This window comes from Alosa sapidissima, chromosome 20 (genome assembly GCF_018492685.1).
Source record: "Alosa sapidissima isolate fAloSap1 chromosome 20, fAloSap1.pri, whole genome shotgun sequence".
In the NCBI taxonomy this organism is placed as follows: Eukaryota; Metazoa; Chordata; class Actinopteri; order Clupeiformes; family Clupeidae; genus Alosa; species Alosa sapidissima.
In genome coordinates, this window is record NC_055976.1 from 856,734 (window position 1) to 916,986 (window position 60,253).

The following is a 60,253-nucleotide window of genomic DNA, read 5'->3' on the forward strand; positions in this document are numbered from 1 at the left end:
TACATTTGAAGCATGTAACACAATAATAGTCAGTCAGTCATTATCAATCACTTTTCTTTGCTGTTTATGATCTACTCAGCAACATATCAAAAATATAGAAAATGACGTCATAAGACTGGCAGCCTTAACCCTTTTACCCCCCACAAGCACGCCATATGGCAACTGTGGCAAGGAAAAACTCCCATATTCCAGGAAGAAACCTTGAGCAGAACCTGACTTAATAGGGGGAGCCCATCTGCTTCTGGCTGGCTGCGCCCTCCAATAGTAGCAGATGTAGAATAATCTGAAAATGTAGTCTACAGGATAAGATGAGTTAACTAAAAGCTTTCCTGTACAGGTATGTTTTCAGATCTTTTTTAAAAATATTTACTGAACTCGCCTGCTTGATGTACAGAGGCAGGGTGTTCCATAGTTTGGGGGTATAATGGATAAACGCAGCTTCTCCACTTTGTTTGTGGAGCACTTTGGGTACGATTAAAGACGATTGATGACTTAAGCTTTAATTTTAGATCTGGAGGCATTCTCAGTTAGAATATTCTATATTGATCTACTTTTGCACACAGCTTCACAAGACCAGGGGCCTCATTTATAAAGCGTTCTTACGCACAGATTTGATCTTAGACCGTGCGTACGCTCAAATCCATGCCAACGCTCAGATTTATAAAAAAACGTCTTTGACGTGGAAAAGTGCTTATCTCCACGTCAGGTTCCAACTTGAGGTACGACCATTTCCTTGTGGTAATGCCGGGGTACTGCAAGTAATCTAAGGTCTAAGTGCGATCAAAATTCCAAGACCAACGATCTCATGTCTTTCTTTGCCATATGCATGATCAATATCAGAAGATTTTTAAAGACGTTTTTGGACGCAGCTTGAACAATGTTTTATGGTTTAGCATAAAACTGCTAATGAGAACTATAACTTAACACTTAAGAAAGTGAAAAAACGTATAGCTTACTTATTTCATAATATCTAAAAAAACACCAAGACCTACGATAGAATGATTGAAATTGCTTACAGGTGATCTAGTATATTTAGTGTTTCACCAATCTAATATTGACCATAAAATGGGTAGGCCTAGCTTATGAAGGAAAGACCTCTAGGCCTACAGCATAATCATGTACGTTATGGTACAGTAGGCTACTGTACGTTTCCAATATGACCCAGGGTAATATGCTGATTTAACCTACAAAACAGAGGACTAAATTATAAGCGTGAAATGTCATGCAGGCTTAACGTTTCTTTTAGGATAGGCTATGTTTTGCTGAAAAAGTAGCCTAATTCGCCAGTCATTATTCATTCATTCTGCATATCTTTGCTATCGTTTTCTTTCAATAATGTCCAATGGCTTAAACATTGTCCTTTATTGTTGCTTTAGGCTTACCTTTATATTTTAGCCTACATTATTCAACTCACGTATTGTAATCTGATCTTGGGCACTGCCAGTCAAAAAAAGCAAACAGGTGCGCGCTCTGCACCTCTTTACGCAACTCCGACGCAACACTAAATATGAAGATGCCCTGCTTTCAGAGGATAACTTCTGTTTCTTTGTTGTGTAGGCTATATATGATATAATAAAATACAAATAATAAAATATCTATAGCCTACATTGTATAGCTTACATTCAAATATTACCTTTCTGTTACTGCTAGGGAATAGGCCTATGAGCGCAAATTAGGATGTAGTGGAGGCTAAACGCGAGTAAACGCAGTTTATCTACCTCTGACATTTCAGAAATAGAGTTTAGGCCTACCCACCTCTTATTAGAGTTTATCCACCTCTCAAAAGAGTTTATTCACTTTTAACATTCAAAACTGTATTATCCAATACTATCCTATAGGCCTATTCCCAATACTGCAACCATCCACCATTATCAAACATGTTCGAATGCCTTTTTTAAAAATCCGATACCGCATAGCGCAGTCCACCTCACCGAGATTGCAGAATTCATAGTTCACCCACTTCTTATTTTACCACTACATCCCTGGCACAAATGTACTTTTCCTCTCCTAAACGAGGGCAATTGGACATTTTATGGTCAATATTAGATTGGTGAGAAGACTAAATACACTAGATCACCTGTAAGAATGTTTTAATCATTCTATCATAGGTCTTGGTGTTTTTTTTTTATAGATATTATGAAATAAGTAAGCTATACGTTTTTTCACTTTCTTAAGTGCTATAGTTCTCATTAGCAGTTTTATGCCAAACCATGAAACATTAAGCTGCGTCCAAAAACGTCTTTAAAAATCTTCTGATATTAATCATGAATAGGGCAAAGAAAGACATGAGATCGTTGGTCTTGGAATTTTGAAAATGCATCGCACTTAGACCTCAGATTACTTGCAGTACCCCGGCATTACCACAAGGAAATGGTCGTACGTCAAGTTTGAACCTGACGTGGAGATAAGCACTTTTCCACGTCAAAGATGTTTTTTATAAATCTGAGCGTTGGCATGGATTTGAGCGTACGCACGGTCTAAGATCAAATCTGTGCGTAAGAACGCTTTATAAATGAGGCCCCAGGTGCTAGGGCTCAGTTGTGTTTCTAAGTAATATCAAGTGACCTAGAGGGCTGAAATGTGGTCAGTTCAGAGATGCTTGTAATCTGGCAGAAAGAAAAAATTATATTCTAGGTCAAACATTTGATGGTAGGCCCCAAAAGAGGTGGGAACAATGTCCTTGTAAATAGGCACAGTGCAATTTCAGGCAAAAACTTGACATTTGTATTGGAATTCATGTGGTTAACAGAGATAGTTGTTGTTTTTATTCATACTGTAGCCTACACTCTTGTGTCACCTACCTGCAGTCACCCTGTTGGTTTTACTGCACACAAAATTAAAGTTCTTTAGTCTACGCATTGACTCCAACTGAATGCACTCCCAGCACTGGATAGCAACTAAGTAATTGTGTGTCATCTAACACAAATGCCATGATCATTAGACTTTAACGAAGGTGTTCAGTTAATGATCTTCTATATGGTGGTAAGCAAATATTGATTATATGTCAGTTACTGCCTTTTGCCTTTCCACGACTCCTTATTTTTAGTACATAATACAAAGGCAGAGTACAGTATCTGACAAATAATGGTCAAAGGTCAACTTTGAGCACAAGAATTTGTACAGTATATGCACACATTTCTTCATCAGGGAAACAAGTCACCAGATTTTCATTGCTCTACCTATAATACATTTGTCTCAGTTTGACATTCTGGTCTTTTGCCTTTGTAGGACAGTATTGTTGTCTGTATTATAGCATAATGGCAGCTGGTCTTCACAATTTAATGAGAAAATTGGTAACTTAGAGATAGGCCTAGAGTTTAGGTCATTAGGGTCAAGGCTGGGCTTCTTAAGCTGAGGTTGAACAATAACATGATTTAAACTGGAGGAGACCACTCCATTAGTTAGGAGCTATTAATTATAACCAAAGAACAAATGATGACAAAAACGTCTTTGAAAAGGTATGAAGGTCTACGTGGCACAAGGTGGAATTCATGTATTCAGTATTCAGAGAGATTATTATTATGTCAGAGATAACCTCGGATATTTGGGAGGACAATACAGCTTTAAACTGCTGAAGGCAGCTGATGCGCAGCTACAGTGAAGCATTCTCCTGCTCAAGTATGTCCTCATCTACTGTAGCAGGCGCCATAGTTCAGACGAGATGTAATCCCACAGAGCTAGAGGAGAAAGGCGGAGTGGTTGCAGTACTGGTCTGATGTTAAAGTCTACCAGTGGCTGGTGGGCAAAAGCAAGCCCACCCCATCAAACAATGCAGGCCACTGTTGTTACCAGAACTGTTTTGGGCTTACATAACCTACGTATAAAGATACTGGTTGCAGTCATCTACTCCACCCATGTTGCCATGCCTTCTTTGTCTGTGTCACCTGCATGCAAGGTGGAACAATATTAAAGGCACACTATGCAGGTTTTTTTGCTTAATATACAAGTTTTTTAGATTTACCTTCATTTAACAGCTTCAGAGTCCTTGGAATGGTTATATGACTTTTTTCGGGTTGAATGGTGGCCGTCTCGCTTCCCCCCAGCGCCTGTGAGCGGAAAAACCACCCTTGCAACTGTGGGCCAACGGGCCGACGGCCTCAGTGTCAGGAAGTATAACAAGTGTAACAAATTGCTTTACTGCATTCAAATACACATACACGCCAGGCACCGGCTAGAAAAAGGTAGCGATGGAGTTTCTCAGACGTTTGTCATGACAGAGCCAGCGAAAAAAAAAGCAAAAACCGAGAAAACAGTAAGTAAATTGCCAATACTGCATAGTTTACCTTTAACAGCAAAGCAGAGGACTTTTGACAACCTTCCTTACAGTTTTCTGTTACTGATTGGCAACTGAGTTATTTATTAATCTGTAGTATACAGGATTTATTCTCACTAATAATATTGCTCTTGATGAGATGAAGAACAGGGCCTTGCCTAGTGGTCATAGAGTAAACAGATTTTCCATTGTATTGCTACCAATCCCTATCACACGCAGGTTACCATAGCAGCTGCACAATCTCTCCATTGTACCCTTGTTTTTAATTGTCAATCAACCTTTGTTTTCCACACTTGTTTCTGAACCTCCTATTCCCCATAGTATGATACAGACTATAAAATTAGGCTCTGCGTATGTCAGTGTTGAGTCTGCAGGAGTCACAGGCAGTCACTAAAACTATATTAGACTTTTGATTAAGCCCTGTGCATATTTAGAGATTGCCGTAAAATAAAAGCATTTATTGCTCTCAATTTTCTTTTAAATTTGTCTTTTTTATCGTTGTTGTTTAGGTCATTTGGGTCTGTTACCCATGGACCTGTGCTTGTCCATCAAGGGAGTGTCCTTCCTCTTGCAGACAGGTTTAGGCATTCTGGGAAATGTTCTGGTGCTGCTGGCTTACACTCACATTGTGTGCCTAGAACCACATCTGTTACCTGTGGACATCATCCTGTGCCATCTGGCCTTTACCAACCTGATGTTACTGCTGACTCGCTGTGTACCCCAGACCATGACTGTCTTTGGCTTACGTAACTTACTGAATGATTCTGGCTGCAAGGTGGTCATCTACTCCTACCGTATTGCCCGTGCCCTCTCTGTCTGTATCACCTGCATGCTCAGTGTCTTCCAGGCTGTCATGTTGGCCCCAGCTGGGTCTTGTTGGGTAAGACTGAAGACAAGGCTCCCTGGCCTTGTCATTCCCACATTTGCTGTACTCTGGTTTATCAACATGGCTGTGTGCATTGCTGCACCTTTTTTTTCCATTGCACCCCGGAATGGCACAGTGCCAGCTTTCACACTCAACCTTGGCTTTTGTTATGTGGATTTCCGTGATAACCTATCATATGTGATCAATGGGGTAGCTGTGTCAGTCCGGGACTTTGTCTTTGTAGGACTCATGCTTGGCTCCAGTGGTTATATACTGGTGGTACTCCATCATCATGCCCAAAAGGCACGTAGTATACGACGAAGTCAGGCCAGTGCAGCCATGGAGACACGTGCAGCAAAGACAGTGGTCACACTAGTGACACTATATACGGTATTCTTTGGCATAGACAATATTATCTGGATCTACATGCTGACAGTGGATCAGGTGCCCCCTGTGGTGGCAGACATGCGAGTATGGTTCTCATCCTGTTATGCCTCTCTTAGCCCTTTTCTCATTATGACATCCAACAAGAAAGTCAGGAATCGAATGATGTGTACAACAGGAATTGATCGGGAGCAGCCTTCTGTTAATACTCAGGATTCTAGGGAGACCATCAGCTAACAAGCTGTCCTGTTTTTGCCCATATTTGTAAACATATATATGTGAGATGTGAAAATAATTCTGTAAAACAAAGAAATGTGTTGTCATGATGTACTTTAGTGACACTTTTTACCCAACTGAACTAGGCCACTCTGCAGTATACAAACCTTATTAAGCACTATTAGGCCTAAACCAAATTCATATTTCTGTCATACTTCTTGGCCTGTGTAAACAAGACTAAACCAGTTCCCTTTGGTGTGTGCAGATTTTTCTTTTTTTTTTGTATTTTTTTTTTTTTAACAATTTCACCCAATCCAGACAAATAACATGTAGCCTATGTGAAACTATAACCATGTATTCACAATTTAATGAATGAAATGTACTTTTTGGAGACAATTCATGGTGTGATTGACTTTAGCCCACTAATTGTGTTAGTTGTGCATTATTCGCCGCTCCAGTAGGCAGACCTAAGGTCCGAACGTAAACCCCCTGCCCCCTCCTCTTTCCCCTTCTCGAGGTCTGTGGTTGCAGATAATTTCTCTATTTGTGATGCGATCTAGGAAAACCATTCACATGGTGCACTCAAAAATCCTTATTATATTAAGATTTTAATACTATCCTGCCAACATTCTGGACACTGTCCCCTATCAAAATCCTGTATACCATCCTCCCAAAGTCTTGGATGTTGCTAGGATGGTATCAGAATCATAAGTTAAAATTGCACCATGTCAAGGTATTTCCCAGATCGCATCACATTTGTCCATCCTCCCTCCCTTCATTCCTTCCTTCCTTGTGTCCTAACCCCTCTTTCTAATGCATTTTGTAAAGAAAACGAGGAAGGAATATAAGGAGGATGTAGGAATCAAGGAGAGGCAGATATGAGAAATGAGATGTCATGCACACTCACGCATCACTTTTAAGAGACGTCCATTACTGATGATACGGCACATCACCTCTTCGGCTGGAATAAACAGGCCATTTTACACGCAAATTACAGAGAATATGAACTTGGGGGCCCCAACCTCACGCAAAATGATATGATGTGTCAAGCATGAGCCACTGTGCCCCCTCAGAACATTTTGAAAAATAACCCCATAACCACCGGTTTTGTGGAAAGAAATGGACAGATTGAGATTTACAATACATAACATAACCATCAACATATTCAAGGTATCTTGCTGTGAAAAAAGATGCCAATTACAACACATGTTTATCACACATTATTATCACATCACAGCATGACCTGTGTTATTTGACTAAAGGGCCTCATTCAGATAGATTGATTGAATTGAATTCTATTTGTGGTGGTATGCAGAATTAACTCGAATGCAACAGTTTTTAACAAATTAGTGCAGCACGGTTATGATTCTAACCAGATTTAAGCACAATTTAGTACAACCAGGAAAATCATTGTGTGGTGGTCAATGTTGATATTGTGGTGGGCCGCCACAAATAAGTCAATGTATGGAAAACACTGTAGATAGATAGATACTTTATTGATCCCCAAGGGGAAATTCAAGATATCAGGGACGAATAACATAGCGATTGAGGGGTCCAATTAAGACATATCACATAAATGGTGTGAAATACCTTGTATCTCAGTTCTCCTACATGATTATTTAGACAGATCAAGATCCATATTTTTATTTTGGAATTTGGTCCCACTTTCTTTTTCTTTTCCATTGTGAGATAGGGTCTGAGGGTCTCCTGTCACTTGACTGCTCATGTTATTATTTTAACGCCGAATGCCCTGGCCTAAAGTGCCCATTGAAAATGAAAATATGGACAGTGCAGATGAGAACATCAAAATATCAGCTAGATATTTCTACTGAACTGATCTACTCTTTGCAGAAAATACAGAAAAAAGTATTTGGCGGTACCCTAGACACACATAATGGCACTGACATTGGGAAAACCTTCCCTAGAGGGCATAAGGAAGACTCATTTTACTGGGATTTGTTCCTTCCATTGAAAGGGCACTTCATAGTGCCACAGTGCTATCTAAGAGGGCACTTCATGTTTTTTTTTTTCTTGCATCAGAAAGGCACCTGTAAGGAACTTCAAGTTTATCCCATTGTAAGGACACCTATACCACATATTTTTCACTGCAGGGGCATCCATTAGGAAACTTCCCTGCATTGATGCAAGTAGGGACACCCTTTACTTCACTGCATCCCATTTTTTTTCTCTAGAGGAGCACTTATGTTGGCACTTCTTTCTCAGATTAATTAAACATTTAACACATGTAACATTGAATTCCACTGCATTCTGTATTGGAAATGACACCCTTTAGTAAACTGTCAAGTAGAGGCAGCATAGAGGGCACGTTATCAAGTAGGCTATAGCACCGGGAACGGCAAGTAGGCCTATAGACCAGTGTTTCTCAAACTTTTTCAGACCAAGGACAACTTAATCAATAAAAAAAAAAACCTCACGGACCACCTAGCTAAAGAGTAGACCTACTTCAACAGTTTATTACACAATAAGCTTACTCACTGAACCACCTTGCTTATTGTCTTTGCACCTTGCTTATTGTGTCAGAGGATTCATATGATTTAAACTGGTATAGCTTACATATAGGCAGCGTTGCAGAACTGTTTGGATTTACATACAAGTTGGTTCAATATGGCAAACAACTCATCTATTATATTTTACCACGTCTGCTCGCGGGCCACTTGGGATAGCTTGCGGACCACACTTTGAGAAACACTGCTATAGACCATTTTAAGAGGTGTTGCATAATATTACGTTTACAACACAAGGGCAAAGGGAATTCTGGCGATTTCACATAGATCTCCGTTCTCGAGGTCACCGATTAGCCTACCCTACTGTCGGTATGGGAAAAAACTACAACAATCGGTTTTACCTAGCTCGAGTTGCTGCAGCCAACAGCTAAGGAGCAGACATGCAGGCAGCTACAGCGATAGAGCGCTACACTCTGGGGGCATGTTCATGATATTTAAAACAAAAGTTTTGTGCTTCATGGAAATATGCAGCAGAGGGCAGTACTTGTCTAACATAGTAAACTCCAATGACAAAAGAAGAAGAAGTCAGCATACGATTTTAGGAATAAATTGGAAATGAGTATTGACGTCAAACAACGTAGAATACAACAACGATGCTTTTGAAGATGACTCTGCCACGTCTCTTTGTAATATGCATAGGCCTGTTGGAAGTTGTGGGAAGAGGTAGGCCTAGATTAAAGTAGCCTACGCTCGTTCACGTTGCAGCCTAATCGAAGCTTTTGTTTGTTTCATTTCCATCAACTATATATTCCATTTTCAGACAAATTCAATGTGCTTTATATTATGGCCGATGACCTGCGACCATCATTGGGCTGCTACTCAGATCCACTAGTAAAATCGCCAAATATTGATCAACTTGCATCGAAAAGCAAAGTGTTCTTCAATGCATACGCTCAGGTGAGTGTGCGAACCCACTATGTAGGTAGGAGGGTGTCATGGCTAAGGCTGGACCCGAGTCTCATTTCTTTCTTTGTTTCTTTCTTTGTTTAGCAAGCATTATGTGGACCCAGTCGAACATCAATCTTAACAAGTCGAAGGCCAGACACTACGAAATTGTATGATAACTCAAATTTCTATTGGAGAGTCCATTCGGGCAATTACACCACGCTCCCTCAGTACTTCAAAAGCCATGGGTATACTACCTTGTCTGTTGGAAAGATATTTCATCCAGGTAAACATTTTTATGCTCACATTGTAGGCCTAAATCCATATCAACCTGTGTTCAGAATGAAAATAATTCCGGCCTTTGGCATGGAGTGCTCGGAATAACCTGCATTTGAGCTTTCATGGAAACTTCATTCCATTAAGAGAACATATGAATATAATATAGCGATACTTGGTTACGGCAACTACATTCAGTCAGACAAGGATCACACACACTACATTATAGGCCTACATCCAACACTACATACACTCTTTAGGCTACATTGATACAAGCACACATATCGGAAATAAGTTACTTGTTTCCTGTAGGCTACAGGAAATGGAAATTAATAAATAGAAGGTTAAAAATGTATCCGATAGCCTTTTGTGAGAGTGTTTACTCATCTCAGTAAGGAAAATAAATCAAGAGCCTATGTTGAGTACAAATATGTCTTCTGAAGGCCTAAACAGAGCCCAGCCAAAAACTCCAATAAAATTTTGATTGGACTTTGGACAACTTTGAGGGACAGCTATGACCATGCAGGATCATCCAAAACAAACGTGACGATTTTGCTACATACTATTCCTATTGCAAAATTTGAGCCTCCTACATGGTTTAGTTCTTGTGCTTTGGGCTTGTGAACTTTGACAAAAATAGAAGCCGAACAAAATCGACCCCCCCCCCCCCCCCCCCGTAAAACTGGCTGTATCTTGGAAAGTATTGATCTTACATAAAATTCATTTTACAGTGTGTCTCCTGGGTAACATGGGTACACCTGGTAATTTTTTAAGACTTAAGTGCGTGGGCCCTGGTTGAATTGACATGGAATGACCCCTAGATAAAATACTTGTAGCCTACATGCATGCATAGGATTCAATGTTATTGTAGGCTACAGTTAAAGCTGCAGTTGGCAAGATTTTTTTTATCATATTCACTGAAATCGACACTATGCTCCGACAGAACAACATAAATCAGCCGATTTTAGGGAAAGAAACACAGTTCTACCTCCACCTAGAGCCTGCTATTTGTTTTGCAAAAATCCACAGCTCCCGGTTATTCTGGTCCAATCAGAGCAGGGCTGTGTGAGATCTGACTGTCAATCACAGTCTGGTGAGCACTGACGAGCACAAACTTGATATGAGGGTGCTCGGTGGTAGGGGGGGAGGGGCATGAGAGTTGTAAACATTCAACATTTTGGCTAAGTCCCCTCAATCTGTCAGACTTGCCAACTGCAGCTTTAACAGTCTAATGGCAGCTGGCAGAAAAGACTTCCTGCATTGTTCAGTCCTGCACGTTGGGAGGGTCAGCATGTGACTGAAGGTGCCCTATCGGCATGTGGGTGGGAGGGATTGTTTCTTACTGAAATCGGTTTTAGAGCATTATCACGATACCGAGTACCGATATTTCTACCACAAAATAACTAGCATAAAATTGCAATGAATTTTCTTCTCTGCTCTGATTGTTACAATATGCCTAAAATAAATATAAATAATAATGAGTATGAAATAAAATATAATGGCAGGCTATTTCAAACAAAAAAAATAAACAAAACAATTCTGTCTAAAACAAGCCTTCCATATCTTAATTAAACAAATTATTAACTAGACTATTTTGCACTGTCTCTCTCAGTAAAATTTCACTTAATGTTTTGGCTCCCTAGTGTTACATACTGCTGTGTACTGTCCTATGCATGCTGCCCTTCTGTGTTCTACCCCACCTGATATCCTTTAGAACGCTGATGCTACATTTTGTATTGTTTCTAACATTTCTCAAGTGGATTATGACTTGTGTTTTGGCTGCTTGAAAACCGCCGCTTTGTGTGCTTATCCTAAAGGCATTGTTTCCAACCACACGGATGACTACCCGTACAGCTGGTCTGTACCACCGTATCATCCTCCCTCTTTCCATTATGAAAGGAGGAAGGTCAGTGTCAGGCTTGCCCAAATGTTTAGGCCTAACTACCCCTGTTTAGTCTGGTGCCTTGTGTATTCCTGCTGAATTTTGATATTAAAATATATGTTTTTGTTGCTTTAATTGATATTTATAATTGAGGTAGATATAGACATGAGTATGAAATAAAATATAATAGCATAGATAGATATAGAGGTAGATATATTCCACTTTGTCTTAAAAGTTTCCCCTTCCATTTTCACAATTTTGTGAGGTCATGACTTAAAGGGAAACTTGGCAGGATTTCCCCCTCTGCTGGAGAAATTGTGCATTATGCTATTTCAAACTGTGGGAAAAGGTAACAATAAAGCACATGGATTTGTTTACAAGCTAGCGAACGGTTAGCATAAGTTTGGCAGAACTATGTGGATGTTACAAGGTAAGAAACACAATTTAAAACTAGTTTCTTGTTTCTCACTTCTCTTTCCGGGACGGTAGTCTCAATGTTGCAAGGTTGGTTTTCCGCCTGGGGACGCTAGGCGCAGCGGGGAAAGTCACCATTTTCACCGGAACAGGTCATTTAACCATCCAAATGATTTCTAAACGGGTTATTACGTTGAAATTGTTGCCAAGTTCCCATTTAAACGCTGCATAATTTGCATACCATGAACACTCTAAGGGCCTATTTTATGTTTATAGGATGCACTGATGCTATTTTTTTCAAACCAAGTACAAGTATTTTACATTTGTGTACTTGCTGATAGCATTTTCTGTTTTGGTTGTTACAAAAGCCTAAAATAAATAATAAAAAATATCAAATAAAATGTATAATGGGCTATTTCAAACCAAAGATATATAAACAATTCTGTCTAAAATAAGTCTCCACACTGGCACCGTTTCCACATCTTAATTAAGCTAATTATCAGCTGGACTATTTTATCTCACTAAAATCTGATAGGGCAACAAAACATGATGCGTCACCCTAGACTGTAGAGACATTTGTAAAAGTGGTGTGGCTCCTTTAAGTGCGTAGAGTGTGGCTTATAGATTGAGCAAGAGCAAGTATGTGCTACTCAGCCAGAGAGGAAAAGAGAGAAGATGTTGCTGCTGAGCCCGTCTACTGATTACTGCAAAAGTAGATTTAGTGAAGGAAACTTGTACATTGTTTATACTATTGGCCATTTAATAAAGTGGTGATTTCATGCACAATATCTCTTGAATCTGCCTCTTGCTCACGACCTACAGTTGAAGTGAATTGGGCGCTGACTTTGGTCTTGTAGCATATAATGATCCGACCAATCCGTTACGGTCTGGAGCTGAGGCAGGAAAGGGTGACATATTTCTCAGTAAAATTTACAAAATGTAAGCTAACAAAATGCTATCTACTGAAACGTTTCTTCAAGGATTTTGTTGTAGGGTACTTTTCCCCAACTAGCACGAAGTACAGAGCTACAACAACATACCAGCCACGCACAACAACACCTACACTGAACAAAATGTATAAACTCAACAAAGTATGCCAGTTTAAACGGAGAACCATTTGTATGAGGGTAGTAGGCTACATAGTAATAGGCTACATGAAAGCATAGCAACAGTTTCTTAAGAGCAGCGGCTTATGATGCCAATTTTAAAATCATATGATGCTTACACGTGATGGCGAGCCCAGAAAGACAGTCTTCAGTCATCATCAAAATCGTTCATAAAAGTAGGGCTGTGTATTGGCAAGGATCTCACGACACAATACATATTGCGACATCAAGATACATGGGTTGCAATATAATACATATTGCGATGTATTGCAGTACATTTTACCGTACAAATAGAGCTGGAAACACAATTTGCTGTGTACTACCTGGGCAGTATATGTAGATCACATTATACTGATAATTCAGTAGCCTGACGTAGTCATACTCAATTCTAGTCAGAATTTGAGTCTGCTACTGCTCCATTGGGATGTTATTATGGGGGCGTGTTTCAACCGATAAAGGTGGGAGAAATGCCTCGGCAGTCAATTGGCTAGACCTAACCAATCAGATAGACAGCACCAATCTGGTCGTTTTTTAGTGTGCTGTCAATATCTTGTACAACAGACGAGATAGCGAAATATAAATGTCTAGCTTCTAGCGACAGTGCTTTTGTTGCAAACAAAAAAAATCAACCTAAGCGTGCTCAGGTGACGTGATGGACGAGGCACTGTTGCTCATCTGTCCATGATTGCACAAAGCCCGCCCCAAAAAAATTATTGGTTTGAACCGCTCTGACGATGTGGTGCTCTAGATATATATCGCCACTTCCTGGCTAATCACACCCACCGACTTCAAAATTAGCCTTAATGATGCAGAGCAATAGACTGTCATTGCTTTGGAAGAAGAATTTGATGGTAAATAGGCTTTGTTGTTGATTGGCCGCTGTGTGAAATCCCCTACCCTACAGCACTAGGAATTTAACATCTCTCCTGTGTATATTTGACATATAGTAAAATAAAAAACAAACGACTTTTAGTTACTTTTGTTGAACTGTGATGACAACGGTCACCTTAAGCACTCTTTTAAGCATAGATTAAAATATTGCTAACTGTATCCTCTGAGTCTGGAAAAGGAGTGAACTTTGAGTTCTTGTCAGTGTTCTTCAAATACTTGTCACAAATAAAGCAGCTCTCACTTTCCTTGGCCTTATCTTCTTTCAAACAAACACAATTAACACTAAGCTAGAAAGCTAGCATACCTCCTCTTCCTATTAAACTATGGACATTCCTAATGAAAATAAATTATTTTTTGACAATCACTTTCAAATATTTTCCTTGATATATTGTATGCAATCAATAGTAGCACTACTTAACTTAGGGATGACATGTCAATGTCAAGGAATGCATTAATAAGAAATAATGTTTGAATTAGCCTACTAGAAAGGGGGTTTGTTTAGCTTTTCAGACACTCAAGAGTTTGAAACCTCTGGATATTAACTTGGACCTACTTCTTTCTCTGATTTGATATTGTCTGCTCAAAAATTGTCATCCAATTAGCAGAAAAGCTAAAAAGCACTGTTCTGTATACAAATGATTGCTTATCTCAAACAGTTCAAAAATAATAATAATAATAATAATAATAATAATAATATTTAACCTCTGTTCTATCAACATCTGCAAAATGGTTTTTTTTTTTTTTTTTTTTTCAAATTTTAACATCAAATTTCAGTCAGAGCTTATTTTGAGACACAATGCACCAGGCTGTGTATTGCAAGTATTTTATTGTGTTCAATGTAGTTAATCATAATTGATCCATATTATTTGAATGAACTGCTGAAGGTAATTTTTACTGATGGACATAGAGAATAGAGAATTTCCAGATTCAGTAAAATGAAGAAATTAATTTATTCTACTTCATACATAGCAGGTTGATAATTTCTTTGTTGTCTAGGTCTGCAAAGGCCCAGATGGCAAACTGCATGAAAACCTTCTTTGTGCTGTCAATGTGACGGAAATGCCACTCAGTACCTTGCCAGACATTGAGAATACTGAGGAGGCAATAAGGTTGTTGAAGTCAATGAAAAAATCAAAAAGTAATTTTTTCTTGGCGGTTGGATACTATAAACCACACATACCATTCAGAATTCCTCAGGTATGTATTCCCTTAGAACTGAGTTGTTCTGAGCTTTTCTTATGGAATCAAACTTTTAAAATAACTTCCCTTATTGTCAACAGTCTGCAACTTTGTGGATATAGATCAAATATGTTGGCTTTTAGATCTGTTTTTAGACTTTGCCTACATTGCTTTAGCATGTACTTGTAGACTCTGTTATACTTTTAGCAGCTGGGTTTTGGACGCACGAACGGACGGCTGCCAAAACCATGGGTGTGCCATTGTTCCAATTATACTTTCTTTTAATACTCCTACAACTACAGGACGAACTCCAGTTCACAGTAGACCTCATACATTGTTGATGTCATGATTGTTTTTGAAATAGGTAATTGGAGTTGTGGGAATTCTACTATAATCTGTTTCCTTTGTTCCCACTGCTGGCTTAGTTTGTGACGGACAGGTTAGCCATCAAACATCAAATGTATTTATTTGTTTATTTATATTTTTATGATTTTTATGATGTTGGAGCATTGCTATTATGAAACATAGAGAAACATGTCTGAATATCCCACCACACCTGTTTAAGAAACTTCACTTCAAGTCCATTTATTTTATATATATAGTATATATAGTATATACAGTATATATTCCAGAATTCTGGTCCTGTAGAGCAAGACAAAACATCATTCCGTGTCAAATCAGGGTCGAACCCCGACCAGTAGGCACGGCTTAAGTGCCCTTGAGCAAGGCACCTAACCCCGAGCGCCGCTGTTGTTGCAGGCAGCTCACTGTGCCGGGATTAGTGTGTGCTTCACGTCACTGTGTGCTTCACTAATTCACGGATTGGGATAAATGCAGAGACCAAATTTCCCTCACGGGATCAAAAAAGTATATATACTTATACTTAAGTCCGCTGTAGCATTACCGGTAGACAGGGAAGCAGACTGCATTCAGAGGCATTGCAAGCGACAGTATGATTGATACTATAAGCTACAGAACGATTCTAAAGGTCACCTCGTTGAAGTCATACAGTACACTAGGCTAAATCGGAGCCTACTTTTTTTATCAAGCTGGGGCCAGAGATGATGGCCTTTGGCGAACAGTTTAGGCCTACTCAAAATGAGTAAAACCAAATTTGGCAAAATCTCACAATTTTTCCCCTTTCCACTTTGTGCAGTAATTTCATTAATTCCAATCGGAGGAAAGAAAGACACACGCCACAACACATACCTTTTAATTTGGTAGCCTTGTCTACAAGGCTGTAAGCCTAATGCAATACAAATTTCTGATATTTTGTATAGATTGGCTATATGAAGATATAGATAGGCATAAACAGGGCGCCCAATGAGTGAGACACACCAATTTTAATTCATTCACACGCCGCACCTTGTATTGCTCTGAAGCTCACACGCATGCCACACCTTGTATGGCTGTTGTACCTGGGTGGAGGAAGTGATTGAGCACTGCTCTCCCATGCCCACATCCATGGCTGAAGTGCCCTTGAGCTAGGCACCTAACCCCTCACTACTCCCCGAGCGCCGCTGTAGCAGGCAGCTCACTGCTCCGGGTTAGTGTGTGCTTCACCTCACTGTGTGTTCACTGTGTGCTGTGTGTGTTTCACCAATTCATGGATTGTGATAAATGCAGAGAACAAATTTCCCTCACGGGATCAAAAGAGTATATACTCATGCCTAAATTAAAAGCTGTTTGTAGCCTGGAGCCTACCATTCCCCCTCGAGGCTGACTTGTGCGCTGAAGAAGACGTGCTAAAAACGCAGCCACTAGCTCCCCTCCCCCACAGAAGACGGACACTGCTTTCTCTGTTGGTATTTCTGTCCCTCCGAAAACTGTGTTAAAATGGTGTTTTTAGCAGTCAAAATTTAATTTCATGAGCTTAACCATTAATGAAAGTAAAAAAAAAACATAAACAAAACAGCCAGATGCCTCTTCATAAAATAAGACACCTTCATAAACAATAACAGGTTCCATCATGAGACTGCGTGTCGTTTGGAGCAGCGTATCGGTAGGCTATATTACAAACAGAAGATTTTCTGTTTATGATATTGTGGAAACAACTGAAAAAAACGTTGGGTAGGCTAAATACATGGTCCATAGCATACTGGCACGCATAACTCAAAGCGGCAAAAGCCGACGTTCCTAACCCTGCTCACAAGTGGCACCAGGTGGTTGTTTGGGTCATTGCAGCTTCACTGGGGAAATATGATTCACGCGTGAGGTCATGTGAGAATCACACATGAAGCCGGACAATTCCAAGTGTTACCCACTGTACGTAAAAGTATTGCTGAGATATGAACCTGCTTCCTGTGATTATAGCGCCCCCCTAGTGGTCAAAAGACACCAAATGTATTGTGCTCCCTCAGGATGGGGTCTCAAGTCAATGTACTAAATTTGGTTTTGATACGTGAAGGCATTGCTGAGATATGATCCTACTTCCTGTGATTATAGCAGTACATAGTGGTCAAAATGTACCAAATTGAGTCTCCTCTTGAGCCTCCTCCTAATTGGGTCCTGTGCCCATGTGCCCATGTGTTTGGTCTTGATGCGTGAAAGCCTTACTGAGAAGTTCACTTCCTGTCCCGTCCAATTTTTATTGGCTGTGACGGGCAAATGCTTTAAAATATCAATACGCAAAGGAATAACTTTTATGCGGCTTGGTCTGAAGATCACCTGTGCCAAGAGTCGTGAAAATCTGTGAAATTTTGTGACCTGTGAAAATTTAGTTTAGCTTTTGATAAAAATCCAATATGGCGGAAGGTCCAAGATGGCGGATATTGGCGTCATGGGGTGCGTTGAGTTCGGCCTTATCCAAGGATTCCAAATATACCTCAATGTTTAAACTATAGTGTACGGTTCAAACGTTAAGCGCATAGATGTAATGCCAAATTTGAAACATTGGTGGCGTTAGACTGCAAATAACATGTCCACAGACACGCCACACCACTAATATGCCTGCTAACTTCCCGATGAACACTCCGACCCCGTGAAACATTGTTCCCACCACTGACATTGGGCAAAGGACCATCTACACTGGGCAAAGGATTCAACGTTTGTGCTTGGTGTAGGGCTAAACTCTCACTTTGACTCCAGCTGCACCATTGCAAGGCAGGGACGCATCTGAAGCCTGGTCACTAAACAAATCACCGTCATTTTCTGAAGGGAGATATTCCCCTTCAGAATCAAGGTCCGCGAATAGAAGACCCAACACTTTATTTCGGGTAAACTTTTTTGATGCCATTAGATGATAATCTAATGTAAATACTCGCTAACGTTGACAATATCGCTCTGATAAAATGGCTCACTCGTACATTAGCTCCGCTATTGCTCGCACTGAATCAATGCGCTCTAGCTGGAAGATTTTGTTTAGAAGCATGACGTTATTCTGAGTCGGGGATGAAAATAACATATAACGAATGCATTAATAGCAATATAAAAAAAAAATCGAAAATCGAATTGAATCGTGACTTTAAAATCAAAAATTAAATCGAATCGAGGATTTGGAGAATCGTGACATCCCTAATACCCATGTGAACCATATTTATAACTTTTTGTAGTAAAATACTTTGAGACTAGACTAATTTGCATCTTACAACTCCCATAATTGTTTTCCCATAGCTCTTGTGTAGATTACACCACCAAAATCTTTTTGATTGTCAGCCACCAAGAACAGGCTACCAGTTGTGGAGATGATATCGACTAATATTTTGATTGTCTGTCAAAATATGAAAAATATGTGATGTGTATCAGGAAAAAGTCCGGATGAAGGGTTGCTTATTTTGTTGCTTGGATTGGCCTATGACGATAAAGAACAGTTTTGGGAGTAATGCCAGTTTAATGCATGATTTAGACTCCATTTACTACATTGGATTGGCCCATAAAAAAGACTCTTATTTCTATTTCTTAAATGAGCATCTGTGCCTGTAAAATAGTACAAGGAAACATGGCTACATGATGCCTGCAGTAATGCATTTTATGGTAGGCCTATGCACAGCTAACCTGACTCTCGCCAGATTAATTTCGTTCCGCCTAGCTCCACTCACATCCATCTGGGATCGCTTCCATTGAGGGTGATTTTGGCACCAGATTTTATGATAGAGCCAATCAGGACGCAGGGCGGGAGTTTCATAGATGTGACGTATCCAAATCATATGCATGGATTTTTGATAAAGCCCAGCCTTCTGAAACACCTCTCCAATGGATCGATCCCAGATGGATAAGTGGAGCTAGGCGGAACGAGAGTCAGGTTAATGCACAGCCACCTTACGGTACTATTTTTAGTTTATTGTTCACACATTTAGTTAGGCTGTGCATTTACTCTTTACTTTACTTTATAGTATAAGTATAAATATTCTTTTGATCCCGTGAGGGAAATTTGGTCTCTACATTTATCCCAATCCATGAATTAGTGAAACACACTCAGCACACAGTGAACACACAGTGAGGTGAAGCACACACTAATCCCGGCGCAGTGAGCTGCCTGCAACAACAGCGGCGCTCAGGGAGCAGTGAGGGGTTAGGTGCCTTGCTCAAGGGCACTTCAGCCGTGCCTACTGGTCGGGGTTCGAACTGGCAACCCTCCGGTTACAAGTCCAAAGCGCTAACAGGTAGGCCTAGGCTACGATTTGTGCTACACTCTGGGTGCATGAACATAGGGGTTAATGACAATGCCCCCAGAGTGTAGCACCGTAGTTGCCTGGGAGATTTAGCTGTTGGCTGTAGCAACTCGAATACCAACAGTACTTTGTGACCTCGAGAAACAGAGATCTATGTGAAAAATCGCCGGAATTCTCCTTTAATTACACAAATTTGCTGTGGTTAATTGTGGTCTATTGTGATTAATTGAGAGAGAGAGAAATGGTAATGGCAGTTTTTACCTTGCCAAAATGTTTGCTGGATTTAGAGCATTATCGCATACTTATGTCTTCCTAGGAATTTGTGAAGCTTTATCCCTTTGAGAAGATGTCTCTACCTCCTGACCCTGATGTTCCAAAAGGCCTCCCTAGAGTTGCCTACAATCCTTGGACTGATATCCGTGAAAGAGAAGATGTAAAGGCTCAAAACATCAGTTTTCCATATGGACCTATTCCAAAGGACTTTCAGGTAAATTTTGCCATGGAGGGCTCATGGCAGTACAGTCAACATGTATTAAAGTGTATCAGATTCATAAAAAATCATGATGGCATTCTGGTGAAAGTTTTTAAACAGGATTTTGCAATGCCATGCTTTTTTCCCCCACAGCTTCAGATCCGCCAATATTACTTTGCCTCTGTGTCCTACGTGGATGCCCAGGTGGGCAAGCTCTTAAATGCTTTGGATGAACATGGATTGGCAGAAAACACCATTGTGGTTTTTACATCTGATCACGGTTAGTAACAGGTATTACAAAATAAATGCCAAGAAGTCATGTCTCTTGAAGTGGATAAAGACTGCTTCTTCCTTCTTCTTCTTCTTTGTAGTTATGTTGGATGTGAAGGTATCCACACACAGACACACACACACACACACACACACACACACACACACACACACACACACACACACATTACCCCCCACACAGACACATTCATAAACTAGCACACAAACACAACACATTACCTCACCCCAACATATATTTCACAGAAGTGGAATTAAGAAATCACAGATAACAAAGTGAAGCTTTACTGATACATGCACATTTACAGCTTTCCTCAAAAGAACTGGAATAAAATAAGGCAGAAAATAGCTTAATAGTCTATGCCACTGTTGTCACCTTTTTTGCTTGAGTCGTGAGCATGGGATGTGTTAAAGACCTTTGCAGTTAAATCTAAGGGTACATTTATACTATTGTGTACGATTCAGCCTCCCTATTTATATACATTACCCCATAATTTTGGAGCTTCTGAAACAAAAAGATTTGAAAACGTTGGCAACCCCGTTTTCATTTGAAAATGCAGGGTTTGTGTATTCGTGTAGACCAGGGGTGTCCAAACTACGGCCCGCGGGCCAACTGCGGCCCGCCACGCACTTTAATCTGGCCCACCGAGCATTTATTAGTTTATCATAGATCCGGCCCGCCACGCACTTTAGTCCGGCCTGCCGAGCATTTAATTACATGTAGGTTATCATAGGCCGCTCGCTATTTTTTTTTTCCAGCGATAGACGACGTTGTGAGTAACTTTAGGCTACTGCAAACTGCTTTACACTCTTCTTAGAGAGAGATTACAATGTCAATGTCAAAACAGGTTGTTACATCGAGATGCATAGTAGGCTAGCTCCTTTGCAGAAGATCTAACTACGTTATGCTACTCCATTTAATTGGGAACGCATTTGAGCATGCATGCACGAGAGGGAAAGAGCGCAGCAGGTTCCAGCTGGCTTGTCATTGTTGATAATTGATATCTACTTTTTAAATAAACTTTTAAAAGGAAATCGTGATGGCAACACTAGTTCCCACTACTGACCACTCACCAACTGTGAGAGGGCACGAGCCATAGGCACAGCACTAGCCATAGGCTATATTTGGTTGGAGCTTGCAAAAAGTTTTAAAGTGACAGTGCACCATTTATAAATGAATTAAACAACATCAAATGAACAGTATTTCTTAAGAAATAAATTTTCTACAACAAAATTACTTTGTCATTTAAATGATGTAAAACATTATATATTTAAAAAATATATATATTGGCCGGTGGGCCACACAACAAAATATATATATATTGGCCGGCAGGCCACACAACAAAAAATAATGTGTGTGTGTGTGTGTGTGTGTGACACACACACACACACACACACACACACACACACACAATTTTTTGTTGTGTGGCCTGCCGGCCAATTTTCAAAACCCAATGTGGCCCTTGAGTCAAAAAGTTTGGACACTCCTGGTGTAGACGATGGAATGTGGAAACATCTGAAAATGTTGACGTACATGCCTATGTACGTCATGAAAAGTATTCACCCCCCTGGATATTTTCATAGTCAATATAATTTGCCTTTTTTGACAAAATATTGCAAAACAATCCCTCTAAAGTGAAGACAGATTTCTACAAAGTATTGTCAATCAAAAATATATAATGAAGAATAAGTGACACACAAATATTTCCCCCTTAAAGTGACTGACCCAATTCAACAGTGGTCCAGCCAATTGGTGCTAGTAATCTCACAATCAATGAAATGACCTGAGATTACCTGAATGCATTGAATGTGTGTCAGGTGATTGTAATATTAAGACACCTGCCTGGCAGGTCCAGTAACTGGTTAATCCATATTCCTGGCTACAATTCCACCATGAAGACAAAAGTACACTCCTAGCAACTCTGAGAAAAGATTATTAAAATGTGTAAGTCAGGGGATGAATGCAAAAAAATGTTCAAGTCACTGAACATCCCCTGGAGTTAAGTGAAATCCATTTATAAGAAATGGAAGGAATGTGGCACATGTGTAAATCTGCCTAGAGCAAGCCTTCCCCACAAAGTTAGTTACTTAACCGTGCAAGAAGAAGACTGGTTAAGTAAACCACCAAGTAGGGATCGACCGATATGGTTTTTTTCAAGGCCGATACCGATATCAATTATTACCAAAACAGGAGGCCGATAACCGATATGTAAAACCGATATGTCAGTTGCCAAAAAGGGGGGTAGATAGTAAAGGCGATATACTGCAAAAATGTCATTAAAAAAAGCATTTAATTATGCAAACTTTTCTTTCTTCTTTTGATACACATTTGTCTATCAACTTGCATCACTTGCAAGTGTATATCCTGTGTATCATGTTAATCCAAGAGCTGAGCAATTATTTTCATAGAGTAGGCCTACACAATGGGCTATGTGCTTGTTAAGGGACCTGTCACAAAGGGTGCTTTGCCATCGTGTGTGTGAGTGCACGAGAGAGGGAGAGGAAGAGGTGCATGCGTGATGGCAAGTGTTAGGATTGAATAGTTTAACAAAACAGTTTTAAAATAGTTCGTAGGCTATTTAATCATGCAATTTGTGTCCATATGCTATAAGCTACACTTTTGTGAGCCTAAAAGGCACGTTAACAGCCAGCTCAGGGCGCGATTTAGTTCAGGTCGGATTAAATTACGGCTGGCCCTGGGTGCATGTAGTCTTTTCTGACAGTCCGTTTCAAAAAGGAGCAATTAGACTTTTTGACGTTCGCTATCGCATAATTTAGGACTTGTCTGTAGGCCTACTATGTCCGCCGAGGTGTCCCGTTATTCACAATTAACAGGCAAGGCGGAGGCAGAGAACTCCCGACGCGCAGCACCCGGGTTTGCTAACTAGTAGCCTAAACAGCTGTACTAACGTGCATCAATCGTGCATCAATCGGGAATTCGCTAAATGAAGGAAGTGGGTGCTTAACTTATTGATCCGGATCAAAGAGACAATAGCTTACAAAGTGGTGTTTTTGTAACTTCAGTGTAGATGATTGTGATTCATTGCAACTTCAGCAATGTAGGCTACCTTCCTTACTTTCGAAAAATAGCTCCGTACAGCTGAAGCCCAGTCTACAGTCTGCCTCAGTGAGAATCTTAAACTTTCTCTGTGTTCAGTCTTCGATCCTGATTGGCTGCATTCGTGCTAACTAACAAATCAGACGGTGTAGTAGGCGGGACAATGCTCTTGACCACAGAGTAGCAAATGCAGGGAGTGAGAGACGCTTTACAGACAAAATAGCGCGTTTCATTATTTATCCATTTCAATATCGGCTTATCGGTGGAAAAAATGACCGATACAGATTATTATAAAAATGCTAAATATCGGCCCTAATAATCGGCCAGGCCGATAATTGGTCGACCCCTACCACCAAGACACCTATGACGACTCTGAAGGAGTTGGAAGCTTCAGCTGCTGAGATGACAGAGATTCTGCATACAACAACTGTTGCCCAGGTTCTTCACCATTCAAAGGTTTTTGGGAGAGTGGCAAATCTCATAATAAATCTCGACTAGAGTTTGTCTGAAGACATTTGAGAGACTCCAAAGTCAAATTGAAGTTCTTTGGTCTGATTGGTTCTTTTGGCTATCAGACTAGACACTATGTTTGGCAGACACCGAACACCAAATCACATCATCCTGACTGTAAAGCATGGTGGTGGTAGCATTAAGATCTGGGGATGCTTCTCGACAACAGGCCCTGGAAGGCTTGTAAAGGGTCAAATGAATTCAGCAAAATATATGGAAATCCTGGATGACAATCTGATCCAGTCTGCAAGAGAACTACGACTTTGGAGAAGATGTACTTTCGTGCAAAATCAAGACTCAAACCATACAGTGAAAGCTACACAGAAATGGTTTAAAGTCAAGGCAAATGTTCTTGTGTGCCAAAGACCTAGCCTGGAAAATCCAGACCCTGGTAATCTAGAAAGATTAAGGGTATGGCCACGAACAATGAAATGGCCCAACTCGAGGGGCGGCACCAAGCATGCATTTGAAAATCTCACTGCACGCAATTGGATAACACTAGACCAATGTTTACTGACCTCCAACGTTGCAACGCTGTCATCATCAGTTTAGCTCGCCTCTGGCCCACCTATATCAGATACGCCGATTTGATTGGTTCCCCGGGAAGCAAGGGGTAAAAGTAACGTGCATCATTGCTCATTGCCAGAGTGTCTCGCAGAGACAATTCCATTGTGCTCTCGTGAGAACTCTGGATTTCCAGGGTACCCAAGATCTCTATCCAATAAGGAATAGGGATCGACCAATATGGATTTTTTAGTGCCGATGCCGATTTATTTTTTCATCAGCCTTAGCCGATGACCGATACAGGCTGCCGATTTTCTTGAGCCGACATTTGGAGCCTATACTGCTTTTGCTCATCATAAAAAGACACATAATTACACAAATGATGATAACAAATGTTACAAGTCTCAATTTAAAAAAGGAACATTTATTGAACTTATAGATGGGTGCACTGCATATGGTTAACTGTGCAAGGGTAAAAGGCTTTCATCAACATCTTACAACACAGCCTTGATGATGCATTGCTTGCTGACATATAACACATAATTCAGGTCATCTCAAAATGTCCTTTGTCAACATATTTAAATAATTTAAGAAAACCATAAGCCTGAAAAGTAGCTATTGAAATAAAGTGCTAGATTTGTAATTTAAGACTGCATGGTTTCAATTTTTCTATGTCTATATTTTTCTAAAATAAGCTGCCAGATTTGTCAACCACAGAACATAAATCAGCAGAGGAAAATAACGTGGTGTCAGATGTTTCTGCTCTAAATGACAAACGTTGAAAGGTATAAATATTCAATCACATATAAAACATATCAAAGTTTTAAAAGCTCTCCTTCAGGTAGCGCAGCACTCTCATATCGCTGTGATGCGTGTGTCCCCACTGAGTGAGACAGACCAGACGCACACACAAACTTGTTTGGTAGCTGACGGTGACTGAAAAAATCGACCACCATTGAACTGGATTGATAATGATAACATCAGCAAACGGCTCTAAACACAAGTAAGGCATACACGGTGCACTTATGTCTGGTACATGATGAACGTTAACACAAATTAATATTCAACTAGGGCTACGTATTAAAACATCTCATTAAAGCTCTGATATCACTGCAATGGCAACTCCGCCCAGCTCGAAGTAAGGAGAGGGGGAGACCCACACCACACGCGTCCAAACCTCAGCCAGGTGGTCACTGAATGAAACTCACGCAAATACCACGAAACAACGTTGGCATTACTTAATCATATGACCAGTGTTCGTAACAGCTACCGCATGCATACGGATAGCCTACGACTTAGCTATTTGCAGCTACTATACAATGGAAAGCAGTTTTCTAGATAAGGCATTCAGCAATACTTAAATAAAGTATCTATCATTCGCGTTTTCCATTTGGACCCACAAACTTGAGTAGCTATAGTTGCAAGCACATATAGCGCAACGTGTTTCCACTTTTAAAGTGTATGGCAATATTTCAGCTAAGTCAAACAGTTAAAAGATGCTTTTAAAGTTTACTGTTGTCTTGAAGAGCAGCATAGCATAGAGAGCAGCTGCTAAAATGCCATTGCAAAGCAGCATTTGAAGGTATTTGAAGCCACTGGTGCCTCTGGAGTCCCGCAAACCTCATAGTGTAGGATTCTGTTAAGATGTTTTTGATTGAAATAACTTTTGATTTAATTTATATCACCTCCTTATGTTGCAAATTCAACAAATGGCCATTTTTAGTTTTGTACAACCTATAAAATGTCCTGAATCTCTGTTGTGCATAATAATTTGGAACAGTGCATTTTGAGTTTTTTATTTTTGAAAAAAAAAATACTGTTGTCATTGGGAGGTTTGTTCAATAAAATTTGAATTATACTCTAACGGTTGATGACTTGAAAATTATACTGACTGTCATTTGCATCAACTATTTAGGAAAATCTGAGAAAAATGTAATTTGCATAATAATTTGGAATGCAGTGTAAAAATGCAGTATTCAGATGTAGGGCTGGGAGATATACCAAATATACTCGATATTTCGCAGTTTGCTGTACGTGCGATTCATAAAAGTGTTATCGCAAATAACGAGTATCTCAATCATCATTTTTTTAAGCGTCAACATTTACTTTGCCGCTTCGTGTCCCTATCTCTCTTAAAGGAGAATTCCGGTGTTATATTGACCTAAAGTGTGTTGAAACATGATACCGAGTGTGAACGTATGTTTCATAGCCCATCTCGGCTTGTCCCCTGCACTCCAAAATCTGGCGCTAGTTAGCCGATGCTACCAACAGCAACGCCAACGGTACCAACACCAACGGTATCTTCACGAAGTTTAGCGTTTGTAGCCATCTTGAATTTAGTCACGATAAGTCGAGCGACGAGTAAGAATGAACAGGTATGATAAGGGATCAGATTCCAAAAATAATTCCGTGGAAATACATGGATTCCAGTTTCTTCCAGTAGCAGCAACTGGAATCCATGCATTTCCACAGTATTATTTTATGGCTAGCTCGATGCCGAAGCACCACCATTGAAAAAGCTGTTGGTAGCATCGGCTAACTAGCGCCAGATTTTGGAGTGCAGGGGACAAGCCGAGATGGGCTATGAGACATACGTTCACACTCGGTATCATGTTTCAACACACTTTAGGTCAATATCACACCGGAATTCTCCTTTAACCTCTCCCCCTCCCTCTCAGTAACCACGTGAACAACGCACATCACACACTCACCAACCAATCCTGAACAATCTATTCAGATGCGGGTGTGACGTCTAGGTGTAGACGAGAAGTAGTGAACTCAATGCGGTAGCATTTCTATCTATGGGTAGCATAGGCTATGCTGTTCAACAATGAGCTAGGTTAATAGGTGGAAGCAGTACTGATTTGGTTACACGAAACAAAAAACGAAATGAAATGGCAAGGCATTTTCAAATTAAACGTACAATGATATCTGTGCATTAGGCAGAAGGAGTAGGTTATGTGCACATCTGACTGTTTCAAAACGACAGCACAAATCTCACTCTCCACACATGCTTTTTTCGTGCTAAATTTTTGTTTAAGCCTCCTCCAGATTGATTTTTAAATTCATTTTATGAGATCTGTGCATTGAGGCAGATTAGGCTACTGTCTATGAGTGTATCTGACTGTCTCAAAACGAAAACGCAACCGCGTCTTATTCATCAACCAACAACCGAACGACTCCTACTGTATAGACTGAAAGACTAATTAAGGAAGCACGCACCGCACCGTACCTTACCTTCTATCCGATGTAAGCCATCATCATTCATATGGTGACATATCCGTGACAGATTGAAACAAACTAAATTTAGTTGGAAAGTTAACTAAAGCCACGAAGCCATGCAAAAAGAGAAGCGAGTTAACAGTTTATCCTGGAGAGTGAATAGGCAGAGGGGGCTTTTAAAGAAGGCAGGGAAAGGAGGAAAGAGACTGATAAAGCTATAACAGGTCATGATGAATAAAGATAAAGCGAAGACCCCGTTCAGACTGCAGCCAAAAATGGCCCAAAAGGGGTCAAGTGATCAGACTTCTTCAGAGGTAGTGTGAACACTTAAATCAGATTTAGACCACTTCCATATGTGGTCCTGAATAAGACCCAGGTCTGATTTTTTTCAATGCAGTGTGAACAACCAAGGCGGATTTGATGTGACTTTTACGTCAATCTACATCGACATTTGTTAGCTGATGTCATTGTTCTTTTGCGCATGCAGGTCAGTTCGAAACTGCAAACAGTTCACACTGGAATTTGATATAGGCCACATTATAAAAGGTAATGTGAACAGCCAAACAAAATAAAAATCGGATATGAGCAAAATATCTGAATTGAGCATTAAGACTTGCAGTGTGAACAGGGTCTTAGATTAATGTACCCTATTTAGGTGTGTTGAAATTTTTGCATGCACACTTTTCCCTATGGTAAACTTTAGTAGTCTACTGGCAATAATTGAAAACTACTTTCACCCCTGCTTTTACATGCAAATTTGAAATAGCAACCACCTGTGAATAACCAAGAATGTTTTAATGTGGATATAATTTGCAGGGATTGGACTGGTATGATTTATCCTAGCCTACTGCATCATACTGGCTTGATTTAAAACATCACAGGGTGAAAGTGAGAATTCATAAACTGAGAGTGAGAAGTCATAAAGACCATAGGCTGCCCCCTCCCCACGCTGGAAGAGATCTACGCCTCCAGATGCCGTAAGAAGGCAATAGACATTTCAAAGGACCCTTTACACCCAGGTCACTGTCACTTTCAGCTCTTGCCTTCAGGCAGGAGATGCAGAACAATGAAAACCAGGACAAACCGTTTAAAAAAAATAGCTTCTATCCGAAGGCAATCATGGCCCTTAACTCTTCAAATTTGAAATAGTCTGTTCTTGGCCCCTAACCCACTGTACAAATTCTATGGTGGAGTAATATTCTTTTTACCAGTGAAATCTGTACAGAACCATTCCTGTTCATAACCAGTGCAATATATGTTTATATTCTTTTTATATATGTGCATTTTTTAAACTATTTATTATTGTTCTTATGTATACCTCGTGAGTTGACGGCACTTTCAAATCACGTTGTACCTTTGCAAAAAGTGTCAATGACGATAAAATCCATCCATCCATCCATCCATCCATCCATCCGATAGGCCTACACAAGCTGAAATAGTTTCAAAAAGTGTCCCGTTCAATTTTTTCTTCATGTTTAATTGGCTATGTGCGTATAGCTTAACTTACCCTACCATAACATGGAGTTTACTGTTTCTGTTATTTGGATGCAATGAGTGAGACCAAAGTAAGCGTTCAAAATAAAACTTTAGGCTTCTGTATTCTCCTGATAACGTGAGTGGAATGGATTTAATGTGGACGTGAACATAAAAAGAAGCAGAATGGCTACATGATACAGTGCCCATTTTGCGGTGAAAAAGTTCCGCCTTTTAATCTTAATTTAAAGTTCCGCCTTTAAAATCAGGTGTAGCCTAATCCGAATCATAGTTAAAACCATCAATTAGACAACAGAATCAGTAGGGTACCAGTTTTGTTCCATTGTACCAGGCCTACTGTATGTCAAAAGCAGGCTCGGATGAAGCTGGGAAGGATTAAACACATGGTTTCCACACCGTGGTAATCAACAGTGATAATCATGATGTTTGAAATGAAAACGGTAATTATTATCGTCAACATTTTTATCGCGGTTTACCATTATACCGGTAATCGTTACATCCCTACTGGCAACCCTTCGGTTCCAAGCCCGAAGCCCTAACCAATAGGGTAAGCAACAGTTTGATACTGCAGCTAGCTTGATTGGATTTGCATGATTCTGCCACAGCTCAACCAGCCCAGACTCCATTGGTTCTATCCAAACCTCATGTTGTGTCGCCGTGTTTTAAGTTGTCTTCTATGAACACAATGTTTTGCACAGACACATGGGTTGAAAAACGGAATTTCTGCGTATTGGTTTGTGGCTCTGTTTCAACTGTGTGAAGTCAATACATGTCAGAAATTTATCCGACCATCCATTTGCCAGTTGGGAGAGGTTAAGCGCCACTGGTTGCCCCCTGCACACTGCACAATAAAGCTTAAATTTGTCAGCAGTCTTGCTGCTGCATTCTGGGCCATCTGTAGGCATACAAGTTGGGACTGGGTGAGACCTTTACAATCACAAAACCCAGCTGTGATGTCATAACCACATGACTATATTGGCCTTATCAGACTTGATTTGAAAATTATTTTTCAAATTTACCCTCCATACACTCAGACACAAATGGACAGATAGACATACTTGCAGACAGACAGACACTTTATTGTTGTCTTTAAATTATCTTGCGTCTATAAAAGCTCCAGTTGTGAAAAATATAAATACATTGAATAAGACCGTTTATATAACAGTTAGGTCCGGTCAAGCTATTTATTCATTTTTGATTGGACGAGAAGAATTCTGTGAGTCATCATGAGTGGCGATATCCCAGCATAACGCCACTCAAGACTTTTTACTGCTAGTTATTACTCTGCATTACCAACACAAACATTCCATTCATTCATAGCGAGAGAGCAATGATTTCCTAACGTTTTTAAATTTAATTGTGATAGTTTCTTGCTACCTATTACAAAATATAAAGGCACAAACTCTGAACTTATTTGTTAATACAGAACTACTGCTGTTTTAGAGTTCGCTCCACCATGATGCCTTTGGCCTCGTACCTATGGCCGAATTACAGCCATGGCGATATCCTATACCATCCCCCCTCCCACCATATGGCTTAAACATACATTAACTACACATTAAAATTGACTGCACAATAGAATTATACAACAAACCTGTATCAACCACAGTAACATAATTGCATAGACCAGGGATGGGCAACTTTGATGATAGATACACAAATATTTCCACAAATATTTTCTTGCTGCTGTCAGAGGGCCAGATGTGACCGCGTACATTCACCACTGGGATAAGTAGGACATCAGGAATCAGAAGAATTAAAAATATACCGTCTGTAATGTTTATTAAACCAACATGCATTAATTTAATATTTTCTATACTTTTTTTATGTATTTATATATTTTTTATGTATTGGCTTTACAAAAGTGGTGGTTTTGTGATGTGGAAAATCCCCTATTACGTTGGCCAAATTTATGTGGCCACCATATTGGATTTAGTCAAAAACTTAAAAAAAAATGTTTTCAGTGTCCAATTGGTCAATCTTGACCAAATTTGCCACAGGTTGTCTTTAGAGTACCAGACACAATTTTTATTTTCAGAATTTTATCCATTACAGCCTGTTAAATTCTGCACTATAGCCACCAAATGGGAAATGAGCATACATCTTAGGCAGTCTTTGGTCGGCTTACTGCTGTGCCCCTAGCAAAATGACAAAGTTTCCAACACAAATCTTGCCCGCTAGGCTTTTTTTTGCCTCTTCATTGCCGCTTGCAGCTTTATTTCTTTGTATCTATTGTAGTTTTCAAGAAATCTGGTGAGTGCCTAGAGGGTGAGGTTCTTTGACTCCAAGCCAAGCGGTCATGTTGATTTGACTAACAATTTTTATTTTCTTCATTTGATAAGGGTTCTTATTTAAGGCATAAAACATTAGTTATTTCTATGTACCATATATTCTTTCTCCTTGTGATTTTCATTTGTTTAACATTTGTTGTTGTGCTATAGGATGGTCCCTAGGTGAGCATGGTGAGTGGGCCAAATACAGCAACTTCGATGTGGTTACACGTGTGCCATTAATGGTATTTGTGCCAGGGCTGACATCGGCCAGCCAAGGTGTTGGTGAAAAGGCTTTCCCATATGTGGATGTATTTCAAGAACAAACAAACAAACGCTTCATTTCAGGTAAACAAATATGTTGCTATAGTAACTGTAAAAAGATTTGGCTTTTCAAAATCTGATTGTCTATATATTTACATTAATGTCTGTTGGCTATGACTCCTGTCCCAATCGTATCAAGAATGCTGCAGCTTCGCAGCTAGACCCCCACCCATTGTGTTTCTATCTATTCTTATTACTATTCTTTCTTCTGTCATGGCAGCCCATAGAACTGTCTGGTAAAAAGTTGTGAAATTTAAAACAAGTTTCATGCCTGCACCTAAAGCACTCTAGTGCCACCAGTGGGTCAAAGTTGGAGTTGCATCCATGTAACTTTTCACTTGTATGTCCAAATTTAAAAAATGCGGTATCGTTGAAATCCTTTAACCAAAACAATGCAGAGTGAACGAAAGAGGGGAGAGACAACCTCTGTTACACAGAGTTGAACTTCCATCAATTTATTGAAAACAAAACAACATTTTCACAAATGTTACAAATGTATCAAGGTATACATTTTACAGGTTACATAGGTATTTCCATTTTCAAAAGCATTCACCCATTAGAGCCAATCAAAAGCCAGTGAAACCGGCAAACAGTAAGTGAGCTCATATCTCAGCAACACTTCAATGTATCAAATCCAAACTTGATACAGGGATTTCACATTTTGCATCACTTGGCAATGCAAGAAGCAGGAATACATTTTTGCAAATACCTGTTGATTTGTTTGCATTGAAAAGAATATTCTATATCCAGGTCATACCTTGAAAGACCCCAGAGATGACAGAAGGAAAGAAGAAAATTTATGAGGGCAGTGTCATAGCAATTGTGGCCATATTCAAAAACAAATTTTTGGCACAGCTTATCTTCAGACCAATGCACACAAGTTACTTATTAGCATTTTGATTTACGAATGCACTCACCCAATACAGCCAATCAAAATGGACAGCGATGCCGCCAAACATGAAGTGAGGTCACATCTCAGCCAATCTTGCCAATTGCCATGAAACGTGCTATGAGTGACCTAAACATAACCCTACAATGTTTCCATGGTAACGTCATCTTGATCAACGTTGAATGCTAGGTTCCCACAGTTGCAGTTATATATATTTTTTTTTTTTTTTCATTAAGAGAGAAAAGCTTGTGACTCATGTGGAGTTAGTGAAGGAGACCAATTATGCATAGTTTAAACTATTGGTCAATAAATAATGAATAAATCTGCAACTTCTCAAACTGAAGCTATGTCTTGCATCTGCCATTGCTACCTGCAGTTCATAGATATATATACTGACTAGATGTCGCCTTGACTACTGCTGTTCATTGGAACGAATGCGTCAATCGAGACGCCATCTTGCCACGGTGATCCACTCCTCTATAATGCATTAACGTCAATCTGAGCAAAGATCTGACGAAAATAAAATCACCATAAATCGTCAAAATCTCCAGCAATTATCTAGTTGGGTTGCTCCAACTGACAGGCATGTATTTATGGTCGAGTCTAGAGAAAACTAAGCTTTTGACGACAATAAAGATGCATTTTACCCGTCTAGCCCCATAGACTCCCATTCATTCTGCACTAGCTAGCGGCGGCCCCTAGAGGAACAATGAGTGAAGGTTCGATACAATGAAAGTAAACAGGCTCTCTGTAGACAGGCTCTGGTTGAGGCCACATACCTCTCGTCTCGTTTAGTCGTATAAGTTGTAATCTTACCAGAAGTTGCTGTAGATCTGTAGAACATTTACTTCCGTGCTTTAACATGGTCTGCTACTTCATACGCCAGTCGTTACTTTTTTAATCATGGGCCAATGCAATGGGCAAACGAGATGTAGCTTAATTAACAAATGACAAAGCCATGAGCAAAGTGATTTTCTTACGTTTCAACAACAACGAAACCGAGTTTGCCATCATTGTGAGAAGTTCCCAAATTTGTCGCTAATCGCTAAAAAGGTTTTCTGTCGCTGGGGATGGCCAAACGTCGCTAAATAGGTAACACTGACAATACGGGAGAAATAGTTTAGAGCTTCAGATCCCCGCTACAAGGTGGCGGCAGTGTTGACGCATGCTGAGAAGCCGAAGGCGACATCTAGTCAGTATATATATCTATGCCTGCAGTTGATGTGAACTGGGTGCTGACTGTGGTCAGGTGCTTTAAGTGTAATTTGGAGTAAAAACAACCTAGGGTCTATTTACGGTAGTTAACTTCAAACTTATGATGTTAATTGCTGCCGTTTTAAGGAAGACCATTTGTGGCGTTTTGAGCAAGACCATTTATTTGCATTATCACTAAATGGGCTTACAGTAAAGCGGGCAATGAGCATTTCGTTATTTTATACCACTGACAATGCTCAAAATATAATTACAGTTCTGTGGTAGTATGGTGAGGGTTTCTACAGACAAACCGAAGTATTGTAAACTTGTAGCCTGTATCTGTAGGAAGAAAATTCCCTGGCTTCCTGGTCCAGTATCGTCAAATTAGCAGGCACGTATGATCTTGCAGCACTGCATAGATCTGTCTAAATCTTTTAATACTAACATGCCTTACATTAAGCCAAATCTGCGCAGTGCTGCAAGATTGAACGCGCCCACTGATTTGGCGATACCTTTGGCTGATTTGAAAATATAAATAAACAAAATACTATGAATCACCAAAATTTGATTTATCTACAGCACATATACATCCCTCCATGGACTTTGTTTTCTTTTCCTCAACTACCAAGGTTTACGTTTAAGTATGAGTTATTATGCTGGAAAGATGAGCATTTAGGATAAAGAAATAACTAGTAATTTCAGCTGCTTGATTGTTAATAAAGCAAACATCTTATTGAGCACCCAATTTTGTGTCACTCATTGGACTAACAAGCAGGGTCAATTTTCCTAAATTTCTGATTTGGTATTGGCAGAAGTCAGCTCCACTAATTGGTTATCTGATGTAGGCCCTAAACTCAGAGCATTGGCTAGATGGATGGACTTCATGCCATTCACCACCTTGTTACTCACAAGCCACTGAGGGATCTGAGCATTTACAATGGACATTAAAGCAGCACTAATGAAGAGTTGCTCTCAGGGCTCCCCCAACAGTTGAGAGGCGCAATAATAAACAAACTAAATATGCATCTTTTGCTAAAAAGTATGAACATAACTCCAATACAATATAGAGGTAATGCACCGACAGCAGTATGTAGAAAGAGATCTCTGAATTCCTGTAGCATAGCAGCTTTTCCATTTTGATTTTGGAGGAAGTCAGTGTTCCTACCTGAACACAGAAAGTTGCTAGGTCAGTAATCGCCTATAGAGGGCTGCTCAGACAGTGGCAGAAGTGGTGTTTGTACATAACCTCATAACATGACCATCAAAATGATTTTGGAATTATTACGTCAAGGTACAAAAAACTCTTAAGGGTGCCTTTTAATAAGGAGTTTGGGGAGGTATAACCCCAAACTATGTTTAGTCATGGTAAAGGTTGCTTTCAATATTTTGACTGATTTCAGTAATATCACGTTAAAAAAGCAATTTGTTGGGGAGCGCTGTGGTGCAACTGGCTTGAGCGTCTATACCATTCTCTGGTCCAAGTGCCCACGGGAACCTAGGTTCGAATCCGACCTGTGGTTATTTCCCGATCCCACCCCATCTCTCTCTTCCAGTTCCTGTCACACTTCACTGTCCTATCAAAATAAAGGCAAAAAGCTATAATTTCCTAGCCTGACAAGCCAGACCCACATTAAAATGTAGGGTCTGGGCACTCACCATTGGCAGTGCTCAGTCCGAGGGGCGGCATAATTGGTTGTCTTTCAAATTCCCTCTGCACACAATAGGACAGCGCTATGAGTCCCATGCGTTTTCCCACCAGCGGAGTTAGTTGGCTAACTTTTGCCAACTTAAAAAAAGCTTAACTCGTGTCCCGCTGTTCGCCAACAGCAACATCCATCTTCTTTGTTTTCAAGTAGCAGGGAATTCAAGCCAAACCGTTGCAACTCTGCCATCAATCATTATGTTAAGGCCACCGAACGTCTCTATACACAATGTGATTGGCCCTATCGAAGTTAAATTTTTCCTGCTCGCAAGCCAACGGAGAGTTGCTAGACTAGCCTGGGCAGCAAATTACATTTGCTGCCGGTAGGGTGCGTTTAGATTTCTAGGCTAATAATTTCCACCTTTGATCGCTAAAATGGACTTGTTTGTACTGTAGAATTACTTCTTTCTGCCAGACTGCCACATAGCACTCATTTTTCAACTTACAGGTCAAACTACCATTACTAGTTCTAAATGGATGGTTGCTATGGCTCTTGTTGTCAAGCGGGGATATCCCACGATTCTGTTGAGCCTTAGCTTTGTAAAATCACTGTTTTACTTAACCTACTGCCATTTAACTGAGCTAAAAGCCACCTCAGTCATATGTTACAATGTTGGTATGCTCTGAACATATGTCAGATCGCTAATTTAACATGACCGTTCATTTAAACTTCACAACGAGTTTGTCGAATAAATATAAATATACATATGCATAATGTGGTTTGCAAGTATCTGAAAAATAATTGTCGTTCTAAATCGTAACATAAGTCTCTTATCCTTCACTTCATACTAAAGGGACTTATTTTCTGATAATTTATTGTCCGCCAGTCATTATCCTGCTTATTATACAGTTACTTGCCAAAATGAGAAAAGAAACTTCACACAATGTATCTTTTTAAATTATTTTTATGGCTTCCGCCGGGAAACAAATACTTCCCCACAGAACTTAAAAGTTCCAGATGTTGCATAGCAATTCAAGTGCCTTGATGGCCCCTTGCTTATAGCTGCCCATGTTAGCCAGTCAAGGAGCTAGCTATTTAGGTACATGTAACTTATCATAGATACCACATGTATATGCTTTGGAATACTTGCCTTTTGGAGGTGAAAAAAGTGTGTCAGTGTGAACGCCACCTAAGTGGGTTTACAGTAACAAAATCAACATGCATTAATTTAATACAAAAATGAACAATGTTCTTCTAACATTATTCTGTTTTCTGTCTACAGGTCAGGTTGTGAAGTCTGTTGTGGAACTGGTGGATTTGTTTCCCACCATCTCTCATCTAGCAGGTCTACATGCACCTCACAAATGTCCCCAACCTGCCAACCATGCTCATCTATGTACTGAGGGTGAAAACAGAGCTTATACTTTTTACCGACCTGAGACCTTTATCAGTGAAGAGGAAATGGCATTTAGCCAATGTCCACGCCCAGCAGACACTCCCCAGCTGAATTCAGATCAGCCACACTTTAACGAAGTGCGAGTACTGGGGTACTCTGTACGGTCTAGTCAGTACCGTTATACATTGTGGGTGGGCTTCCAGCCAGATAGCTTCTATGCCAACTTGTCAGATGTCCATGCCAGTGAGTTGTACCTTCTTGCTGATGACCCAGATCAGGACCACAATTTATATGGATTTAAGGAGTATGAGCTGCTGTCACACAGTCTGGGTAAACTAAGTGGCACTGGTACTATGCCACGATGGACAGAGGTTCTTCGAAAACATATAATCGGACTAAATCTCTGTCTCCAAAGGAACATTTTAAACAGGAATCCAGCTCAAACTTGCCTTGATTCCCAGATGATGTGAATATACTTTAGTAAGTGTACACTCCTAAATCACCAATAAACAGTGTTTATTAAACAATGTGAATGTGGTGCCGCTGTTTTAAGTTATGGGAGGTATGAGAAACTATGGTCAGAATAATCCAAGACAATTTAGGTGCGAGACTGCAGCTTTTATTCATGGAACCGGGGATGTGTTACCCTCTCGAAATATCAAGTAACAATCCCAAATGTTCCTCCCTGTAGAACTATGAAGCTACATTATTAACACATAAATGACCAATGTACAACTGCTTGCCACCCCTAAAAATGACTCATCCAACCATTACACCAAAAAACCTTATTCCAGAAGAGAAATAAACTGTACATAACAGAGAACGGGAACTAACATGGTTAGCTTGTAGGGGTCTGTACCTTCCATAAAACATTCAACACATATCCTAGTTTCAAAGTTTTTCCAAGTTTTTGTTTCTTAAGTGATTTTCCTTTAAAATGTGGGTTTAAATAGTTTTGAACACTTTTAGCATATTAACATGTGATGTGACTGACACATGTCGATTTAAACATACATGTTTTTTGTTTCCTCATTTATGTATGAAAGGTTACTAACAACCTGCAAAGTTTATGATGTGTAAAAAGATATATATATTTAGATAGCCTTGTTTGGATTTATGTGTGAGCTGAGAGCTGCTCCTAGTTGTTTCAATTGCTGCTTAACATCTCCAGCAAAAATCTTGAAAACCCAAGGTACTCATCTAAAAATCAGATTAGAGATACCACCCTTAAAAATGATTCATCAATGATTATGAGTCTGCAGAAAAGGTAAGCCTAAATGTAGCATACTGTAGTGCTTAAATCTATCCTGAAATAGTACATTTTTAAAATATTCTGCAGATGAGGGCAGCTCTGTTTTTCTATGTTTTCTATTCTATGTAACATGGGCGACTGGGCGTTGTAATTGATTGCCTACTTACCTTCTCTGGGCATGTAGCCTCAATTGCAAAATCATGTTGGTTTATCATTTACAACATTAGGAAGATCAGACACTGAATCTGAAGATCTGGCACAAGATTCCACACCACTTCTTGTACAGGCCATGGTTATCTCCAAGCTGGACTATTGTAATTCACTGTTAGCTGGCCTACCTGCTTGTGTAATAAGATTGTTACAAATGAGGCTAATACACAGGAAATTACTGTATCTTAATTCAATGATCAAGATACAGCGGGGAAAATAAGTATTGAACATTTTTTTCAGTAAGTATACTTCCAGTGAGGCTATTTGCATGAAATTGTGACCGTACAAAAAAATCTTGCTCTTGTGCCTTTAAAACTGTTACTGGATGAATTATCAATACATTTCTCCCAAAAATGGAAACCTGAAAGGGTCTCAGTTAAATATGTGCAGTGCCAAATGTGTAGTGTAATTTGTCACATGGTCAGAGCTGCTTATGTTTTGAAAATGTCCACCCAAAAGCTCCCAAACCAAAGCTTAGAAAAATATGTTTATGTAAACATAGGACAAAGATTTTTGGTACACATCATCTTTAAGGTGTCTAGTATGGAGGGATGCAATTGAAATATAAGAACTTTGTTCAGCGTTCTCATAGCATGAGTGAACATGATGACGGTCACAATTGTGACTGTTGGGAAACAACATATTGTAGTCCGATTTTAGGGATTTTTACACATTTCATTGTACAATCATCTAATTTCCACTAAATTCCATTCAGAGATGATATGGGGACATTGTCCCAGGTCTGTTCTTTACTTTTAAATGTATATCACATGGCATTTCTCAACATATCCTCTGAAATTCTCTATTATATTCTGTGTGCCAATGTTTAGATAGAAAATCCATTGTTAAGCAGAAGAGCCTGATCAGCTGGAGACTTCGCTCACTGCCTTGCACAACTGACAGACTGAGAAAGTCATTTGTCCCCAGGGCCATTGAACTGTTCAATGCCTCACTTAAGGGAAGAGGAGAGATAGACTTCTCTGCATAGTCTGTCTGCCTCTTCACCCCCTCCATGTTTGGTACTGTCTGTCCACTAGCCACTTGTACCACTGTCTTTATGCCTCACTGTTTGCGTACTATATTAGCACATATGCATAACCCCCCCCCCATCCCCCCCCCCCCCCCCCCCTCCATGCCACAGACGAACTGGCCACACTTATACATGTTCTTAAATAGTTAAATATATAGATTGTACTTTACTTTATTTCTGCATTGTTGCACTGTTGACTTATTCATCACCATGACCACTATCACCATTGCACTACCACCATGACACTCATTCACACAGAGCACCTTAGAGCACCTTACCATACCTTCCTATGCACAGAGAATCACAGGCTCAGTCCCTGCCTCAGTCATTGCAAGCGCCTCTGATTTATTAAGCACCACTATGTGGATACTGTTTTTAGAATTGATTTAGATTAAGTGTTTAATACATCTATGGTTCCAGGACACTGGAAACATAGGGCCTTATGAATATAAGGCCTTTGGAGCATAGGGACCAGGTAACATAGGTTCACTTATTATTTATAATAATTTATGTTATTTTTGATAGTTTTCGTGTTATTCTTAGTCCTTTTTACTGCTTCTAAGTCCGCTACGCCGCTCCGTCCAGCATTTTTTGTATTTGTTATTTTTTAAATGTATTTGTCATGTCTTGATGTCATGGGCACCCTGGCGACTACGCCGCTCCATCCGGCATCGTTTGTCTTGTTATGTGTCTTGTTTGTTGGAGCGCTTTGGGTTGCACTATGGTGCATGTTAAATGCGCTTTAAAAATAAAACTGACTTGACTTGACTTCATTTAGTGAACTTAACAATGCCACTGAGCAAAGGAGACCAATTGCTGGTCCAATGGAAAGGCAATTAATCACGGATCATCATTGCCCTTGGACATTTTCAGCTGGTTTGGAAATTGGACTAATTTTAACATCACCTTTCCCCTTTTTAAATATATTTTCTTTTTTTTTTCACTTTTTATTTGTTTATTTGTTTTGTTGTCTGTCTTATATGTCTTGGTGTCACGGGTACGCTGGCGACTACGCTGCTCCGTCCAGCATTTTTTGTCTTGTTATGTGTCTTGTTTGTTGGAGCACTTTGGGTTGCACTATGTGCATGTTAAATGCGCTTTAAAAATAAAACTGACTTGACTTGACTTCATTTAGTGAACTTAACAATGCCACTAAGCAAAAGAGACCAATTGCTGGTCCAATGGAAAGGCAATTAATGGCATTGGAAGTATGGCAGTAGACTTGCAGGACAATCTGTTGTGTAATTAATTTAGAGTTTCCTTTGCTGAATGCATTGGATCACTGTCCTGCTGGGAGGTCTAGCCATGTCTCATCCTCATTGTCCTGGTGGATGGCAAGATTCTCCCAGAAAAAATGGCTCTATTCATCATTCCTTCAACTGTATAAAGTCTGCCAGTACCATGAGATGAAAAACAGCCCCACACCGTGACATCCAAAGAGTTACATTTTTCTCTCACCTGACCAGAGTACATTCTCTCAGTATTTGATAGGCTTGTCCAAATGTTGTGTAGCAAACTTTCAACGAGCTTCGACATGTTTTTCTTCAGTAATAGTCATGCGGGGTGAGCGTGCATAGATGCCATGACGGTGGAATGCATTACCTATGATTTTCTCTGTAACAATTGAACCTGCTGCCTCCAAGTCTTTCTGGAGCTTTCTCTGAGTGGTATTTGGCTCTTAGGCTACACTTCTGACTATCCTTCTGACTTCCTGGTCAGAAATCTTGTGAGGAGATCCTGTGCATGGCCGATTGATGATGCAGTGATGTTCCTTCCACTTGCAGATAATGGCTCCAATACTGCTTACTGGATGATTCTGAAGTTTCATCAGAAATGCATCTGTAACCAGTTCCATTGATATGTTTTGCAACAATAATGTTGCAAAGGTCTTGAAAGAGCTCTTTGCTTTTACCCATCATGAAATGTTTCTTGTGTGACAACTTGGTAACGAAAAACCTTTTTATAGCTCATCAATATGTACTAACCCAGCTTATATTCATTTGCACAGATAGGAGGGATAATTACTCGCTATGAAGTAATCAACTCAGAAAGTTTCATGGTGATATCTATTATTTAAATTTTTACCCTATTCACCTGTACTGCCTCGCCTTAATTGCCTATTTATGCTAATTATGCAAATTGCCCAAAGTGCAACTTTAGGCAACCAAGTTGAATTCCACCCACTAGGCCTATAGATGACATTTCTGCAATAAAACTTTAGGGTACTTGACATTTCTGGGTTCATGAAATCACAACTAGACTATAATGGATGGTTGGTGAATGGCCACCATATCCCAACAAGGTTGAGACGTCAGCAAGAAAGTGGCGGAGTCATGTTTTGGGCTGGAATCATGGGGCGAGAACTGGTAGGCCCCTTTAGGGTCCCTGACGGTGTGAAAATGACCTTGGCAAAGTATGTAGAGTTTCTGACTGACCACTTTCTTCTGTGGTACAAAAAGAAGAACCGTGCCTTCCGTAGCAAAATCATCTTTATGCATCACAATGCACAATCTCATGCTGCAAAGAATACCGCTGGGTCATTGGCTGCTATGGGCATAAAAGGAGAGAAACTCATGGTGTGGCCCCCATCTTTCCCTGACCTCAACCCTATTGAGAACCTTTGGAGCATCATCAAGCAAAAGATCTATGAGGGTGGGAGGCAGTTCACATCCAAGCAGCAGCTCTGGGAGGCTATTCTGACATCCTGCAAAGATGTTAAAGCAAAAACTCTCCAAGAACTCACAAGTTCAATGGATGCAAGAATTGTGATATCAATGAAGGGGTCCTATGTTAACATCTAATTTGGCTTCTTTTAAGATATTTTTGATTGAAATAACTTTTGATTTAATCTATACTGCATGACCTCCTAATGCTGTAAATTCAACAAATGACCATTTTTAGTTCTTGACAACCTACTGTATAAAATGTATACACTTGTATGCAGTGGCTATTCAAAATTACCTAAAAATGATGCAATAAACTGACACTTCGAATAGCCCAGGCTACTTTGGACTTTGGACACTATGAATAAACCAATGACAATTCCGACTGTAAGGTCCCAAATTAAAACAAGCGATAGGCTAATGGTTCCGAATTTAAGCATGTTTCAGAATGCCACACGGCAACAAGTGGCAATCAGAGCGACTTGTCACTTATGCTACCAACAATGAGTCACATTGTTTCAAATCTCATTATGCATCTTTCTTTGTCTTCAATATCATTAAGTTATTCAAGAGGCTAAACATATAATCCTTAAAAGACATTTCGAACAGTTATAGACAACGAGTTGCAGACAGAGCGTGATGTCACTTATAGGGTATGAGAGATTGTTACGAGAGTCACATCGTTGCAAATTTCATACGATGATGCATCATTCCACAAAATGGTTTGTCCTCTCTTAACAAATAACAAAGAACAAAGCTGCAGGCCCAGATGGCATAAGCCCCAGGGTCCTGAAGGCCTGTGCAGAACAGCTATGCGGGATTCTACAGTGCCTATTCAACACCAGCCTGTATCAGAGGAAGGTTCCAGTGCTGTGGAAAACATCATGCCTTGTTCCAGTACCCAAGAAGTCTTGTCCATCAGAAGTCCTCAATGATTACAGACCAGTGGCATTAACATCACACTGCATGAAAGTGCTGGAGAGATCGGTGTTGGCACACCTCAGACCTCAGGTGACCACCTAAATGGACCCACTGCATACCTACCTGCTTCAGTGAGCCCACAACCACCTGGATGAAGCTGGTAGTGCAGTGAGAATAATGTTCTTCTCCAGTGCCTTCAACACCATACAACCTGTTTTGCTAAGAGAGAAGCTACAAAGCATGCAGGTGGAGACATCCATACCATCATGGATTGTTGATTACCTGACGGAAAGACCACAGTTTGTACGGATGGGAGGATGTGTGTCCGAGAAGGTGGTTAGCAGCACAGGAGCACCGCAGGGGACTGTACTCTCTCCTTTCCTCTTCACATTATACACCTCAGACTTTCTAATGAGGAGACACAGCACTCAAAAAATCCTCCATAGAAATGCATGGGGTTAGTTTGTAACGCCAATATGGCCGTTGTCTACACATATCCCACCCCTTCCTCGGCAAAACGTCGACATGTGAATACATTGAGCCAATCATGTGGTGTGATGTGAATACATTGAGCCAATCATATGGTGTGTTGTGAAGACATCTTCCCAATCATGTGTTGTGAACTTGCCGCTGGAGCAAGATTGGTGTCGTGAAGCCTTGCGCACGTGCATTTCTGCTGAATAGGATGCCCGATGAGTGCCCAAAAAGCGTTGCTATATGGCCGCCGAGTGGAGGGACTTGCCTAAAAGGACTTTGCTTTCAGTACAACTCTGCAACCTGTCATCTGACTTTAGGAGGGCTAGGACAAAGTTGAACACTGTCTCCATCATGGGGGAAGAGGTGGAGGTAGTGGAAAATTACAAATATCTGGGTGTACATCTGGATAACAAACTGGACTGGAAGTGCAACACTGAGGCTGTTTATAGGAAGGGACAGAGCAGACTATACTTCTTGAGGAAGCTTAGGTCTTTTAATGTGTGATGTTGAACATGTTTTACCAGTCTGCTGTTTCTAGTACCATTTTCTTTGCAGCCATCTGCTGGGGTACCAGTATCAGGGCAAATGACACCAAAAAACTCAACAAGTTGATTAAAAGAGCTGGCTCTGTAATTGGAAGTACACCTGAACCCCTAGAGTTAGTTGTTGAGAGAATGATGTTGCAAAAGCTCCTTAACATTATGGACAACACCTCACATCCACTGAACGAACTACTGGTCAAAAAACAGAGTGTTTTCAGCTGGAGGTTGCTCCAACTTCGCTGTAACAAGGACTGATATAGAAAATCATTCCTGCCCACTGCCATAACTTTTTACAACAACTCCCCTTTGTGCCGTGAGAGAAAATCTTATGCTGAGAGACAATGCAGTTTACAACCTTTTTAACAGAGACTATATCCAGTTGTATTTATTTTTTAACTTGTATGTATGTTTATGTGTGATATAATGTTTATATTATTAATTGCTGCTGTAACACCATAATTTCCCTCTGGGGAAGAATAAAGTCATCTATCTATCTATCTATAAATAGCCTTATGTCAAAACATGTAGCCATGCCTAAATTTTGCTTACTGCACATTAATTCTATGCTAATATATTATAATGTTCAGCTGAAATTATGTCCCCCCCCCCATAATTCTGTTTTTAAGAGCAGGCATACCTGTGGGATATGGGACCTGCGGGTTTTCTACAGGAATGGCACGTTTTAACGGGCACTGCACTACAGTAGTCTTAGTAAATTACACACACAGCATTTGATTTCTGCGCATAGAAAAACTCGGTATAGGCGCTTTCTTTATACATCCAGCCCTGAGTGTTGGCCTTTGCTAGCTTCTTCAGACTTTGCAAACTCAGCTGGGGGATGTTGTTTGAAGTGCAGCGTGTGAGTGCATTTGACCACCATAAAATCAGCATCTCGGACCTACCGGCCGGTCGCCAGCCAATTCCAGTCACCAGACGATCAATCTGTGCATCTGTATGAATTACTCCTCAAATCCTTGATCCAAAGGCGTCGGTCAACATTAATGTTACGCTTATGTGGCCACTTTATTAAGGCATGCAACCAAAAAGTGCCCTGCAGGGAGAATGCTACTGGAGCACTGCATCTCCACTACTTATTCTATTCAACCAACAATTCACAAAATTCTGACGGGGCGAATTAAATAAATGTGATTGGCAGATTCAAATTCTGCAGAATAAAGTTGACCAATTAGATGGGCCAACCTACTGTAGCCCCATTCCATATCCAGCCAGGCTGCGACTACTGATTTGCCTCCCTCCACTTTGGGTGGAAGAAAGTAGCGATGTCCCCCTTTTTCTTCACTTTTTATAGCCTACCTCTCAATAGTTTCTGAAATGTAGATGTAACATTATTGTTACCACTTTAAAATGCATCAGCCTACACAGTTAAGGAGAAGAAAATGTAAGCTTTATGTTTTAAATCATTACCGCATTGTTTTGTTTCCGATTATCTATGCATTGTCCCTAACATATATTGGGCAAAACAAGGTTAAATTATGCCATTGATAGGATTCTTACATTTTCTGTCAGATAATTATGACTGCCACCAGTTGTCAAAGTTTTTTTCTCTCTTTTTTCCCCCCCGTCATCAACTTCCTGAATTACTATTCCAGAGGCCCATGAAACTTGGCGAGCATATAGCCCCATTAGACTTTTACGGAAAAGATTTGTTTGGTCCACGGGCAACCTAGCCCATAACCACTCATTTGTGATTTGCACCATCCCCTCCGGTAAAAAATGAAAATGCAATATTACTGCTTTGTCCCAATTTTATACTAATTGTCCCTATCTTCAGTTGAGATGTTCTGAACTGCACCAAATTTCATGTGCATGATTTAGGCAGGCCTGAGCACCTGCGGTCCGCAACCCGTGACATTTCAGAATCTATCAAAGCACTGACCTGGTGCGTTACATATCTGATGTGTGTGCTATTTGTTTTTGCATGTTATTTTCTGGCACATTTACTTGCTTGGCCAGGTAGGGGCGCAATGCAAGGCAGGCCCATTGGGTGTCATCATAATCATAATATTAACCTGAGAAATTTCAGGCCATTAATTTTAAGCAAAGAACATTTTTAATACACTTCCTGGTTGGCCAGATGGTGGCGCTATGTTAGGCATAGAAATTACACAAGTGAATATCATCAAGTCAGACTCGAGTCATGACTTTAATGACTTCAGACTTGACTTGATACAATTCGGCATGACTTGCGACTCGACTTGGACTTGAATACTATTCACTCGAGACTTGACTCGGACTTTGCGCGGATTCTGTGTGTAGGGGACCAAGAGACAGAGGAAGGACCAACATTTAGCCAATAAATAGTAGCTTTACTGCAAACTGATTTGCACTCTTGTTAGAGATCGTTTACAATGTCAAAATGCACCAACAGCATGTTACATAAAGATGATACTTTTCGGGTCCTCTCCATTAAGATCCAACTTGAACTTATGCTACTGCATTTAATTGAGAATGCGTCTAAGCATGCAGGAGAGGGAGAGATAACGAGTGGCAGGTTCCAGCTGGCTTGTCATTGTTGATGATGATTGATATCTTCTTTTAAAGGTCTCATCTCATGGTTTTTTCATTAATTTTGCAGTGGTCTGTAGTGTTGATGAATGCCCTGTGAGCCGGTTTTGGTGAAAAAAATGCTCCTGCGTCTGTTTCATGCTGTTCTAGTTTGGTGGGGAAGGTGGGCGGGGAGGAACGACTGGATTTCGCCTCTAGTCATGAATATTAATGACATGCTAATGAATTCACCTCTGATTGGCTAACAGTACTGTGACGCTTCCTCCAGTTCCATCCGATTCTGCCTGTGCTATGCTCCATATTCAACTTTACAGTGCTAAAACCTGGCTAAAACTCGAGTCAAAACTGTTGCACAAAATGTCTTCGGAGATACAACTTCATGTGTTTGATCCTAGTATCCGAGTAGGAAGAAGAACCGCTTCCTGATCGTTTGTCGGTGAACGTTGGTTTAAAAGAATGGTAACAATTGCCTGTCAGCTTAAAATTTCTCCTAAAAGAGGTAAACGTTTGTGACAATCGTCATCTTGCATTCAAGTAATAAACAGTTGGAAACGTTTTAAAATAAAGACCTATTTCTTTACACAGTCAAAAGTCTTTGCAATCTTCCTAGTAGATATTTTACAGGTAAGCACCCTAAATGCAGTTCAGCCACTGACCTAGCCTGCTAATGCTATCGGAATAGATAGTTATATTTATAAGTATATAGTTATAAATATATAAATATGTACTTATATATAAGTATATATAAGTATATATTTATAAGTATATAGTTATATTTATAAGTATATAGTTATATTTATAAGAAACGTATAAAAGGAAATCATGAAGGCAACAAATACGAGATTAGAGGAGATTGCGAATTTATCCGGTTCTCACTAGCCTGTTATAAACTATGAGATCCAGGTCACTTTGACATAGGCTGCACTCACTCACTGTGATTTGGAAAATGGACAAGAATATGAAGAGTTGTCTTTGCCTTTGTGTAATGGAACTGGTGAGTCTTGAAGTATTCAATAATTTGTTTACATGAAGCACATGATATGCCGATTGAAACGCATTCCACTCAGCTAGCTAGGTGGCTACTGGCTACCAGGCTCATAATTCACTTTTAATTGCAAACAGAAAATGTCAAGGAAGCATCATGTCATACATGCTTCTATTTCCAAAGGAATGAAAGCTGTTTGTGCCAACTTAATATTATGCTTATTATTGTTAATATTGTGCTATACATGTAGCACAAACAATGTTTGAGTTTGTGGACTAGCCATAGGCTATATTTGAATGGAGCTGGTAAAAATGCCATATTCAAAACCCATCGCCCGTCGTGACCAATCAAGTTTGGCGGTGAAGCCTTATCCTGAGGACACAAAATAAATTTGGTGACCTTCAACCATGAGGGCGGCGCTAGAGTAACAGAAGTTTAGGTCATATCTCAGCAATGCTTTCACGTATCAAAACCAAACTTGGTTCATGGACTCAGGACCACATCCTGAGGACACACAATAATTTTAGCAACCTTTGACCACTAGGGGTGCTATAATTTGCAACACTTTCTCGTATCGACACCAAACTTGGTACATGGACTCGGGACCACATCCTGAAAACGCTCAATATATTTAGTGACATTTGAACACTAGGGGCGCTATAATTATCAACACTTTCTCGTATCAACACCAAACTTGGTATGTGGACTTGTGACTACAACCTGACAATAAATTTGGTGATGTTTGAGGTGTGCTTATGTGTGGGGGCTATTGTGGTGTGTGGGGGAGGAGGTTTATCTGTGTGTGGGTGGGTAGGGGGGTTAATTGGGTGTGTGTATAATGTAAGAACATTGCGTTGCCAGGACAACTCCTGCTGAACTGCTTGGCCCCCTCATTGCTGCTTGTAGCTATATTTTCAATAGTTTTTACTTGTTTATGTTCCCAATTTGAATAGTTTTTAAGGTTAAAAAGTGGACAAATAATAGTAATAATCCTTACAAAAACAATAGGGCCTTGCGCCCTTCGGTCCTTGGGCCCTAATAATCCTAGCAAAAACAATAGGGCCTTGCACCCTTCGGTGCTCAGGCCCTAATTAATGTATGTTAATTTAGTGATTGTACACCCATTGGTCTGTAGATGGTGGTGTTGAGCGAAGGGTTGCAGAGGATGATGAGGGGAGAAGCTATGAGGCAGGACTGTCTGACATACACTCTCACAAACACACACGCACACACACATGCACGCATACACACACGCATGCCCACACACTCACATCCACATGCACAGACACACACGCATGGACACACACACACACACACACACACGCCTGGCTTGAATTTCCTTACTCAGTATTGGAAAGGAAATTTGCCAGGAACATGTTTATTCAAAGAAAGAGCTTTATTAGCACAGACACACAACTAGGTATAGGTTACAAAGTGAGATCTGCCCTCACAACAAATGGGAAGCTCAAAGCTCAAGCGAATGAGAAGCCCAAAATCACAGCACTGTGAAGTGGCTGTTTGTCACCTCAGAGCAGTAGGTATCGTAACTGGCGGCATTCTGTCTGAATTCTGTCCGTTTTGAAGACGTCTGTGGTGCGTTGCCCTGTTCGGAGTCTGTCTCACTTCCAGCAGCTGAAGAACAATCAATAAAGACAATCAGCACTGCACGATGCACTGTGTAGGCTATGAAAACACCACATCTAATGCATGAAAAATAGTCACCATAAACAAATCTACCCATTTTCTTCTCGATTGACTCTAAGCTAAACTCTTCACAGCTTCCGCTTGCGATGCATGGTTGTTTGTACCTGAAGCTCCTGCGTAGCCTACTGTCTCGTAATAGGTCTTACAGGCAGATGGAAAACAATTAAATGAGTGGTATGAATAAAAAACAACGTAAGTCACAGTAAAATTAAACAAGGAAGGAGAAAACAGTAAAAGTTACTTACATGCAATGGCGTCATGACTTGCAGACATAGCTCCGAGCAAATAGGAGGTCACGGCCTCATTATGAGGCGAGGTTATTAGTCTGTGAAAACAAAAAAGTACAGTTAAGATCGGTATCTTAACATATCTATTTCCTTATAGTGTACAGCAGAATGAAAGCATATTCTTTAAATCTTACCCTTGCTCCGGTGCGTAGCGCCTACAATTTGTCTTCGAGAGAACCCTGGTAGGTAGGCTACGGCTGAAGGCTACCACGGCTCTGATTTCCCCACGGCTGATGTCCCTTCTCCTGGCCCAGCCTTAAGAAGTAACCGCTCATCTGGCACTAGATGATCCAAGCCTTTCTGTTTGAATTTCCCGGCAAGCTGTACACTAACTGTTTACCCTGTAAACAACCAGTCAGTGTACTGGCGGAAGTGATGGGCGGGTCTTCCACTGCTCACCAGAGGAATTGTCTCCTCTGCTGGTGTGGGGGCGTAATGGTTGGACTTATTGAAGTGACGTTCTCTCTGCTGTGGCGTATGGACTGAGACTGTTTTGGACTGTGTAAGTAGCCTACTACCTGGGAAAATATCTATTTTTATACACATTTATTAAACTGCATATTTTTTATATAATTTTTTTAGATTTTTAAAAAAATATAGTACAGAAAAGTACATATTTGCCTCTGAAATTCTCATTGTGTTTGTGTGAAGAGGAAATCTGAATCTAAACTTTTTACATTATTGGAGCTTGCAGGGAACAGACATGTCTTGAGTCGGGCATGTTTTAAGTCGGGTTACATTATTGGAGCTTGCAGGGAACAGACATGTGTATATACCCAGCATCATTTCTGCCTGTTGAGCGTATTACTGGGAGTTGTGTGTGTGGCCTGTAGCATAATGTTCTAAACAGTGACTACGCCACTCCCGGTTAGAAGGGTGGAAGAGCCCTATACCATACACCTAGGTCAATTCCCCAGCAAGTTCACTAAGAGAATAAACTGATCAGGATACAGCTGTCATGTATTCAAATTCTTATTTATTTCACAAAGTTGTTTTTATACACAAGGAAGACAATGGGCTATAAATCGCCACCAGTTAGGGTAATCGTAGGCAATGTGCAAAAGGCAATCTCAATATTGTGCAAAACGGTACACTGTGCAAATTTGCAATAGTCTAGGACTTCAGCTCAATACAACCAGTACTCAACAGTTAGTACTGAGGCTCAGAGATGTAGTGATGGTACCAACCAATAAGACACACCACACAGCAAAGATGTTTCACAGCAAACACTAAACAAAATCAAATAAAACACCTAATGTAGGCTACAAATGAAAATAAATGCAGCTGCCACTTTAAGAGAAGATCACTTCTATTCAGAGTGCCCAAGATACACAGCACACAAGGGTGAGAATAACTGGGGTTGGCTATACACACACACACACACACACACACACACACACACACACCTTAGTTAACCTGTGTACTAACATCAAAGACTGAAAGATATTGCACTTAGCCCATATAGCCACTGATAATTGCACAGATATAATTGCACAAACCCGTTGAATATTAACACTAACTAATGCAAATCACTAGACACACATTAGAGATCACCTCAGATATTGCACTAACCCAATACGCCTCTTCAGTTTGCGACAGCACACACTAGTCAGAAGCCTAGGCCTAGTCAGATATTGCACATAGCCCACTAAATTCACGCGAGCTCAATAAGAAACAAACTTAATAAAGAACAATAAAATCAACATGGGAAAAACAGTGGTGCCAGCCTCTATCGTAGCAACACCAATTAGGACCACGGCCGCGGCAAGCCACCGTGTAGTAATATAGACTCGTTCCTTGGTTGACTCACTTAACCCTGAAACTCGTCTCGTTGCGTGTAAGGCGTTACAGCTGGGCTCACACCAACAGCGACGCTGCTTGACTTAATCCAGTATGAAGGTAAAGACTTAAACGCACATCCGATACAATCCAGTATGAAACTCGTCTCGTTGCAGGCACGGCGTTACAGCTGGGCTCACACCACCAGCGAGGCTGCTTGACTTAACAATCCAGTATGAAGATAAAGACTTAAACGCACATCCGATACAATCCACAAACATTCCAGTATGGAGGCAAAGTAGGCCACGCTTGCCAACGACACAGGTGCACTCGGATGAACAATAGGCTCGGCGTCTCGTGCCAGGTGATTTACAGATGACGTTTTAAGGCTTAAGTGAGACCTCATTAACCTAACCACATTCCCGCTGGGCCCTAATGCCTGACCGTGAATGTGCGCAGACAGAAAGGGGGAGGAGGAAATTATCTAATGTATCAGAAAAAGCGTACAAAGTGCTGCCATGGGCTTCATGTGGTTGACACATCCACTGTGCATTTCAGCAAAACTAAAGAAAAGGTCAGTCATGCCACTATGCAGAGTTGTTGAGCTCTAAGAGACTGTGATGTTTGCATGGAATGCACCTTTTACCTTTGTAGCAAAGCCTGATTAAAACTAATTGTTAAAATAAATAGTTTTGTGTATCTTTTTTACATAACATTGGCCATTGCTAATGACACAGTAATCTACTTTCATTAAATAAATCAATTCAAGCTCAAATTTAAGAGTTAGGCTATACTGAGCCTGATCTATACCAGAGCTTTTCTTAAAATTAATTTAATACCTTTTAGAAAAATGTCACTCAAAAAAATGTCTTTCTCAACTCCTACTGAACTCCTACTCAAGCGAGTAGGACGCATTTCACACTGCTCCTGCTTCACCTATCCTTTTAGCAATTTCCACTCTTTTTCATTCTTTTATTTCATTTACAAGATAGTTTAGCAAAGACAGTGAAACCAGTACATTTAAATCTGAAACTTTAGTGGTTAGTTTTTTACTTTAAATGAGCCAGCCAAGTCAACGAGCAAAAACTGAACGGCAATTCACCTTGAAGTTGGATTAAAACAAAATGCGCTCCTCCGGCCAGAGACCCAGGAGATCATGCCGAAAATGTACTGAGCTAGAACAGAGGATTTCTACTTTGGAATCAAAGATGCATGCCCTTCCATCAACGACAGATGAACTACGAGAGGCATCTCATGAAGTGAGTACAGCAACTACTGGAAATGCAGAGAATGTAACCCAGCAGTCTAATATCACTGCTAATAGAGCAGATGAATGCATCGACCTCACAAAGGGAAATGTGAGTACAGAGCCTTGGCACAGGCAAGGTGCCAGACCAAAAAACAAAAAACGTAATACAAGAACTGTAATTACCTCAACACCAGTAAATTCAGATGTTAACTTCAGGCCTCGTATCAGAAATACAGACAGATCAGCAAACTACTACAGGGCTTGTGGTCCTAAGGGAAGCCCACAGCCCCTAACACTATGGAACAGATTTGAATGCCTCCGGGACGTGAGAGAGGAATTTCCCAGGGAACAGACCCAAAGCAGGCAGCGATCAAACCACAACAAAAGAAAGATGGGCACAGACAAGAAGCAGCACTCGACCCCTATTCATCCCACAACCCTCGTTCTAGGCGACTTTGCTGTGAGACATATAAATGGGGAAAGGATGATTGTATGTTGTTTCCCAAATGCTTCAGTGTCTGACACAAAAAACAAGCTTGCAGAACTGGTGTCAAAATATGCAACTATCAAGCGCATCATTGTGCATGTTGGAGCAAATGACATCTACAGAGAACAGCTGTATGTCAAAGAAGATTTCAAGGAACTTTTCTCGGCCCTATATGAGCTTGGAATACAAATTTTCATCAGTGGCCCACTCCCAGCAGAGGGAAGCTTTGTATTTTCCAGACTATTCAGTTTAAACACCTGGCTCGCAAAAACATGCTTTTCAGTTGGGATGAATTTTATTGACAATTTTAACCTTTTTTGGAATCGCAGGGAATACTTCAGACCAAATAGCACAGAGCTGAGTTGGACTGGGGCCAAGATCTTAACCGAATACTATCACCTCTCTCTCCTGCACCCAACATTTTTTCTGCCAACCTTGAGCCGAGCCTCTGATAAGCGCTCAGTGGCCATACAGACGGAACAAGCGGATGACATCAACAACTCAGCTAAACCAAAACACTCTGCACAGGCTGAAACAGAGATATGCCCAACCTCCCCTGCTGTGGGGCCCTCTGATAACCACCCGCTAGCCTCCACTGAAATGCAGACCTTGGAGAAACATAAACAACCAGCTCAACAATGCCAAGCCATGTCCACTGGACAAGATAAGATGGGTGCTGCTAAAATGACTCAAAGTCAATCACTGGCGTCAAACTCCCTGGAATCTCAGCAAACAAATGGATGTGATGAGCATGAGGAGATAGCACCTATCAAAGCTGCTGAGAGGATATCAGAAAGGAAGGGTCATGTTGTAACACCAGTACCAATACCCCTCCCCACCTCCGTCGTCTCCTTGTCACCACAAAGACACAACAACATGGAATACACTACTGGAATACATGCTGAAAGCGGAGCATCTGCAACAAACTTCCCAGAACCTCAGCAGGCAGATGGAGACTCTGGATCAATTTTCAACCCCAACCTCCTTGATTTCCCATCACGTCCCCACCCAATCAAACTCCCCAGGCCACACAAACCCCCCTAATCTCCCATCCCCATCCCCACCCCTTCATCCCACCACCCACTCAAACTCCACAGGATCCCCTGAATACCCATCACCATCCCCACCCAAGCACATGATGTTCCCTGCAAGAATGGAGAGACTGCTACCAGTAGCCATGCAGAGTTTTACTAGCCCAAGATCATTAGCACCAAAGAAGTGAAGGGCACCTCCACCCCCTCGCCCTCCCCCTCCCCGTTTAGAAGGATCTCTTAAGCAGCAGCAACCTCTTAGTTCATTTTCTCAGCCGGCATATAGCATGGAATGTGCAGTGGAAAATACAGATGGCAGCAGCAGGGGACAATTATATGATGACTGTATTGCATGATATTCTCAGGGTCCCTGCAATATAAATGGTACTGACAGTAGTTTTGAGAACATGCCGGGACCCAGTAAGCCCATGACATTCTCTATTCCTGTATTGACAAGAAATAGAACACAAATGCATCGAGCTTATAGGGTAAACCAGTCCAATCTCCTACCCGTACCACATCAACCTCAGATTTCCCCCATGGATCATATTTCCCCAACACTTAAACTAACAAAACTAGCACTCCTAAATATCAGATCTCTTTCAAACAAATCATTCTTAATTCATGATCTAATTTGCACACACAACCTTGATTTTTTACTTTTAACTGAGACATGGTTAGATCAAGCAAACAGTGCTGCTACTCTCATCGAATCAGCTCCCCCAAACTTCAGTTTTTTGAGTGCTACCAGAGCAAATAAAAGAGGTGGGGGGATAGCCACAATTTTCAAGACGTCTTTTCAGTGCAATCAGTCGTCATTCGGTGACTTTACTTCATTTGAATATCTGTGTGCATGCATTAAGTCTTCTCCTCAGATTTTATTACTGACAATTTACAGGCCTCCAAAACATTCAGCTAAAGTTTTTCTTGAAGAGCTAGGTGAACTGCTATCAGTTGTTTGCATAGAGTATGACTGTCTTATTATATCAGGGGATCTAAACTTGCATGTGGATAATCCTGAAAACAATTATGCCAAGGAATTCATTGCACTAATCGATATTTTCTCCCTAACACAGCATGTACAGGGGCCAACACACTCTCTCGGCCATACCCTCGACCTTGTTATCACAAAGGGTCTCGATGTCTCTACAGCTGTTAAAGACCTGGCCTTATCTGATCATTTTTGCGTGTTCTTTGATGTGTCTATGTCCCCACACACTCAAAACACAGCTATGATGGTAAAAAGGAGAATCATAAATGATCAGACAAGTGCTCTCTTTGAGCAAGCACTTTCACTAAAGTCAAGTCAACTGTCAGACTCTGAAGACTTATTTGATCACTTTAATGCAAAAATGGCAAACATTATGGATGACATTGCTCCATTACAATTCAAGAAAGTTAAGGACAAACAGAAAGCACCATGGAGGCAAAATCCAGCAGTTAAACTTCTAAAAAGAGAGTGTAGGAAGACTGAAAGAAAATGGCGTAAATACAAACTTCAGATCCACTATGAAATCCATAAAGAGATGCTCCGCAGATATAACTCTGAAATATGCAAAGCAAGACAGTCTTTCTTTTCTAACATTATCAATAGAAGTTCAAATAACACTCGTATTCTATTTTCAACTGTTGATAAGTTAACAAATCCCCCCTCACAATTAGCGCCTGAACTTCTCTCAACTAATAAATGCAATGAGTTTTCATCTTTTTTTAAAGGTAAAATTGACAAAATCAGACTCAACATATCTGCTCAATTACAAATTCAACAACCTGAACTTCCAGCAACAAACAGAGGGAAACTAAACTTGATGTCAGAGTTCAGCTTGATAGACTACGAAACACTTGAAAAAACGGTACAGAATCTCAGCCCTTCCACATGTGTCTTAGACACTCTGCCTACCAATTTCTTCAAAACTGTTTTTCACCTCATAGCGGCGGATGTCCTTCAAATTGTAAATGTATCATTGCTGTCTGGCACTTTTCCTAAGTCACTGAAAACAGCTGTTGTAAAGCCACTTCTCAAGAAGAATAACCTGGATGCCTCCATGCTAAACAATTACAGGCCCATATCCAATCTACCTTTTATTGGCAAAATTATTGAAAAAGTAGTCTTTAATCAATTAACCACCTTCCTAACATCAAATGGGTATTTTGATTACTTTCAGTCTGGTTTTCGGGCAAATCACAGCACTGAAACAGCTCTCATTAAAGTTTCCAATGACATACGCCTCAACACAGATTCAGGTAAAACATCAGTCCTAGTGCTACTGGACCTTAGTGCAGCATTTGACACTGTTGATCACAATATTTTACTACACAGACTAGAACACTGGGTTGGATTTACAGGCATAGTTATCAGCTGGCTAAAATCATATCTACAAGAAAGGAGCTTCTTTGTTGCCATCGGAAACTGTACCTCAACACCAACGTCCTTGACCTGTGGTGTTCCCCAGGGGTCGATCTTGGGGCCACTATTATTCAACCTCTATATGCTCCCACTTGGACAAATCATTCAAAATAATTTGATTTCATATCATAGCTATGCAGATGACACACAAATTTACTTAGCTCTATCACCAAACAACTATGGTCCTCTTGAATCTATGTGTCAGTGTATAGAACAAATCAACACCTGGATGTCTCAAAATTTTCTTCAGCTGAACAAAGAAAAAACTGAAGTAATTATATTTGGTAAAAATGAGGAAAGACTTAGGGTTGCCACTCTCCTTGACACAAAAGGGTTGAAGGCAAAGGATACTGTTAAAAACCTTGGTGTATTAATTGACAGTGATCTAAATTTCAACAGCCACATGAAAGCGATAACTAAATCAGCTTTTTACCACCTCAAAAATATTGTCAAACTCAGAGGGCTGATGTCAAAACATGACTTAGAAAAACTCATTCATGCATTTATCTCCAGCAGGGTTGATTACTGCAATGGACTGTTCACAGGCCTTCTTAAAAAGACTATTAAACAGCTTCAGGTGATACAAAATGCAGCAGCTAGGACTCTAACAAAAACTAAAAGAACTGACCACATTACTCCAATTCTTAAGTCCTTGCACTGGCTTCCAGTAAGTCACAGAATTGACTTTAAAGCACTATTGCTTGTTTATAAATCAGTAAATGGAGCAGGACCTAAATACTTGTCAGACATGCTTCAGCAGTACACACCTTCTCGTCCTCTCAGGTCCCAGGTGAAAAACCTGCTAGTAAAACCTACAGTTAGAACTAAACATGGTGAAGCAGCTTTTAGCTGCTATGCGGCTCAGCTGTGGAACCAACTTTCGGATGACATTAAAAAGGCCCCAACTGTAGCCAGTTTTAAATCTAGACTTAAGACCAAACTGTTCTCAGACGCTTTCTGCTAACTGTGCCGAGTTACAAATTCTGAATCTGCCTCGATAATTATTCTACTTTGTCTTTTATTACTTTTTTTACTACTTTTGCCTTTGTTTTTACTTACTAATTATTCTTTATTTTTAAATGATTTTACCTTGTGTTTTATGTTTTAACCTTTACCTTTTAACTATTCTTTGACTATATTGCCCTTCTATGCTTTTATTTGTTATTATCGTTTGGTTTTGTTTATGTAAAGCACATTGAATGACCTCTGTGTATGAAATGTGCTATATAAATAAACTTGACTTGACTTGACTTGACTTGACTTTGACCTGGGGAACTTCCCCTGCTACCCTAATTTGCATTTGTATAGCTCACAGCATTTTCATTTACATGTTAAAGCCTCCCCTAGAATTAGGAGGAGGGGGGTCATGGGCGGACGACTGCCAAGCAAGGCCCACGTCAATTTCCAACAATTCATGACAGTTTTTGGTGTTGCCTGCTAATTGCCGTGTCCAGTCGTATACCTGAACTTCCATGACAATCTACAGTGGCGCATACTGACAAAAATCCCACTTTCATGCAGTGCTTCCTACAATGACGAGGCAACCCACTAGACTACTCTCTAGTTTTATTCTTCAAATTCTTGCATTTCAACAAAGGTGTAAGGAAGAGCATGGTTTAGGCTACAAAGGCTAAAAGTAAAGTAAAGTAGCCTAACTGATACTTGTAAAATGTTTTGCTTGCATAAAGGGATAGTCATTAAGTATAAACTGCTGACAATGTAGATTGTTGCAATGTGGTTATCACAGAACAAAGACCTTTTATTCATACTATTCTACACTCTGTTATTTCTTAAAAAAAGTAAATTATTGTATATGAAGAGCCTTTCATTAGGAACCTAGATAGTTAGGCGTATTCAAATACATAATGCCCCACCTTGATCAGAACCTTGTTATGGGAGAACATTTTAACCTACATTGTGTTTGTTAAAAATGACCATCGGCCGATATACCGTTTATCAGTTTTTGAAAAACTCAAATATCGAAATCAGTATCAGCCTTCAAAATCCAATATTGGTCAGGCTCTATAGCTATGGGCTGAACCATTTTTTTTAAGATAGAGAGGTCACTTTATTTTATCTTCAATTTTCAAATTCATATTCATGTTTATTAATGTTAGCATTAAAGCTGCAGTTGGCAAGATTTTTTTGATTATATTCACTGAAACCGACACTATGTTCCGACAGAACAACATAAATCAGCCGGTTTTAGGCAAAAAAACGCACTTCTACCTCCACCTAGAGCCTGTTATTTGTTTTGCAAAAATCCACAGCTCCAGGTTCTGCTGGTCGAATCAGAGCAGGGCTGTGTGAGATCTGACTGTCAATCACAGTCTGGTGCAGTCTGGTGCGCACTGACGAGCACAAACTCGATGAGAGGGTGACCGGTGGTAGTGGGGGAGGGGCAGTAAACATTCAAAATGTTGGCTAAGTCCCCTCAATCTGTCAGGCTTGCCAACTGCACCTTTAATGTTAACATTAACATTAACATTAACACCTTTAATATGAAGGTACCGGTACTTTCATATTCAAAACTGAAGGGGGGATAAGGAGTGGTAAGACATTGTTTTGGGGTGGCAGTTGCAGTTGTATCTTTTATAGCTATGACTGTTTTCCTTTGGCTTGGGGATTACGTCTCAGTGTTGTGGATAGTCATCTGCTTCATGGTGTGGCATCTATGTAAGTTACACAATAACATGTCAGTTATACTATGTTTTTACAATGTTTTCAATTTAAGATTTATTAGTATTAAGAAACACACAATAATTAGGCAGTCTTTGGCAGAGCTTACATACTGTACTGGGGCCTATTGCACAAAAGCAGAATTAAGACATCCGGGATAAGTTACTGAGCTGCTGCGCTCAATGAATCCAAAACAAGAGTGTGCAACCTTAATTGGTTGCACAACGAGCAAGCCAGGATGAGCAGATTCATGAAGCCAGGTGAAACCTATCCTGGATAAGTGCGCGCTCACGGCTCCCTCAAATAGACCCCGCCACGATCACAGATTCACTGATTCACCATGGCAATTAGAGCGGCTTCATTGCTTCTTCTACCGGGTGAAGTAGGTAGCGATAGCCTTTTCACAACAGCAACACCTCTGTTTAGGAGAATATTGCAACTAGTTCCGCGACCACCACGCATGAAATGGTTAGGCACTCCCGTGACGTCACATTGTCGCATGACAGGTCGGCATGTAAAAGCTAATTAATGATCACATTTAAATAATGACCGTGGGTCTAGGTATATGCGATGACCGTAACACTTTATTTTAATGTGTCGCTATTACAGTGTACCTACCTAATTAGGTACAGTGGTACAACCTGTGTAACAACATGTACTATCAGGTACTATCATTGTACTTGCATTATGTATTTGTGAGTACTTACATATGGTTGTTACATTGTAATACTGAGTGCTTTTACAAAACTCTTTGATACAGTGGAATAAACCTATGTACCAGTTAATTACTTACATGTACATATGACATGTATGTTCTGTCTTCGACGTCTTGGAACAGGTCTACTAATTCACATGTACTGTGTGGTGTAACAGCAGACACGTTTCAACACATCAATTACAGGATGCATGACATCATTGACAGGATGTATATGATATGTACATGTAACTGGTACACTTTATTTTAATGGGTTTATTCCACTGTATCAAAGAGCAATAAGTGTGTACCAACATAGCTGATATATGTACTCTGTAGTGAATTAGTATTCCTGTTCCAAGACATCGAAGACACAACATACATGTCACATGTAAGTAATTAACTGGTACACTTAATAGGTTTATTCCACTGTATCAAAGAGTAACAAGGTTGTAGCAGCACAGCTGTTACATGTACACTGAAGACAATGAGGCCTTGACTGGAGCTAAGAATGGTTTGTATCAAATCTATCATGGGTAGATTTACCCCATCCAGCAGGT

At 40.3% G+C, this 60,253-nt stretch overlaps 2 protein-coding genes and 1 long non-coding RNA gene across 4 annotated transcripts; 2 read left to right on the forward strand and 1 right to left on the reverse strand.

Annotated features, from left to right (window-relative positions):
- The first annotated feature begins 4,800 nt into the window (after positions 1–4,800).
- LOC121694412 (olfactory receptor class A-like protein 1) lies at positions 4,801–5,830 on the forward strand. Its single transcript, XM_042074573.1, has one exon. It carries the CDS (start codon positions 4,803–4,805, stop codon positions 5,757–5,759), a length of 957 nt encoding a protein of 318 aa, XP_041930507.1. The 5' UTR covers positions 4,801–4,802; the 3' UTR covers positions 5,760–5,830.
- Positions 5,831–8,709: 2,879 nt separating this feature from the next.
- On the forward strand, positions 8,710–37,303 carry ids (iduronate 2-sulfatase). The gene is made up of 9 exons (XM_042074570.1): positions 8,710–8,926; positions 9,024–9,160; positions 9,254–9,434; positions 11,242–11,330; positions 14,714–14,914; positions 19,823–19,993; positions 20,132–20,258; positions 31,496–31,672; positions 36,657–37,303. The coding sequence occupies exons 1-9, from the start codon at positions 8,857–8,859 to the stop codon at positions 37,238–37,240; spliced, it is 1,737 nt and encodes a 578-aa protein (XP_041930504.1). The 5' UTR covers positions 8,710–8,856; the 3' UTR covers positions 37,241–37,303.
- An 11,450-nt stretch (positions 37,304–48,753) lies between these two features.
- On the reverse strand, positions 48,754–52,363 carry LOC121694415. 2 transcript variants are annotated; one of them, XR_006025749.1, is made up of 3 exons: positions 49,502–52,363; positions 49,326–49,405; positions 48,754–49,221 (listed from the first exon to the last, which is right to left on the reverse strand). It is a non-coding gene; the product is annotated as an uncharacterized LOC121694415 (long non-coding RNA). The 2 variants fall into 2 exon arrangements; XR_006025748.1 differs by having other exon boundaries at positions 48,754–49,405.
- Between the last annotated feature and the right edge of the window lie 7,890 nt (positions 52,364–60,253).

What these genes read in the sequence shown, in the direction of transcription:
- LOC121694412 (XM_042074573.1), top strand. Translation starts at nt 4,803, where the DNA reads ATGGACCTGTGCTTGTCCATCAAGGGAGTGTCCTTCCTCTTGCAGACA.
- ids (XM_042074570.1), top strand. Translation starts at nt 8,857, where the DNA reads ATGCTTTTGAAGATGACTCTGCCACGTCTCTTTGTAATATGCATAGGC. An exon ending in TGGAAAGATATTTCATCCAG is followed by an intron (nt 9,435 to 11,241) that starts GTAAACATTTTT and finishes CTTATCCTAAAG; the next exon opens with GCATTGTTTCCAACCACACG. An exon ending in CTATTCCAAAGGACTTTCAG is followed by an intron (nt 19,994 to 20,131) that starts GTAAATTTTGCC and finishes TTTCCCCCACAG; the next exon opens with CTTCAGATCCGCCAATATTA.